This window comes from Aethalodelphis obliquidens, unplaced genomic scaffold, assembly GCF_003676395.1.
Source record: "Aethalodelphis obliquidens isolate GAN/ISIS:26980383/991018 unplaced genomic scaffold, ASM367639v1 scaffold31, whole genome shotgun sequence".
Taxonomy (NCBI): Eukaryota; Metazoa; Chordata; class Mammalia; order Artiodactyla; family Delphinidae; genus Aethalodelphis; species Aethalodelphis obliquidens.
The window spans coordinates 5,537,871-5,609,639 of record NW_020837975.1 but is presented as its reverse complement, the minus strand read 5'-3'; the positions used below and the strand labels follow the sequence as shown (position 1 = coordinate 5,609,639).

The 71,769-nt window shown below is 43.3% G+C and overlaps 2 protein-coding genes across 3 annotated transcripts; both read right to left on the bottom strand.

Annotated features, from left to right (window-relative positions):
- Positions 1–4,902: 4,902 nt before the first annotated feature.
- Positions 4,903–11,344, bottom strand: LOC113630960 (HLA class II histocompatibility antigen, DRB1-14 beta chain-like). Its single transcript, XM_027126904.1, has 2 exons — positions 11,010–11,344; positions 4,903–5,326 (listed from the first exon to the last, which is right to left on the bottom strand). The coding sequence occupies exons 1-2, from the start codon at positions 11,100–11,102 to the stop codon at positions 5,075–5,077; spliced, it is 345 nt and encodes a 114-aa protein (XP_026982705.1). The 5' UTR covers positions 11,103–11,344; the 3' UTR covers positions 4,903–5,074.
- An 11,810-nt stretch (positions 11,345–23,154) lies between these two features.
- GCLC (glutamate-cysteine ligase catalytic subunit) lies at positions 23,155–62,130 on the bottom strand. 2 transcript variants are annotated; one of them, XM_027126901.1, is made up of 16 exons: positions 61,533–62,130; positions 43,827–43,939; positions 42,812–42,994; positions 40,485–40,598; positions 38,849–38,907; positions 38,592–38,725; positions 33,902–33,976; positions 33,313–33,429; positions 32,080–32,218; positions 31,546–31,658; positions 30,974–31,066; positions 30,572–30,676; positions 26,195–26,276; positions 26,015–26,118; positions 25,804–25,924; positions 23,155–24,762 (listed from the first exon to the last, which is right to left on the bottom strand). In XM_027126901.1, exons 1-16 carry the CDS (start codon positions 61,680–61,682, stop codon positions 24,551–24,553), a joined length of 1,914 nt encoding a protein of 637 aa, XP_026982702.1. In that variant the 5' UTR covers positions 61,683–62,130; the 3' UTR covers positions 23,155–24,550. The 2 variants fall into 2 exon arrangements, with proteins under 2 accessions (XP_026982702.1, XP_026982703.1); XM_027126902.1 differs by lacking the exon at positions 33,313–33,429.
- Between the last annotated feature and the right edge of the window lie 9,639 nt (positions 62,131–71,769).

The following is a 71,769-nucleotide window of genomic DNA, read 5'->3' as shown; positions in this document are numbered from 1 at the left end:
TATTTATTTATTTATTTTTAGCTGAAGTATAGTTGATTTACAATGCTGTGTTCATTTCTGCTGTATAGCAAAGTGATTCAGTTATACACACACACACACACACACACACACACACACACACACACACATTTTCTTTTCCCTTATGGTTTATCCCAAGATACTGAATATAGTTCCCTGTGCTATACAGTAGGACCTTGCTGTTTATCCATCCTATATGTAATAGTTTGCATCTGCTAACCCCAAACTCCCAATCCATCCCTCCCCCACCCCCTCCCCCTTTGCAAACACAAGTCTGTTCTCTTACTAGCTGGTGCAAAGCTTTATTGCAAACCACCTAATCAGAATTCAAAGTCTTTCTCATTTTGTCTGTCTCCTGTCTTGTCATCTCCACCACCATTTCTAGGAGACCAAATCCATCTCTAAAAGAGGCTGAAGGGGCATTACCTGTTGGCTGAAGTCCAGAGTATCCTAGGAAAGGGAAGGGAGGATGTATACTTAAAAGATACGGAGGCAAGTCTGTTCCCGGATACAATGTCCCCAGCCCCTGACTCCCCCCTCTCACCTGAGATTTCTCTACATCACCATCCATATCACCTGATGCCAGGGTGGAGAGGAGAGCAGACCCTGAGAGCATGTGACCTAGGAAGCTTCCGTCACGCAAATCCAGCATCATTTCATCAGGCTTAGCGTCTCTTCCTGCATTTGCCCCAGCATCTCCATCTGAGATCTCCATGCATGATAACGCTTCTCTTATCTGTACAGGCCACCACCTCTTATATTTCACTCATAAATAACCGCGGACTGTTGATTTCTGGATTTCCAGGAAATTTGAGATTGACTAGGTAAATGTTGCTCGATGTGTTCTCTGAATATCGATGACCCTGTATGACGACCCTGTAGGATAGGGTCATTGATATTCGGAGAACTCACTGAGCAAAGCCATATTTCTTCCTCCAAGAAACCTGCGGGGCATCTCAGCTGCTAACAGCTTCCTTACCATTTTAATTCCTGATTAAGAGCAGCCCCACCCCAAGGAAGAGCAGACCCATAACACAGGCCCGGATTCTACTCAGCATCTTGCCTCATGAAGGTTCATACCGTGTCCCTGAGAAAAGAAGCTAGTTTGGGTGATTTTTACCCTGAATCCAACTTCTATGAGACTCTGAGAGCTTTGACTGGGGGGAGAAGCCTGATATGAAAGAACTAGAATAATTGGCCATTCCTAGAAAAGGAATGGCTACAAGGTTCAGGCAGTGAATCGCTTAAATATCACAGCCCTGGCATAAGGCCACACGTCTTCAACATCTGATGGACGAGGAGCCTGGGACTGGTTGAGATTGAACTCCCCTCAGGACAGGAACATCCCTGTAGAGGATGTGCCCCTCCTCAGGTCACAATAACAACTCAGAGCAGGAGTGTCAGAAGCACAAGCCCAGCCCGACGCAGGGCACTGGTGCCCAGGGCCAAGGGGTGACCACGACCTGTGATGTCATGGGAGGCTCAAAACAGGGACATCCTCTATTCTGCTTGTCAGGCAGAACTGCCTCCCCAGGGAGTATAGGTATTTGTAGAAACCATCACGGGATGTCTGTAAACAATCAGGGGATTTCTATCACAGGATATCACAGGGCAGCCCCAATAACCTAAGCTGAAGGAGAGAAGAACATGGAGAAAATGCACATATGCTGTGGGGAGAGGAGAAACCTGACACTCGGGGGTAAGCAAGTCTCCTCCCTGATGGGTAAGGAATTTTCGAGGTCAGAAAGCTTCTCACTCCATTCCACTGTGACAGGGCTCGTCCAGCTGGGGTGCTCCACGTGGCAGGTGTAGACCTCTCCACTCTGAGGAACTATTTCAAGCATCACCATGGTCTGGAAGGTCCAGTCTCCATTAGGGATCAGGCCTGTGGAGACCACCCCCGCCTCCTCTTCCTGGCCATTCTGGAAGCACCTGACTTCAGTGTGGCCTGGATAGAAACCATTCACAGAGCAGACCAGGAGGCTGTGGTGCCACAGGGGCTGGGTCTTTGCAGGATACACAGTCACTGTAGGCTCCAGTAGGAGAGAAAATGTAGAGGGAATAGTGAGGGAGACAGAAAGCCTCCTGACCAGATGTAGCCTTGGGCAGACCAGACTGCCATGTGGCTTAGGAGAAGTCAGTGTCATGGGTCTTGAATTTAACCCCTATAACAGGGCCTATTAGAGTTGAGAGATGTTGAGCAAAATTGTGGGGTTTCTTTTCATAATTTGAAAGAGTTACCTATTGTTGAAGTGTTTACAAATTTTGCAAGACACAGGGTGCATTCAATAAAAGGGTGATTTCTGTAACTAGGCTGCCTGTGTTCAAATCCAGGCTTTACTTCTAACTGGTTAATCCTGCGAGAGTTTTTAAATCCCTCTGTGCCTCAGTTTCTCTCCTATAAAGGAGGATAATGATATGAATTTACCTCTTCAAGTTAAATGAGTCATATATACAATGGAATACTACTCAGCCATAAAAAAGAACAAAATAATGCCATTTGCAGCAACATGGATGGACCTAGAGATGATCATACTAAGTGAAGTAAGTCGGAAAGAGAAAGACAAATACCGTATGATATCACTTATATGTGAAATCTAAAATATGACACAAATGAACTTATCTACGAAAGAGAAACAGACTCACGAACATAGAGAACAGACTTGTGGTTGCCAAGGAGGGTGGGGCTGGGGGAGGGATGGAGTGGGAGGCTGGGGTTAGCAGATGTAAGCTATTATACTGTATATGGAATGGATAAACAACAAGGTCCTACTGTATAGCCCAGAGAACTATATTCAATATCCTATGATAAACCATAATGGAAAAGAATATTTTAAAAAGGATGTATATATGTATAATTGAATCACTTTGCTGTACAGCAGAGATTAACACAACATTGTAAATCAACTATACTTCAATACAAAATATTGATCATCATATTAAAAAAAAAAGAGTTAATGGACTTAAACTACGTAAGGAAATGGTTGGGGGAATTCCCTGGCGGTCCAGTGGTTAGGACTCTGCGCTCTCACTGCTGAAGGCCCAGGTTCAGTCCCTGGTCAGGGAAGTAAAGTCCCACAAGCCGCACAGGGAGGGCCAAAAAAGAAAAAAAAGAAATGACCAGAACTTAGCCTTCAGTATACGTCAGTTACTTATTGAATGTTTTTACTGTGAAAGAAAGTGTGATTCACAGCTTAAGGGTAAATTAGGGAACAGTAGTGGGGTAGATAGAGGTGTAGAGTGTGAAATCCTGGTTACACTGCCTCAATGGACTCACATCTTAGAACAGCACAGAAATGGTTCTTCCCCTGAGAAGCAGAAATAGACAGAGGTCATTCTCTAACTCTATGAGTTGTGTCTCAAGGAAAGCATGAGTCCTGCAGAGGAAAAGGAACAAGGAAAGTTAATCATTTAAAAAGTTTTTATTGTTTTATACTCAGCTGATGGATCTCTCTCTCTCTCTTGCTCTTTTTTTTTTTTCCCCCAAAAAAGCCACATCTAGTTTTTCAATTGTTATCATTTTAGAATTCTCTCTCCTTCTAAACTGACATTTGAGATCAGGGCAGGGTCTGGGACTCTTCACGTCTGAGACAGCCTCTAGCACTCTCAGGCCCTCAATAGATACAATTATTTTAAAAGAAAGGAGAGGGACTTCCTTGGAGGTCCAGTGGTTAAGACTCCGCCCTCCCAATGCTCAGGGCCTCGGTTTGATCCCTGGTTGGGGAACTAAGATCCCACATACTGCAACTAAGCCTGCGTGCCACAACTAGAGAAGCCGTCGTGTGGCAACTAGACCCAGCACAGTCAAAATAAAATAAATAAATAAATAAATAAATAAATTTAAAAAAAAAAGAAAGGAGAAATGGGGGACACATTTGTACAGTACCACAAAATAGCAGATTTAAGATCGATGGTAAATCATTAGTCACAATTTTTCAGTTTCTATTTCAGTAAGTAAAAAACGTTAAATTCTCAACATGGAAAATATTGAACAGAATCTAATAGAAACCACAAACTGGAGAAAATGTTGAATCAAGTATCAGCAAAGTGTTAATAATCTTACTGCATAGACAACCCATAAAATTACTGAGAAAAACACTAGGACCCTAGTGGCAACAGATTAATAGATAATGCTTTGGGCAGTCATTAAAATTGGGGGGGAAAAAAAGAGAGAAGAATTTTAGAAATAAAAGAAATGTAAGTTAAAAATAATAAGATATAAATTTCTAACTAAGTGGCAATATGGAAAATAAAATCTAACAATGGGGAATGTGAGGTAAATTGCTTACAGCCATACAAAGGGAAAACACAACTACCTAAGTACTATTAGCATTATAAAAATAGTAACATCAGTATGGTATTATTAAGTAACAAAATTATATCTGAAAAGCTAGCTTCACAATAATTTCAAATATGTAAAAATATACACAGTAAGAAAACAAAAGAGTAGTTGGAAATTTAGACCTAAAAGTAGCCTCAGAAAGGTCGGAGGCGAGTGGAAGTTTCTTCTCCGTTGCACCCCTAGAGATTAGTCTCCCTCACAAATTTCATTCTCAAAGAAACGCGCCTGCACACAGACGCCACGCCGGCACATTTATTTCAGGGGTTTCAGGAGTAAGAGGGTGTGTGACCAGAGCAGACTGGGGCTCCTCTCACGTTCTCCTAAACCTCTTACATTCCTCACCTCTCCTCCCCTACCCTCCCCCAAGCAGAGACACCTGGAGGTTCCTTCCCGCATCTCTGACCACCCACCCCAGTCAGCCTTTTCCTTCGTCTCCCCTCCCCCAGACTCTCCCAGGGCGGCAGCGGAGGCTGCCTGGAGCCCTCGCTCCTGCATCCCTCTCCCCATACCCCCCTCCCTCCCGGTCCTCTCAGACCCCAGGCCCACTCCCCCCACCATACATACACTCTCTCCCCTCTCACCAGCACACGTCGACAAAATCTCACTTTAGTTTTCCCACAGAAGGCTCTCACGTGTACCCTCGTAACTTGCACTTGTCCACAATCCTACACACTCACCCTGGACTCAGTCCCTCTCTGTGTCTCTCTGTCTCTGTCATCGCCCCCCCGCCCCCCCACGACCTCGCCGCCGCACGCTGCTTCTCTCCAAGAACTTGTAGTTGATCCTGCAGAAGGTGTGCACGGCGGCCCGCGCCCGCTGCAGGGCATCCTTCTGGCGGTTCCAGAGCTCCGCGGCCGGCCGCCCCAGCTCGCTCACCGCCGGGTCCTCCCCCACGTGGCTGTCGAAGCGCATCAGCTCCTCCCGGTTATAGAGGTACCTGTCCAGGAAGTGCACCTGCCGCGCGTGCTGTTGGAGAAATGACACTCGGACTTTACCTGCACCATGAAAAGTGCTGTGGGGACAGAAATGATGTTGTCACCCGCGCGCATGGGAAGAGACTGGCGGTGACGCCCACCGATGACAGGCGCCCGAGCGCAGGCGGGGGGCGCTAGGACTCCCTCGGAGGCTCTACCGGCACCCCACGGGTTCATCTTCCACCTGCCAGCGGTGGAGGAAGGACGTGCTGGGCGGAAGAGACCCCTCTGCTCCTGAGCCATTCGGGCTCCACTTGGCTTCCATGCTCGCCTGGACATCTCCAAGTGTGAACTGGACTGGGATTTGCCCCATCACCATCTCCTCTTAGGAGCCTCCTTCATTCTGTAAGTACTTGGTTAGGGCTGTGCTTGTGTCCAAATTTCGCTGTCCCTTGGGACTCCAAGGAAGGGAACACAGCCGTCTCCCCTCTACTTGTGGAGCTTAAAATTTAGTGAAAGTGATGGACAAAAGCCAAACACGAAAGAATTTATACAGAAGTGAGAAAAGTCAGGATAAAAGTGTGGCGTTCTATAGCAGAGAATGATAGGATGACCTAAATTAGGTTAGGGTGCCAGAGACGTGGTCTCTGAAGACCACTTTAAGTGGTAACATAAAAGGTTACGTGGATGTGAGCTAGAGGAAGTGTGTGTGTGTGTGTGTGTGTGTGTGTGTGTGTGTTTAGGGGAAAAAGAGACACATTTTAGGTAATGGTAATACTGTGTGGAAAAGCTGAAAGAACTGATGAACTTCCTCTAGAAAGTTCACTGAAGCACAGAGAGTGAGAGGAAGGAGGGGAAAAGATTAGACTGGAAAAATCACATGGAACCAGGCACTTAAATTCCTTGTAGGTGACATTAGGATTTTGACTTTATGCTAAACGTAATGAGAACTATTGAAGAGTTTTAGGAGATTAAAACCATAACCCCAATACAGGTCCACAATTCCTTTTCTGCATTTCCAAATCTGGATAGCTCAGAAAATCAGATTTTCTAAAAATTTGCTGCTAAAATTCATTTGGCAAATCTGACCTGCTGAGGGAAGGGGTCAAATGTGTCTCAGAGCTCGTATTGGTTACATATGGTTCTGTAGCTTCACTGTGTGTAAAGATACACATAGACATAAATATACACATATATATCATATGAATGCACATATTTTTGATATTTTGGTATTAAATTACAGTATCATTAACATTATGTTAGTTCCAAGTGTACAACATAATGATTCAATATTGTTAAAAGTTATACTCCGTTTAAAGTTATTACAAAATAATGGTTATATTTCCCTGTGTTGTACAGTATATCTTGTTGCTTATTTATTTTATTCACAGTAGTTTGTATCTCTTAATCCCATACCTTTATCTTGCCCTTCTCCCCTTCCATTTCCACACTTGTAGCCACTAGTTCACTCTTTGTGAGTCTGTTTCTGTTTTGTCATATACATTTGTTTTATTTTTTAGATTCCACTTATAAGTGATAACACAGAGTATTTGACTTTCTCTGTCTGACTTATTCCACTAACCATAATACTCTGTAGGTCCATCCACATTGTTGCAAATGGCAGAATTTCATTCTTTTTTATGGCTGAGTAATAGTCCACTGTGTGTGTGTGTATGTGTGTGTGTGTGTATATATATATATATATATATATATATATATATACACAAACCACATCTTTACCCATTCATTTGTTGATGGACACTTAGGTTGCTTCTGCATCTTGGATATTTGTAAATAATGCTGCAGTGAACATTGGGTTGCATGTATGTTTTCAAATGAATGTTTTTGTTTCTTTCAAAAATGAAAATATTTTTGTCTTTAGATTTAGTTGAATTGTGAAAATGTCAAAAAGAGTTAAAGAATAACCCTGTGGTTAAAGGTAAGAAGAATAAATGGAAGTTTCTGATATCATCAATAGTGTGGAAAGTAGCATTGCTGCAGAAATTTGAGGCATTTTACTGAAAAATATTGTAACAGCCACCACTATTTATGACTTAAAAAGACAAGTTGTTGAAATCAAATAGAGATGTGATGACCAAGAACTCGTGACATTTTGAAAAACATGGCGTAAGGCAAAAAATAAAAATGAAGATCTTGAACTTGCTTTGATTGAATGGATTCAACAAGAAAGTAATGAATTTGTTCAACTGTCTAGTTTTGGGGGTAATGAAACAAGCTAAATAAAACCATGAAGAGTTGAACTGGAAGGTGAATGTGTGTAGAAAGTGTAAGTCTAGAATTTCTAGAAGCAGCATAGTGTATATAAAGCGGTGTTTTCAACCTCAGCACTATAGACATTTTGGACCAGGTGGTTCTTTGTGGCTGGGGAGAGGGAGCTGTTCTGTGCATAGTAGCCTGTCTATCAGCTTTCCTGGCCTCTACCCACTAGTTGTCAAAAGAAACCCCCTGTGTGACAACTAAAAATGGCGCTATCTGGAGCCAGTGTTCTGCGGCGGGTGAAGGAACGGGGAGAAAGAGTGCTGAGCTGTCATTGGGTGAGAACCATGGGTGTAAATCATATGAAAAAACTGTCCTGGAGAAACCACTCTCAAGTATGGAGCAGCTGAGAGTGACATAGAAAAATTTGCCAATATTATTTCTGTTGAAAATCTTGGTCCTACATGAAATATGTTTTTTGGGAAGCCGGTCCCAGTGAAGAGCTGTTTTTTCCAATAAAATAAATTTGTTCAGTCCAACCAAAGTTGACTGATTTCTTTGCCTTGGCAATTAGTCACTGTGATATTGTGATTTATGATAAGAAACATGTATTTGTTCTTCATCCCCGTTTCTGCCACAGGTCTCCTAAAACCCTGGAAATTTCCTAAGGGGTAAAATCAATAAATGAGTCTTTTATATTAATTAGGTGACTTTTGGATCCAGTCTAAGGAGATGTACTGGTCCATAGTCCTCCCTATCTCAATAAACAGCGCCACCATCCACGTAGTTATCATGCAAGACAAAATCCTGAGGGATAAGCTTTTGATTTTCTATCTTCCAACTCTCACCATTTAATTCATTAACAAGTCACTCAACAATCTATCCCAAATCTGTTCACTTCATCGCTACTACACTAAATGAAGTCACAGGCACATCTTCCCTGGAGAACCCTTCTACTCTCCCCTAACTGGTCTCTGTAACTTCACTTGGAACCCCTGCAATCCAATCTCCATGTGGTAGCTAGAATTAGTTTTTAAAATAAATATAAATGGACTCTCCTTGTAACCCCTTAGTAGCTTCACATAGCTCTGTAAATAAAAGTCAAATTTCTCACTATGGCCATCAGGGCCTAACATGATTTGACTCCTGACTTTCTCTCTAACCTCATCTTATTCCACTCCCCAACTTGCTTTCTCTGCTTCAGCTCCTCTAACCTTCTTTCCATCCCTTAAACACAGCAAACATCTTCCCACACTTTGACCTTTCCCCTGGTTCCTCTCCCTGGAGCATTTGTCCCTTAGATCCTTCCCATGTCTGGCTTATTCTCATCATTTATGTCTCAATTGAATGTCACAGGAAGAGCCCTGTAGACACTTGCACTGAAGTCAGGTGAATACAATTTTCTCAGTCCCTTAACCCTTACATTTTTTTTCAGAGCATTTATTGCTGTTTGAAATGTTCTTCTTGGTTCAATGTTTATTGGGTTGTTGTCTTTCTCTCTTGTCATTAGGTAACTTCCATGATCATAAGGGACTTTTTTTTCTGTTATTCAAATAGAATCCCCTGTGCCTAGGACAGAGCCCAGTATATAATAGTTGCTCAAAGAAGTATTTGTCATCTAAATGAATAAAGCCATAGTTTTGGGAATGGATCTTTGTGGGACTCCTGGTAAAGCAAGAAGGGGCTCCAGTTCCAACACACTTTTGTAATCATGACACCTATGTCTCTTCTACTTTCCTGTGAGAAATTCAGACTAACTTCCTCTTTCTCCTCTTACTACTTGGAAGAAACATTCACAGGTAAGGAAAAGGTGATTTTTAAGAGATAGGGAACATTTCATGAAGTTTCATTTCATCCAATGCGTCTGTTATAGTGCTGAGGGTTTGTGCAAACCGGGGATTTTTAGTAACGGTGATGACATAGTAGGGGAAAGAATAGGGAAAAACTGGAAGGAGAGGTAACCAAAGACAGCTAATTATGGAAAATAGATGGCATGATGAATGAACCTATGAAATTTGGGCCCAAGACTCCAAGAGGTCAATGAGTTCCCTTGATTTCCTTAGTGGCTTTCAGCCCTATGGGATGGAAACAGCCTTCACATGCTCTGTATCCTGCTCAGGGTGTATGGTTTGAACCATATGAAATTGCTGATATTTGACTATTTGGAGTTTATAAAAATATAATTTCATAATTTATTCTATACTAGTTGAATCTCTTCTTGCGGGTTCAGGCCACAGAAAGAGGAGATATAGGAGAAACTGATAGGATAGAAAGGTTCAAAATAGAATAAGCACTAATAAGAACTAACCTGTGTCAGGTTTTCAGTTCTTATGAGTTCTTTAAGGCATCACAGAATGCCCCTTAGATGCTCCTTAACTACAGGGTCATTCTTAGTACTAAGGATCCCTGCTTCAGGTCCAGAGTGCTTTACGCAGGAGAAATAGGGAGAAAACTAACCCCAGCTTTTGTCAGAGTACCTCCAGTACAGGCATACAGGCCTTATGAACAGTGGGGTTTAGGGAGAAAGAAAAGGAGACAATAGATAACCAACAAGGACTTACTGTACAGCACAGGGAACTCTACTCAATATTTTGTAATAACCTATAAGGGAAAAAAATCTGTAAAAGAATATATATATGTATAATATATAATATATATATATAACTGAAGTGCTGTGCTGTATACCTGAAACTAACTTGATATTGTAAATCAACTATACTTCAACTTAAAAAAAAGAAAAGAAAAGGAGACAATGGTGAGGTCTCTTGATACATCCTCACGTATTAGTGAGAGGTAGCCGCATCACAGATCCCATGGACATACCACAGGATCTTCTAGGAGAGATCTTTCTAATTCCTTTTGAGTCCCCATAAAATTTTCAGAGGATTATTCCCATTTTCTGGCATAACTCAACAGAATAAAGGGAACCACGGATGGGAATTGTTTTGAAATCATTAATAATCATTTTAGATTATTTTTGAAAGCATTTCTAAATCCTCTCAAAACCCCGAGGGAATGGGATATAAGGCTGGAGAGGTTTTATTAGAAGAGAGTTGACAAGAAATAGCCTATATGTATATATACGAAGGCACCTTATGCTGGTCTTATAAAGAGGGCAAGTATCCAGGCTCCTTTTGTTTGTGGAAGGAATTGAGGATCCATGTGATAAAGGTAAGTAGTCACTGAAGAAGATGTCGGTGGTTTTTTTTTTTTCTTTTTTTTTTGGCGGTACGCGGGCCTCTCACCGCTATGGCCTCTCCCGTTGCGGAGCACAGGCTCCGGACGCGCAGGCCCAGCGGCCATGGCTCACGGGCCCAGCCGCTCCGCGGCATGTGGGATCCTCCCGGACCGGGGCACGAACCCGTGTCCCCTGCATCGGCAGGCGCACTCCCAACCACCGCGCCACCAGGGAAGCCCAGATGTCGGTGTTTTAAGTGACATGCCTGGACCCAGACAAAGCTAACTCCCTCCCTTCCCCCACACCCCAAAATAGCTCACCATCAAAGGTGTGCGCTTACCTCTCCAGCCCAAGCCAGGAGCGGGCTCAGCACCATCAGCATCACTGTCAGTATTACTGTCCAGGAGCCTGCGGGGAACCAAAGGCACACCATGCAGAAGAAGAGAAGAAGACAGGGTGTAGGGGAGCAGACAAATCTCAGTGAGGACTAGGACCCTCCTCCAACCCACATCTCAAACATTACCAACCAAGGAACTCATTTCTTTGTTCCTGGATTGGGTCGTCTCAGTTTTGGAGAACCAATCAGATTCATCTGTGAATATCATCATCAGTTGCTGGTTAGATACTCAATATGAAGTTCCTCTTTTGAAACTCAGATTTCCTTCCTTAGGAGGATTGTTTTAATTTCGTGCTTTAAAGGTTTGATCCAGTTGTATTTGTAACATTTTAACTGGGGCCCTATTGTGAGCCAGCTCTGTGCTGGTCAGCGATGGTCACCCAAGTTTTTCAGGATTGTCTCCAGATACTGTCACTGAGTTTAGTGGGACCTCCAGGATACACATAGAGAAAGCGGCTTATCGGGGGCAATCCTTGTGGAATGGGGGGTCTTGAAGGTACCTTTGTAGAGCATGTAAATAACAATGTAATAGGGTCAATGTCCAAATCACATTCTACAAGACCCTCCATGTGGAATGGAGGTTCTTGAAGGTACCTTTGTAGGGCATGTAACTAACAATGTAATAGGGTCAATGTCTAAATCACATTCTACAGGGGGCTGAGAGATTGATAAAGGACTCAAATCAGCCTTTGGCACAGCAATTCTGCTTTAGAATAATTAATATTTTATGTGATCAATATTTATGTGATCAAAGTGATCAATCCATTCCTCCTAGTTCCCTTTTTGACTTCCTCATTTAATTGGGGATATTTCCCTTTCTTTCTCTTTTAAAAAAATTTTAATTTTATTTCATTTATTTTTTATACAGCAGGTTCTTACTAGTTATCTATTTTATACATATTAGTGTATATATGTCAACCCCAATCTCCCAATTCATCCCACCATCACCATCCCCCACCATCAGTTTCCCCCCTTGGTGTTCATATGTTTGTTCTCTACATCTGTGACTCTATTTTAGCCCTGCAAACCTGCTCATCTGTACCATTTTTCTAGGTTCCACATGTATGCGTTAATATACGATATTTGTTTTTCTCTTTCTGACTTACTTCACTCTGTGTGACAGTCTCTAGATCCATCCACGTCTCTACAAATGACCCAATTTCGTTCCTTTTTATGGCTGAGTAATATTCTATTGTATATATGTACCACATCTTCTTTATCCATTTGTCTGTCGATGGGCATTTAGGTTGCTTCCATGACCTAGCTCTTGTAAACAGTGCTGCAACGAATATTGGGGTGCATGTTTCTTTTTGAATTATGGTTTTCTCTGGGTATACACCCAGTAATGGAATTGCTGGGTCATATGGTAATTCTATTTTTAGTTTTTTAAGGAATCTCCATACTGTTCTCCATAGTGGCTGTATCAATTTACATTCCCACCAACAGTGCAAGAGGGATCCCTTTTCTCCACACCCTCTCCAGCGTTTGTTGTTTGTAGATTTTCTGATGATGCCCATTCTAACTGGTGTGAGGTGATACCTCATTGTAGTTTTGATTTGCATTTCTCTAATAACTAGTGATGTTGAGCAGCTTTTCATGTGCTTCTTGGCCATCTGTATGTCTTTGGAGAAATGTCTATTTATGTGTTCTGTCCATTTTTTGATTGGGTTGTTTGTTTTCTTAATATTGAGCTGCATGAGCTGTTTATATATTTTGGAGATTAATCCTTTGTCCGTTAATTCATTTGCAAATATTTTCTCCCATTTTAAGGGTTGTCTTTTCGTCTTGACTGTAGTTTCCTTTGCTTTGCAAAAGTTTCATTAGGTTTCACTTGTTTATTTTGTTTTTATTTCCATTACTCTAGGAAGTGGATCAAAAAATATCTTGCTGTGATTTATGTCAAAGAGTGTTCTTCCTATGTTTTCCTCTAAGAGTTTTATAGTGCCCGGTCTTACATTTAGGTCTCTAATCCAGTTTGAGCTTATTTTTGTGTATGGTGTTAGGGAGTGTTCTGATTTCATTCTTTTACATGTAACTGTCCAGTTTTCCCAACACCACTTATTGAAGAGATTGTCTTTTCTGCATTGTATATCCTTGCCTCCTTTGTCATAGCTTAGTTGACCATAGGTGCATGGGTTTATCTCTGGGCTTTCTATCCTGTATCAGTGATCTATATTTCTGGTTTTGTGCCAGTACCATATTGTCTTGATTACTGTAGCTTTGTAGTATAGTCTGAAGTCAGGGAGTCTGATTCCTCCAGCTCTGTTTTTTTCCCCTCAATATTGCTTTGGCTATTCGGGGTCTTTTGTGTCTTCATACAAATTTTAAGATTTTTTGTTCTAGTTCTGTAAAAAATGCCATTGGTAATTTGATAGGGATTGCATTGAATCTGTAGATTGCTTTGGGTAGTATAGTCATTTTCACAATATTGATTCTTCCAGTCCAAGAACATGATATATCTCTCTCCATCTGTTTGTGTCATGTTTGATTTCTTTCATCAGTGTCTTATTGTTTTCTGAGTACAGGTCTTTTACCTCTTTAGGTAGGTTTATTCCTAGGTATTTGATTCTTTTTGTTGCAGTGGTGAATGGGATTGTTTCCTTAATTTCTCTTTCTGATCTTTCGTTGTTAGTGTATAGGAATGCAAGAGATCTCTGTGCATTAATTTTGTATCCTGCAACTTTACCAAATTCATTGATTAGCTCTAGTAGTTTTCTGGTGGCATTTTTAGGATTCCCTATGTATAGTATCATGTCATCTGCAAACAGTGACAGTTTCACTTCTTCTTTTCCAATTTGTATTCCTTTTATTTCTTTCTCTTCTCTGATTGACGTGGCTAGGACTTCCAAAATTATGTTGAATAATAGTGGTGAGAGTGGACATCCTTGTCTTGTTCTTAATCTTAGAGGAAATGCATTCAGTTTCTCACCATTGAGAATGATGTTGGCTGTGGGTTTGTCATATATGGCCTTTATTATGTTGAGGTAAGTTCCCTCTATGCCCACTTTCTGGAGGGTTTTTATCATAAATGGATGTTGAATTTTGTCAAAATCTTTTTCTGCATCTATTGAGATGATCATGTGGTTTTTATTCTTCAATTTGTTAATATGGTGTATCACATTGATTGATTTGCATATACTGAAGAATCCTTGCATCCCTTGGATAAACCCCACTTGATCATGGTGTATGATCCCTTTAATGTGTTGTTGGATTCTGTTTGCTAGTATTTTCTTGAGGATTTTTGCATGTATATTCATGAGTGATATTGGTCTGTAATTTTCTTTTTTTGTAGTATCTTTGTCTGGTTTAGGTATCAGGGTGATGGTGGCCTTATAGAATGAGTTTGGGAGTGTTTCTTCCTCTGCAATTTTTTGGAAGAGTTTGAGAAGGATGGGTGTTAGCTCTTCTCTAAATGTCTGATAGAATTCACCTGTGCAGCCATCTGGTCCTGGACTTTTGTTTGTTGGAAGATTTTTAATCACAGTTTCAATTTCATTACTTGTGATTGGTCTGTTCATATTTTCTTTCTTTTTTTTTTTTAAACATCTTTATTGGGGTATAATTGCTTTACAATGGTGTGTTAATTTCTGCTTTATAACAAAGTGAATCAGTTATACATATACATATGTTCCCGTATCTCTTCCCTCTTGTGTCTCCCTCCCTCCCACCCTCCCTATTGTTCATATTTTCTATTTCTTCCTGGTTCAGTCTTGGAAGGTTATACCTTTTTAAGAATTTGTCCATTTCTTCCAGGTTGTCCATTTTACTGGCATAGAGTTGCTTGTAGTAGTCTCTTAGAATGCTTTGTATTTCTGCAGTGTCTGTTGTAACTTCTCCTTTTTCATTTCTAATTTTATTGATTTGAGTCCTCTCCCTCTGTTTTTTCATGAGTCTGGCTAATGGTTTATCAATTTTATCTTCTCAAACAATCAGCTTTTAGTTTTATTGAGATTGCTATTGTTTTCTTTGTTTCTATTTCATTTATTTCTGCTCTGATCTTTTTGATTTCTTTCCTTCTGCCAACTTTGGGTTTTGTTTGTTCTTCTTTGTCTAGTTCCTTTAGGTGTAAGATTACATTGTTTATTTGAGATTTTTCTTGTTTCTTGAGGTAGGCTTGTATAGCTATAAACTTCCCTCTTAGAACTGATTTAGCTGCATCCCATAGGTTTTGGATCGTCGTGTTTTCATTGTCATTTGTCTCTAGGCATTTTTTGATTTCCTTTTTGATTTCTTCAGTGATCTCTTGGTTATTTAGTAACGTATTGTTTAGCCTCCATGTGTTTGTGTTTTTTACTTTTTTTTCCCTGTGATTCATTTCTAATCTCATAGCATTGTGGTCGGAGAAGATGCTTGATATGATTTCAATTTTCTTAAATTAATTGAGGCTTGATTTGTGACCCAAGATGTGATCTATCCTGGAGAATGTTCCGTGAGCACTTGAGAAGAAAGTGTAATCTGCTGTTTTTGGATGGAATGTCCTATAAATATCAATTAAATCTATCTGGTCTATTGTGTCATTTAAAGCTTGTGTTTCCTTATTAACTTTCTGTCTGGATGATCTGTCCATTGATGTAAGTGAGGTGTAAGTCCCCCAGTATTATTGTGTTACTGTCGTTTTCCTCTTTTATAGCTGTTAGCCATTGCCTTATGTATTGAGGTGCTTCCATGTTGGGTGCATATATATTTGTAATTGTTATATCTTCTTGGATTGATCCCTTGATCATTATGTAGTGTCCTTCCTTGTCTCTTGTAACATTCTTTATTTTAAAGTCTGTTTTATCTGATATGAGTATTGCTACTCCAGCTTTCTTTTGATTTCCATTTGCATGGAATATCTTTTTCCATTCCTTCACTTTCAGTCTGTATGTGTCCCTAGGTCTGAAGTGGGTCTCTTGTAGACAGCATATATATGGGGCTTGGTTTTGTATCCATTCAGCCAGCCTGTGTCTTTTGGTTGGAGCATTTAATCCATTCACATTTAAGGTAATTATCGATATGTATGTTCCTATGACCATTTTGTTAATTGTTTTGGGTTTGTTTTCGTTGGTCCTTTTCTCCTCTTGTGTTTCCCACTTAGAGAAGCTCCTTTAGCATTTGTTATAGAGCTGGTTTGGTGGTGCTGAGTTCTCTTAGCTTTCGTTTGTCTGTATAGCTTTTGATTTCTCCATCGAATCTGAATAAGATCCTTGCCAGGTAGAGTAATCTTGATTGTAGGTTCTTCCCTTTCATCACTTTAAGTATATCATGCCACTCCCTTCTGGCTTGTAGAGTTTCTGTTGAGAAATCAGCTGTTAACATTATGGGAGGTCCCTTGTATATTATTTGTTGTTTTTCCCTTGATGTTTTCAATAATTTTTCTTTGTCTTTAACTTTTGCCAATTTGATTACTATGTGTCTCGGCGTCTTTCTCCTTGGGTTTATCCTGTATGGGACTCTCTGTGCTTCCTGGACTTGGGTGGCTATTTCCTTTCCCATGTTAGGGAAGTTTTCAACTATAATCTCTTCAACTATTTTCTCAGGTCCTTTCTGTCTCTCTTCTCCTTCTGGGACCCCTATAATGCAAATGTTGTTGCCTTTAATGTTGTCCCAGAGGTCTCTTAGGCTGTCTTCATTTCTTTTCATTCTTTTTTCTTTATTCTGTTACACAGCAGTGAATTCCACCATTCTGCCTTCCAGGTCACTTATCCGTTCTTCTGCTTCAGTTATTCTGCTATTGATTCCTTCTAGTGTAGTTTTCATTTCAGTTATTGTATTGTTCATCTCTGTTTGTTTGTTCTTTAATTCTTCTAGGGGTTTATCCTTTAATTCTTCTATGTCTTTGTTAAACATTTCTTGTATCTTCTCGATCTTTGCCTCCATTCTTTTTCTGAGGTTCTGGATCATCTTCACTATCATTTTTCTGAATTCTTTTTCTGGAAGGTTGCCTACCTCCACTTCATGTAGTTGTTTTTCTGGGTTTTTTAATCTTGTTCCTTCATCGGGTACAAAGTCCTCTGCATTTTCATTTTGTCTATATTTCTGTGAATGTGGTTTTCCTTTCACAGGCTGCAGAATTGTAGTTCTTGCTTCTGCTGTCTGCCCTCTGGTGGATGAGGCTATCTAAGAGTCTTGTGCAAGCTTCCTGATGAGAGGGACTTGTGGTGGGTAGAGCTGGGTGTTGCTCTGGTGGGCAGAGCTCAGTAAAACTTTAATCTGCTTGTCTGATGATGGGTGGGGCTGGGTTCCCTCCCCGTTGGTTGTTTGGCCTGAGGCAACCCAGCACTGGAGCCCACCTGGGCTCTTTTTTGGGGCTAATGACAGATTCTGAGAGGGCTCATGTCAAGGAGTACTTCCTAGAACTTCTGCTGCCAGTGTCCTTGTCTCCACGGTGATTCACAGCCACCCCTGGCCTCTGCAGGAGACCCTCCAACACTAGCAGGTAGGTCTGGTTCAGTCTCTCCTGGGGTCACTGCTCCTTCCCATGGGTCCCAATGTGCACACTACTTTGTGTGTACCCTCCAAGAGTGGAGTCTCTGTTTCCCCCAGTCCTGTCAAAGTCCTGCAATCAAATCCCACTAGGTTTCAAAATCTGATTCTCTAGGAATTCTTCTTCCCATTGCCAGACCCCCAGGTTGGGAAGCCTGATGTGGGGCTCAGAAGCTTCACTCCAGTGGGTGGACTTCTTTGGTATAAGTGTTCTCCAGTCTGTGAGTCACCCACCCACCGTTATGGGATATGATTTTACTGTGATTGTGGCCCTCCTACCATCTCACTGTGGCTTCTCCTTTGTCTTTGGATGTGGGGTATATTTTTTGGTGAGTTCCAGTGTCTTCCTGTTGATGATTGTCCAGCAGCTAGTTGTGATTCTGGTGCTCTCACAAGAGGGAGTAAGAGCACATCCTTCTACTCCGCCATCTTGGTTCCTACCAAGAGAGCTGTTGGAAGATATTTAATCACAGTTTCAATTTCATTACTTGTGATTGGTCTGTTCATATTTTCTATTTCTTCCTGGTTCAGCCTTAGAAAATTGTACCTTTCTAAGAATTTGTCCATTTCTTCCAGGTTGTCCATTTTATTGGCATACAGTTGCTTGTAGTAGTGTCTTATGATGCTTTGTATTTCTGCAGTGTCCGTTGTGACTTCTCCTTTTTCATTTTAATTTTACTGATTTGAGTCCTCTCCTTTTTCTTAATGAGTCTGGCTAAAGGTTTATCAATTTTGTTTATCTTTTCAAACAATCAGCTTTAGTTTTATTGACATTTCTATTGTTTTCTTTGTTTCTATTTCATTTATTTCTGCTCCAATCTTTTTGATTTCTTTCCTTCTACTAACTTTGGGTTTTTTTTGTTCTTCTTTTTCTAGTTCCTTCAGGTGTAAGGTTAAATTGTTTATTTGAGATTTTTCTTGTTTCTTGAGGTAGGCTTGTATTGCTATAAACTTCCCTTTTAGAACTGCTTTTGCTGCATCCCATAGGTTTGGATCATCATATTTTCGTTGTAATTTGTCTCTAGGTATTTTTTGATTTCCTCTTTGATTTCTTCAGTGATCTCTTGGTTATTTAGTAACGTATTGCTTAGTCTCCATGTGTTTGTGTTTTTTAACTTTTTTTTCCCTGTAATTTATTTCTAATCTCATAGCATTGTGGTCGGAAAAGATGCTTGATATGATTTCAATGTTCTTAAATTTACCGAGGCTTGATTTGTGACCCAAGATGTGATCTATCCTGGAGAATGTTCCATGTGCACTTGAGAAGAAAGTATAATCTGCTGTTTTTGGATGGAATGCCCTATAAATATCAATTAAATCAATTTGGTCTATTGTGTCATTTAAAGCTTGTGTTTCCTTATTAACTTTCTGTCTGGATGATCTGTCCATTGATGTAAGTGAGGTGTAAGTCCCCCAGTATTATTGTGTTACTGTCCATTTCCTCTTTTATAGCTGTTAGCCGTTGCCTTATGTATTGAGGTGCTCCTATGTTGTGTGCATATATATTTATAATTGTTATATCTTCTCGGATTGATCCCTTGATCATTATATAGTGTCCTTCCTTGTCTCTTGTAACATTCTTTATTTTAAAGTCTATTTTATCCGATATGAGTACTGCTACTCCAGCTTTCTTTTGATTTCCATTTGTATGGAATATCTTTTTCCATTCCCTCACTTTCAGTCTGTATGTGTCCCTAGGTCTGAAGTGGGTCTCTTGTAGACAGCATATATATGGGGCTTGTTTTTGTATCCATTCAGCCAGCCTGTGTCTTTTGGTTGGAGCACTTAACCCATTCACGTTTAAGGTAATTATCGATATGTATGTTCCTATGACCATTTTGTTAATTGTTTTGGGTTTGTTTTCGTAGGTCCTTTTCTCCTCTTGTGTTTCCCACTTAGAGAAGTGATTTTAGCAGTTTTTGTAGAGGTGGTTTGGTGGTGCTGAATTCTCTTAGCTTTTGCTTGTCTGTAAAGCTTTTGATTTCCCCATCAAATCTGAATGAGATCCTTGCCAGGTAGAGTAATCTTGGTTGTAGGTTCTTCCCTTTCATCACTTAAATATATTGTGCCACTCCGTTCTGGCTTGTAGAGTTTCTGCTGGGAAATCAGCTGTTAACTTTATGGGAGTTCCCTTGTATGTTGTTTTTCCCTTGATGCTTTCAATAATTTTTCTTTGTCTTTAATTTTTGCCAATCTGATTACTATGTGTCTTGGCATGCTTCTCCTTGGGTTTATCCTGCCTGGGACTCTCTGTGCTTCCTGGACTTGGGTGGCTATTTCCTTTCCCATGTTAGGGAAGTTTTCAACTATAATCTCTTCAAATATTTTCTCAGGTCCTTTCTGTCTCTCTTCTCCTTCTGGGACCCCTATAATGCAAATGTTGTTGTGTTTAATATTGTCCCCGAGGTCTCTTAGGCTGTCTTCATTTCTTTTCATTCTTTTTTCTTTATTCTGTTACACAGCAGTGAATTCCACCATTCTGCCTTCCAGGTCACTTATCCGTTCTTCTGCTTCAGTTATTCTGCTATTGAATCCTTCTAGTGTAGTTTTCATTTCAGTTATTGTATTGTTTATCTCTGTTTGTTTGTTCTTTAATTCTTCTAGGGGTTTATTCTTTAATTCTTCTAGGTCTTTGTTAAACATTTCTTGCATCTTCTCGATCTTTGCCTCCATTCTTTTTCTGAGGTTCTGGATCATCTTCACTATCATTATTCTGAATTCTTTTTCTGGAAGGTTGCCTATCTCCACTTCATTTAGTTGTTTTTCTGGTTTTTTTTATCTTGTTCCTTTATCAGGTACAAAGTCCTCTGCATTTTCATTTTGTCTATATTTCTGTGAATGTGGTTTTCCTTTCATAGGCTGCAGAATTGTAGTTCTTCTTGCTTCTGCTGTCTGCCCTCTGGTGGATGAGGCTATCTAAGAGTCTTGTGCAAGCTTCCTGATGGGAGGGACTGGTGGTGGGTAGAGCTGCATGTTGCTTTGGTGGGCACAGCCCAGTAAAACTTTAATCTGCTTGTCTGATGATGGGTGGGGCTGCGTTTCCTCCCTGTTGGTTGTTTGGCCTGATTTGACCCAGCACTGGAGCCTACCCGGATCTTTGTTGGGGCCAATGGTGGATGCAGCCTGCCCACCAGTCACTCCGTGACCCCGGCTTCCTGTTCCTCTGGACCCCGGGAGCAAGGGGGCAGCTGGTGGGGGTGGGGTGGGAGGATGACATCACGGGACTGTTTTTTAAAGAATGAGGCTGCCGATGATCAGGCCGAATGCCTTGGGTTCTAGGAGGAAGGTACTGATGAGGATGGGGTACCCAGGGCATCTTTCAGGGTAGCATTGGAGTAAATAAAATGGGAAGCTCATGGAAAATGTCCTGTGCCCATAAGGGGATTTTTTTTTTACTATTGAGTTGTATGAATTTTTGTATATATTTTGGATATTAACCCCTTTATCAGATACATGATTTGCAAATATTTCCTCCCATTCAGTAGGTTGCTTTTTCATTTTCTGAAGGCTGCAAAGGAATTTTTGTAGTTTGATGTAGTCCTACTAGTTTATTTTTACTTTTGTTGCTTTTGGTGTCAGATTCAAAAAATCATCAAGACCTATGTCAAGAAGCTTAACACCCTATGTTGTCTTCTAGGAGGCTATGGTTTCAGGTCTTACATTCAAGTCTTTAACCCATTTTAATTTTTGTGTACAATGTGAATATTGATAGTAGTCTAATTTCATTCTTTTGCATGTGGTTGTCCAGTTTTCCCAACACCATATATTGAAGAGACTGTCCTTTCCCCACTGTATATTGGCTCTTTTGTTGTAAATTAATTGACCAAGTATATGTGAGTTTATTTCTGGGCTCTCTATTCTGTTCCATTGATCTGTTCTTCCAAATTCCGTATGGATTTGACTACCACAGCTTTTTAATATGGTTTGAAATCAAAGCTGGAGGCACCATTACTCTTAATGCATTTTCCATAATTAACTTTATAATGTTTCATTTCATAAAATGTTAAGCATGAAAGGGGCTTTAGGGACTTCCCAGCCAATTTCAGCCACCACTTACCAAGAAAATGCAAATAGTCGGAGGAGTGTATCTTTCCCAGCCAAGGTCACCCACCAAGGCCTCCTCACGTCCAGTCCAGACGTCATGAGTTTCCTTCCAATTTACACTTTCCTAAATATCACTTGGCATGTATGTTCCGAAGTTTTTACAGGGAATGTTAAATATTTACACAAAAGCATAATGGAGAGGAGAGAGCAGCTGGTAGATCTCAGTGGCTTATCTTCAGGGAAAGCCAGGGGGAGCCTTAACCTAAATGGAAAATTCATTAGCAGCAGCCCCAAGAACCTTGCAGTGACGCAGCCTATGTACAGTTCTGAAAGGGGCCCCTTCCTAGCCGAAAGCCTTGATGCCCAGGCATCCCAGGCACACATCGCACGTCCCTTCCCCCACATCAGACACCACCAGCTGCTTGAAGGATACTGTCACATTTTGTTCTGCAAGATCCCCAAGAAACCTCCTGAGACATGGCCTCTCACCACATCCTGGGTTTCCACACTTTCCACTCTTAGTTAACTTTCATGTAGGTGGTTTAGAAGGCGGTGGCTAAGGCCAGCTCCCTCCACTGAGGGACAGAAGGCTCACAAACAGCCTCAGGGAGGAGCCGGTGGCAGGGGCAGAGGCAGCCTGGGACCAGGAGGAAACCGCTTGTTAATCCAGGAGACTGGATGGGTTAAGTTAGGGCCAGTTGTGTTCTAAGTGAGGGTCTGGGCTCAGCCGCAGCTATTTCCACCAAGGAAAAGGCCCTCTTTGCTTATCTCAGTGTTCATCGTTCTGTTCCCAAAGCCCTGAACCCTCAGCTGAGTTCAGCAGGAAAGCTTATGAAAGGTGGTACTTTCTGTCTTGGATATAGATAGGGTGCCGTTATTTGGTTTTCAGATAAACACACATTCGAATTGAAGACCAGTGTCATTTGAGACTTAGAATTGATTTGTGTCTGAGGTACAGAAATGATCTAAGTCCTTGTTACTTGACGTGGCCCACACACCAGCAGCGTCAGCATTACCTGGGGGCCTCTTAGAAATGCAGGAACGTGGGCCCCCATGTCAGGCCCACAGAGCCAGAGGTGCACTTCAGTAAGAGACATGTATGCAGATTAGTTTGACAATGACCCCGCCCTAGGATCGTTCAGTTAAAAGTAGACAAGCAGATGAAGCTGAGAAAAGTGGGTGGACAAGATGAACTAGGGGTTGGGGGTAGTAGAGGGATGTGAGTCCAAAGACATGGGTTGGAAACAGTTCTCTGCAGGGCCTGCTGAGCCAGTCTGAGCAGGACAGCACCCCAGTGCGCACACAGCCCGATTTACCTGTAACTCACCATGTGACCACTGACTTGGCACAGCGACAGTTTGGAGTAGAAGAAAAATTCACTTCCAGTGGTCATTTCTCCTCTCCCCACAGGGGTTGACAGCTACTAGGGAGGTGAGGCATCTGTTTTCATCACTATGAGTCTTTCTAGAAGGAGCTGAGGATCATGATGAAGAAATTATTTCCTGGCATATCTGGGCTAATTAAAAAAAAACCACCCTCACCACCATCCGTTTAGTTGTAGAACTCACACATTCAAGAGTTTTCACAATGCCAATTCCATTCTTTTATTTCCTCATACCACAAACACTTTACTGCCTTTTTACAAACTGAATTTACACAAGCAAATTGCAAAGGAAAACCAGGTGTTCTTTAATCCTCCAAAATGCATGTATGAAATATAGCACAAACCCTAGTATCTATACACAAACAGGTTTAGCTCAAGCTTATGGCCATTTCTTAAAATTAGCATGACAGTTCAGATATTTATGCCTGTAAAGTTTGCATAATCTACTATACATAGTTTTTTCAGAAGCAGTTTTAAGACTTTTAACTAATTGGGGAAAAAAAACTTCAACAAAAAGCTCTAACAATTCTGTGAAACTTAAATTATTTACAATTAAACATTTAGGGTCCTGATTCACAAAACTTAGTGCATATCATGATTAATTTATGAGTTTCACAGAGAAGGTAAGTAGTATGTAGAATAATCCCCAGGTAAAATCTAGAATGAATGGCTTTTAGAAGAATGTCTGTAATATGCTTACTGGAAACTAGAGAAAAAGTAGCAAAACAGAAACTTCAGCAGCTGCGTTTGATTTGAAAATTTAAGTAGATAGCCGCAATCAGAATAAACAGGTGACCACAACAGAAGAGCTGGTGGCATTTTTGACGTTACTCTTGGTATGTACAAGAAGAAAAACAATTCTCCCCTTTTTCCATAAAAAAATTACCCCCAATAATCACTACACGTGAACTCAGAGTCTTTCTCCAGAGTTGTCTTCAAACTTGATGCCAAAATTAGCAAACGTAGACAGAAAGTACTGTCAGTTCAGTGGGTTCTGTTTAGTGGGAAAAGCTTGGGACAGGGTTACCGAGGGGTTAGCTATTCCAATTACAAAAGAATCGTCATAGATAAGGTGCCGGAAATCTAAGCTTCCCCTTAAAGCACTTTGGTGGATTCAATAGTGATTTCATGTATATGCCAAAGGAGAGGACTCAAAGAAAATTAGCAGGACAAACTGTTTTCAAGGTGAAGTGATAGATTTCAGTGAATCAGGTCCAGGTAAAGTCTTTTAAAAAAACCCCAAAATTTACAGTAAACATTTTAAACTCTGGAATGCAGATATAGTTATCAGTAAGTTACATTTACAAAACCGTTTCCACAGTAGTTGCTCCAGAGTCAGAACTGAAAAATGTACAAGCCAGCTCACAAATGACTTTAGATACAGTGTTATTAAAATACATTGTTAATCATAAAAATACTTTACTATGTACATGTACACTGTATAAACTCTAGATTTGCCTAAACCCACTTCTGCCGAGCAGCGCAAGAAACAGTGCAGTGCTATTATCTGGTCCTCACACCATGCACACGGGCTGATCCTGTGGTCAGTCCTTCACTAACACGGTGAAGCATTTCTCCTTCTGCAGGACGTCTAGTTGGAAGAGTCAGTTTTACTTCCACTGTACTTTACTTTCCTAAATGCTGGTCCAAGTAACTCTGGGCACTCACATAATTCATTTGCGATCTGGTTACACTTTAAAAGAAGGCTGTAGTTCATCTCGTCAGTTATTACACTGTCTTGCTTGTAGTCTGGATGGTTTGCGATGAACTCCCTCATCCATCTGGCAACTGTCATTAATTCTCCTGAAAAAAAATTTTTTTTTTTTAACAACTTAATGGTAGTGTTTTTTTTTTTTGTTTGGTCTTTTTCTTTCGTAAGTTGACATTTATTGGCCTACATAATACAATCCTGAAGAAGAATCAGTGTGGCCTTCTGGTGTAGCCACATGGCAGGGGCCAGGAACGAGCTGTATTATGTGGCTTCCTCCTGGGGAAGGGTTTCATGTTGTAGGCAGGCAGTGAGAACACACACGTCTCACTGCTATGGGACCTGTTAGATGCCACCCACATGGTGATGCTGTCGGCTCTAAGACACGGGAGCCAATGTGTGTGGACTAGAGCCCGAGTTCTCCCGTCTGGCCAAGTCCTGCCCATGCCCATGTCACGAGACTGCCCCGGGACAGGAGGGCCCCCGAGTTCCCCAGAGCCATCTGATCAAAGAGGCGGAGAGAATAATGAGAAGTAGATGCATGAAGACAGAAACTGGCAGATACAGCATTTGGGGGGTGGGGTATATCCTTTGTGGATCTGGAAATTTTACAGAAGCCTCGAGCAAAATACAGATGCCACTGCTACTGTCCTCTTAGTCACGACTGACAGCTCCCCAGCCACCATGATCTCAAAGCTGAGAAAGTGGGGTTCCAGGGCACTCCTGTAGGGAGGCAGGCTGGAGGGCCACCGTCTTAGCTGTGCTATTAGTTAACCTGAGGACTGGCTTAGACTCACTGTGCAAAGAGCCCAGGGTGCCTCACGACACACACAGTCGGGCATAAATGTCGAACAGGCAATCCAGATACTGTATTTCGTTGCCTAAGAGGCCATCGGCTTAAAGATGCAGCGTTATTGTACGAACCAGTAAGAACAAAAGCACTGCTAATCAAACCGTGACTGTCAAAGATTACAAGGTGCATCCAACCGCCGAGACGGTACAATGTGGGAAAGTTCATTGATTTAGGATACCATATACTTTAATAAAAGACTGCTTTAAAAACTGAATATTGTAAGATTGTGAGGTTCTGCCTACGTTAAGAGATTTTTAAAAAAGCAAAGTGCAGAATGCCATACCGGATGCTCTCTTCTTAATCAGCTTCAGGTAGTTCAGAATACTGCATCTGGTGTCCACGTCCACCTCCATGTTTTCCAAGTAAGAGTTCAGGATGGGGATCAGCCCGGGGAACATGCCTTCCTGCAAGAAGCGGGGTGCGCTGTCATCCGACTCCCCGGGGGCGGGGGGTGGGGTGGGGGAGGGGCGGGGTAGCTGGGGCGCGGGCCCTACTTTGCCGTTGATGATGGTGTCGATGGTCATGAGTGCGTACTCCTCGGCTGCTGGCTCGGTGCTGCCCGTGGTCTTGCTGCGGCCGTCCACCATGGCGTTGCCACCTGCCAGAGGGGCGCAGAGGGTGTTAGCGGCCCGTGTGGCCTACAGGGACCCCAAAAATGCAAGAGAAGGCAGTACCTTTGCAAATATCTTTTCTGAAATAAAACAATCCCTGCAGGACGGCATCTCGCTTCTGTGCTACTTTCATGTTCTCATCAACCTGAGGGAGGAAAACCATCGCAGCCAAGTGAGAACATTGCCAAAGTCAGGGCACTCCCGCTCCGGCGCATTTGGGGGCTGTGGTGCCTCGCTCACCTCGCGGTCTGGACCCATCTGGGAAGAAGCCTCCCACAGCCAGCACTTGCTGGCGGCAAGATAAAACTTTGCACTGTCATGTGGGGCTGTGTCCCTCAACCCCAGACTGCTGGGATGTGCTTTTTAATAACAATGGGGCAATTCTAAGAGAAGCTTACCTTAAAAATCAATGCGAAACTTACACTCATGTAGGCCGCCCACATCTCGAGGTCCCTTGAGACACCCTGGGATGAATCTATGGCATTGGGAGGTCAGGGGGCTGGTCCCTCCTCACAGCCCAGACTCACGCTCCTGCCTCTCCTGCCACCTGGAGTTGAGGGCTGTGCCCTCCCTGCCTCTGGGGCTTTGCTGCCTCATAGGCGGGCTGTGGGATCTGGAATAAGGTGACCCCTCCCAGGGCAGGTCACCGATGCTACCTGCCCACCTGCGGCTCTGCCGTGCCCACTCCCTCAGGAGACCCCAAGCCCTATTTGTGAATTCTCCATTTCTCCAATGACTTTTTAAGACCCTCAAAGTAGAGCTTTTAAAACTTTTTAGTAGTAGTCCCTTATTTCTATAATGAAATCTTAGGGGACTCTCCATATTCAAAACAGACACAAGTCAGAGGTCATGTTGAAGAGGGATGGTCAGTGCAGAGTCTTTGGTTACTTAGCTTTGCCCCCTCACACTGATCAATTCCTATCATTATTTTGTTTGTTTTAAGGCACATATGACCTTCGGATTAATCTAGATGCAGGAACATATTCAAGCAATCTCAAATTCTATCCTGGCTAGGAACATCTGGCTTCATTTCTAATAACGTTTGTATTTTTCTTAGTCTTGACAAAAACTCACAAAGATCACCAGTTTTAATTTCTGCCTTTATGAATTCCTTTAAAAAAGCTGTAATTTTACTACAGCTCTTTAGATTCTTATTTAGTTACTTAGGTTTATTTTTAATATTTCTGTTTATAGTACTTAAAGCTGTGATTTTCCCTTAGAAATTATCTTTGCTGGCATCATTTTCCTAAACAATCTATAATTCTAGTTTTTTAAAAAAAATGTTATTGAAGTATAGTTGATTTACAATATTGTGTTAATTTGTGCTGTACAGCAGTGACTTACTTATACACATATGTATTCTTTTCCATATGGTTTATCACAGGATACTGAATATAGTTCCCTGTGCTATACAGTAGGACCTTGTTGTTTACCCATTCTATATATACTAGTTTGCATCTATAATTCTAGTTTTGACTTAATCTAGAACCTACTAGGAAAACGATTTAAAATTTCCAATAGTTAAATGTTTCCTGAACATTTTCTTGTTCAACTTTGGTGGGAATGTATCCTATACAGTGTCTACTTCTGAGAAGTGAAAATTTTCCTTAATTAATTTTTGTTATTCTTCCTCAGGGCATTTAAAAAAGGTGTGCCATGGTATAAGATTTGTGATCAGGCGACACAACCAAGCTTATTAACTGTGTCATTTAATTCTCCTGTGGCCTTTCTCATCCTTTGATTATATGGCCTGTCAGTTACTGAGTAACACGCCAGAAACTCTGCTAAGTGACTTACTCCACGAACCCCACATGGCCTTACGACAGCCCATGTGTCTCTGTTCTACACCTGCGGACTGGGGCACTGAGAGGACAACTAACTTGTCCAGGTGAAAAAGCTAGTAAGTAGTGCAAGTGATTTATGAATTGAGTGCTCACCCGGAAGCCACATCTTACCCACCGTACTACAGTGCCTTTAAATTCTTCTTATGCTGCTGAGAAATGTTTGCTACACTTTATGTTAAAAAAAAGAAAATGTCTCTAATGTTATCTTGAAAAGAGTATATAAAATTGTTTCCTGTATCTTATTTAAGACCTACTCACATTTTGTCTGTTAAGACTTTGCCCTTCCTGAATTGTTAAGAGGTCATATGGAGCTCTTTACTGTCAACATCTGTCCTTGTTTTAAGTATATCTTATGCAAACAACATGTACCATTACATTGCTATTTTATATCACCCATTTTAGCTTTTGAATAGGAGAATTTAGTCTATTCAAATTTGTTTTCATCTTATTTTACCACTGTATGTTCTCTGGACCATAATGTCTTATCACGCCCATGGCCCCAGACCCACTTTTGTGGCACCAGGAAGCTTTGTTTTTTTTCCCACCTCTTTAGCTAGGAGATTAGAGGCGACAAATCCTATTTCTACACTATTAGTGGTCTTTCTTACTTTTAGACAAGTAGTTTTGAAATTCTCTCTCCAAATGTCAAGCATTAAGAAGTATCTACCATTCCCCTCCTTCCACTATCCCCTTGCTAGATAAGATTTCGGGCTTAATTTAGCCCTAATTTGATCTTTTTTGTTAGAATCACTTGCAATTTAAAGACCAGTTTGACTGGCATGGTTCTAATTCTTTACCCTTCGGATTCTGTAGACCTCTCGCCATCTCTTCTAGCGTTTAATGTTGTAGATGAGAAATGATATCAATTGATTTTCTTCTCCCTCTTGGCAGGAAGTTCAGGTATCCTAATTTCCTCTCCTGTCTGGACAACTGATCTTCTCTTTGAGATTCAGAAATTCCTAGACTTGGGCTCTTCTTTGAATAATTCTGTCTCATCCTCAGTGGACTCTCACTCAGGGGAAATTCTATTTCTTTCTTTTCTTTCTTGTATCTCACATCTCTTTTGTATAGACTGTTCTCTTCTTCTAAATTTTGATACAAACCCTGAACTTTCCAGAGAAATCCTCTCATCCTTTTCCCCATAATCTCTGTTTCTTTGCCAACCTGCTGGGATGAATCTCAGTTTGGTTCCCCTGAATCACAGACTTTGGTCTTCAACCACACCTGCTTACTGGTGAGCATACTGAGTGTGGCTACCACGTCCCTTGTTTCTGAGAACTCTTACTTTCCAAATGTTCTTTGGTCCACAGGGCTTGTTTATTTAAGATGTGACCTTTCTCTAGAATTTCTTCGAGGGCACTAATGAGAATTTATTTTAAAATCCTTTCCAGTTTCTACATTAACTGTGTTTTGGGACTTCCCTGGCGGTCCAGGGGTTAAGACTCTGGACTTCCACTGCAGGGGGTGCAGGTTTGATCCCTGGTCAGGCAAGTAAGATTCCACATGCTACACGGCCAAAAAAAAAAAAAAAAAATTAACTGTATTTCACTGAGGATAATATACTCTGCAGGCCCATGGGCTCTTCTCTTTAAAAGTTTTCAATTTTATACTGACTTTCAGACATCTATATCTGACCCCAGAACAATGTGGGTCCACCTATATGAGGATTTTTCCAGCAGTAAATACTACAGTATTCCATGATCTGCTGCTGGTTGAATTCTCAGATACGGAGGAACTGACTATAAGTTACACGCATGTCAAGTGTATTTCATAAACTGGCAGCTCACGTGAACCCTCCTTATGTGCGTTCATCTCTCAAGTGGCTGTACCACATTCAGGGTGTGTGTGTGTGTTGGGACAGGGCAGCTCTGCTTCTCTTCCCTCCAGCCCTGAGCCCCGGCAGACCCTCACTCCGCCCGGCAGCCTTTCCCAGCCACTCTCTGTGCCAAGAGACCCACCGGCCAGGAAGCAAAGGTCTCTATACTCACTTGGCTACTGCCCCGCGGCCCCCAGCCTTGCTGCCTCACAGCCTGGAACTGTTCCAAGGCTCTGCCGGGAAACTGCTTCCAGAAAGCTCCTTCTTGGTTTTTGTTGGGCTGAGGCTGATTCAGATTTGTTTTTCCAGTAGTGCAGCGCCAACTATGTTCTTCAGAAACCTCTCCAGTTTGGTTCCATTCCCTGCACTACCAAAGTTACGCGTCCCTCCGTCCTGAGTCTAATATCGTGATCGGCCTGGGACTGGACAGGACAAAACCCATTTGTGGGAATCCCTCCCGCCATCATCTTGAGTCAAAAGCCTCTAGAAACTAGAGATTGTTCAAATGCAACCCTAAATGTCTTCCAAATGGGCTGAGTAAGGAGCTACTATTAACATTTTTTTCCAGGAGTCTCCACCAAAACGGTACCAAAATCTATAGCATAAACTTAGGTTTAAAAAGAAAAAAAGAAAAAAAAAAAAAAAGGGTGGAAGGAGAGCATTTTATTCTAAGGGAGGAACAATCCTAAGTGAGGTCAGAGTTGAAACAATTATTATACATAAATGAGCAATGGATGATAACCTACAGACACCCAGCCCTACACTGAAACTCATCCTTACCTTTGACAGCGGGATGAGAAAGTCCAGTTTGTAGGAAAGGATCACCCTGGTGAGCAGCACCACGAACACCACGTACGCGGAGTTCTCGAAGTCTGTCAACTGAACCTGGACACGGGGCCCGAGACATTAGGGGCCCACCATGCAAACAGCTCCTCCCTGCGAGGCCCCTGAGGGTCATGTCTTTCCCAAGCATCTCCTAACCTCCCACCTGGGTCTGGAAGCCTCTGCCCACAATCTATTCTCAGAAGCAGTCCTCCCGAGCTGCTGCACTTGCGTGTAACACACACACACGTGATCTGTGCTGCCTTCCAAGTAACCCGAGCTTCTGACAAGGGTGCGGGTGGGTGGCAGGTGTCTGGGAACGGGTGCGTCCAAGTCGGTTCCTGCCGACGGGCTGCGTACCTCCATGGGCCGGAATTCCACTCTCCATCCAATGTCGGAGTTTGGAGGAGGAGGTTTAAATCGCATTGTCTGCCAATTTGTGGACTGAATATTCTGTATTCAAAAAGCAGAGAATAAAACCCATTTTCCAGTAAGGTATTAAGATGATTTGATATTTAATACGTGAAGCAGACTGTTTACTGTCCATACCAAATACTCTTCAATTTACAAATACAAAAAGGTACAATTTAAGATTTTCGTGGAGCATGACCTGCTAGGGAGACAAAACAGCAAGTGCTTAACGGAAGTCAGGCGACACGACAGCAGTCCTGAAAGAAGCGGTCGTGTTATTTTCCTGTGCCGCATATTTGCATTTTTCATCGCTATGAAAATAAGAGAAAATACTGAATGAAAAATGCAGAACCGGAGAGTAAGAATCATAAAATAAGGGTACTTGAACCAATTTAAAATCTTTGCTGCACGGGGTCATGGAGGTCATAGAAGGCTTCTACTGTCATCAACTCCTTGCCCCTCCAGACAACGGCCTCCACCCTGGATAGTGAAGTGCAACACCTTCAAAGAGGAGCAGATACCTCGAAATGGTCGGACTCGTTGGCATCGTCCAGGTGGATTTTCTCTTCAAACAGAGTCAGCGGGTCTCTAATGAAGAGATGAGCCACGTGCTGGGCCAGGAGATGATCGATGCCTGCAGAGAGAGGTCACACCACTCACATCAGAGCTGTTCTCCATGCCCAGAAAGATGGCAGGACAGCTCGGGAAGTCTGAAGAAAGGGCATCTAGAAGCTTAAGAAATGGCTGGGCTGTGCAGGATTCTCGTGTCTCCCAGGATTTTATCCTATGGAGTGTGTTCGCTCCTTACCCAACGCCCGTGGGGGCAGAGCTGTGGACCAAGGGACAGACCTCCAAAGTCAGCTCCTTTTGCTAAAAGTCAAGATCTCACAAGTATCTGGAACTTGAAACTTTAAGAACAAGCAGCCTCATGAGAAAAGTTAAGAGACTTCACACTAAAAATAGAAGCCAGGCCAGGAGTCAGCAAAGGAATATAAAAGGGCTTTGAAGAACTAAAGGCTTACAATCAAATCTAGACAAAAGGAACAGAGGCTCACCTTCCTGCAACAGCTGTTCATAGATTTCTTTGTGTTTCGTCAGGTCGATGTCATTATATTTCTCACCGCACTCAGATAAGTAACTGTCTATTGAATCATATCGGGACTTACTGATCCTATAGTGGTTGTTCTTCAGCGGCTAAAATTGAAAAAAATACAAATGAATGCCATATAAAATGATGTGGAAACAAACTAACGCCCCAAATAATTATATTAAAAGCCTATATACTATATATGTAATTACATAAAACTGTCCAACCTGAACATGAGATCCCGAAAAAAAGCTAGTTAATCCTGAAAAGTATTAGAAAAATTATATTAAAAAAAAATCTGGAGACAATTTAAGTAGTCTGTTTTCTGACATGACTTAAATATATCTATATTTCTTTTTCTTTTTTTGAAAGTGGATCACCTTCATTCTCATTAAGATAGGAAAATAAAATGTTGAAAGCAAAACTATAAAACTATAATGTAAAACAAAGCTATTAAAATGATTTCTGCTTTAAAGTTTATTTCTACTTAGAAGGCATGTTCAACAATTTATGAACAATTACACAAAGAGCAGAGCATCAATAGGGCAGCCCAGTCGAGAACATCAGAATCACCTGTGAGGGCTCCTTTAGTAACATGTATGTCTAGGTCCCAGTTCTGGACATACTTACTCACTGGGCTAGGGTGGGCCTGGGTACTTATTTTTAAAGATCTCTATAGGTGGTTCTGACGCACAGTCTCGGTTGGAGAGATGCAGTTCAACATGCAAACAAGAGGCGCAAACCTACCTCATTAGGCAAACCTAACCCTCTGTAACAGGCCAAAGAACCTGACAACAGATGACACTTTCCACAACAGAGAGCACCACAGACAAAGCACTCACGTAGCACCGAAAAGCTTTCTGGTAAAAACAGCCATCAGCACTGACTCCCAAAATATAGAAAACTTGTACTACTAATTTTAGAAGGTAAAAACAAGTACTGGTTCCAACAAATGATGAAAATTAACTTGAACGCCGCCCCCCCCCCCCACCCCGCCGCCAACCAAATCACATTTCCTACATTCTCACCCCAAACACACATTGTGGAGCCAAAGACAGGTTGATAACCTGTCAGCTTCTTCCCATGTGTGACTAACCCACTCAGGATAAAAATTTAAGGGCGACTTCAAAACTGTAAGCAGTGACAATATCCCCATTTTACCTGCTGGACTTAAAAGACTATTAAGGAAAATCACTCCCACCTCCAGTCCTCTCTCCTCCCGAGTTCTATCATCTACAGATGCAGAAATCACGCCCCAGCGACAATCAATGTCTGACACATAGCCTCGGTAAAAAGGAGACGCAGCGCTCAAAGCCATCTAAAAACAAACAGAAGTCAGCACCTGCAAGTTCAAAGTGTCATTTACATGCTGAAAAAAGCTTCATGCAGTTACCTCTGGTCTGGAAGAATCAGTTTATGCAACCCCTACAGATTTCTACTACATCTACTGCACCTGCCTTCTCATGGTGAAATACACCAGAAGTGACTCCAATCCTTGCCTCTGATTCTTTTAAATCATCTTCTCTATACCGTGAGGACAGGCGGGATGGGAGGGGGAAAACGGCTACGCTCAAGCTCGACACTTCAACACAAAAATGCCTTACTGGCAACGGTAAACTCTACAGCTTAGACTCTTATCCATTAGCTCTAAGTCTGCATATTATTCATGTTAGTTCAGTTCTAAATGAAGTCTTAACGGGACTTAAATAGTACATGGTCAGCAAATTTTGCACGTGCAGTCTTTATTTTATACAAAGAAGTAGTTAAAATTAGGTGTGATTTCTACTTACGACAATTGGGCAGATAGTGGCCAACTGATCATAAAGGTATCTGGCCTCAGATATGCTGCAGGCTTGGAACGTTACCTGTTTAAGAATCCCAAGTTATTAAACAACAACACAAAATCAGTACCATCCTCCACAAGGAGCCAAGTCTGAGAAGGAAGGTGGTTGGTCATGGCATGTGATGGTCATTCCGTTGATGACAACATTGAACACAGGAGTTTTAAGAGCTGTCTCGGATGAATTTTGCTAGAAAATGGCTTTAATCATGTTCACATCTACTATAAATAAGAACTAGATTAACAATGAAGTTCAGCCAGGCGTTTCCTCTTCCACTGACTTATTTCCTTCTACAGCTGCCCATCCACATCTGTGGGCTTGTATACATTTTGGTACAAAAGGGGGATCCGGAGATGCGAAGGACGGGTTTCAGAGTTCACTGGTGGCACAGTGGGGGATAGCTCGGAAGGGGGCAGGACTGGAGGAAGGAAGAGAGGGCAGTTAAAACACTGCAACTGTCCAGGAAAAAACTGAGGAAGTCTGGTGGGAAGAGGCACAGCAGGGCCAAAGCAGGCCTGGTGACCAGTGGGCACAGCGGAGTGAGGAGTGACCTGGGTTTTGGCCTTGGTGCTCCTCGGACAGATGGGAAGCAGCGGCGCCAAGACACAATGGGCTTATGAGGCCAAGGAAGAGCGGAACAGCCCTGTAAGCGGCTTGGTCTCCAGGGCTGGGGCCAGGAAGAAAAATCTGAGCTGGAGAAGTATTTGGGGAGGAGGCCCAGATGATGTACTAAGAAGGGCAGATTGCCCAGGAAGCCCGCACAAGACGGGTAAGTAGGACTTAAGAGTTAGGCAGAGAAGGAGATCACGTAATTGATTAGTGCAAATCCTCTTAAAGCAATTACCCAAAGAAACCAAAAAAAAAAAAAAGTGCTGCCCTCTGCAGGGCTGGGGCAGCGGAAGGGGCAGGGAACGCAATTGTGGTTGTGTTGGCACATTTGTAATAACTGCAAACTGGGAACAGTTCTCATGTTCTGTTGTTATTTAATAATGACAGTTTGGATTTTGTGTTGGTGCAGTAAATAATTTAAGTGCTTAATAGTTGAACTAGAAGCTGAGTGAATGTTTACTATTCTAATCGCAACCTGTTAGTTCCAGTAGTTTTAGCCAGGTCTCAACTTTGCTTTTTTTTGTTTTGTTTTGGCTTTTGTTTAAATGGCAGAGGACTTCTGTTGGAGACTCAAGGGTCTAACCGCTGAATTCATGGCATTTCACGTCAGTGTGGTGACTGACTACTACAGAAAACGATGATTCAGACCATTTACGGTGTCCTGACTTTCCTACCATTTCTATGTGAATTATTAAGTCAGCGCTATATTTTAATTAAAACATAATGATAGGTACCCAGCCATTACAAATTAATTCAACACACGGAGAAGAGCTGTGTCACAGGTGTAAAGGAGCAAGAATGTCAAAGGTGAAAACAGAAATTGAGAAGAACTGACAGGTCACTAATAACCCAAACCAGGGCAGTTTCTGCCAAGAGGTGGGAATGCAGAAATCAGCTTGTCTGTGGGTAAGAGTTAAATGAGAAGTGGGGGAGATGGCGAGCAGAGTATTCACAGGCTTATCTGCTGTGACCCCACCCCTAAAGTGTAAGCCCTAGGAGGGCAGGGGTCTGCCTTGCGGTTCTCTATCCCCAGTGTGTAGGACAGGGTCTGACACCCACTTAGTCCTTAATATTTATTAAGTGAGTAGAGTATCTTGAAGGAAAGAGGGTGCTAAAAAGGAGAACACAGGAGCAAAGATAAGTTTTATTTTTATAAAATGGTGGGATACTTGAAAAGCTGACCCTATAGCCCAAACTTATATGGATTGAGATCAGGAATACCTAAATGTTCCCCCAAGTGTTTTGACTGCTGAATGCTTTTTTTTTTTTTTTTGCGGTACGCGGGCCTCTCACTGCTGTGGCCTCTCCCGTTGCGGAGCACAGGCTCTGGACACGCAGGCTCAGCGGCCATGGCTCACGGGCCCAGCCGCTCCGCGGCATGTGGGATCCTCCCGGACCGGGGCACGAACCCGCGTCCCCTGCACTGGCAGGCGGACTCTCAACCACTGCGCCACCAGGGAAGCCCTGCTGAATGCTTTTGTACATACATCTCTTAGTTTATTTAGGTCCTTTTTTGAGTTACTCTTAGCTATTTTAGAGTCTGTTATTTTTGTTTTTAAGAAGATCCTATGATAAGCATTTTTCCTTTTCAGGTTTTTGATTGGCTTCTCTTAGATGGCCTAGTATATACTAGACAATTCACAGGCAAATTCTGAAAAAGTCAACCCTAGAAAAATATGCTTAAGAAAACTGGCAATTGGAATTCAATAGCCGAGTTAGAACAGAGATACGACTTAGTTATTCTAAGTATATTTAGTAACTAGCTTCTTTACCCCAGGGCTGATTGAGCCATTGAGACATCACTGTGGTAAAGGCTTTAATGGGGGAAGGAAAAAAAGAGTTCTTAACACCTTAAAAAGATATGAATATATGAACGGTTTTGGATTCTGGTATCCTTTGAAAGTATCATATAAAGAAAAGAAGCAATGTCACTAGGAAACTGATGAGGGGAAAAAAAAGAGAAAGTATGAAAAATTGATGTTAGAAAGCTAAATATCTAAAATTTGTCCAGAACCCAGTGTCGAAGCCATAGGATTTTCTTGGGGGGCGGGGGGAAGCCTATCACAATATGCATGAACTTATTAAATGATTCCTGCAAAGTCCCCCACCGAGAGTCAAGAATTTGAATATAGTTGAAGTACTTTTTGTTCTGTACAGTAAGATGCTCACTAACCTTAAAAAACAAACAAACAAAAACTTTGAAACCATTTTTTTTTTTGCCTTATTGTAATAAGTAGTTTCTAGTGTTCCACTTAAGAGATAAAGCAGAGATTTCTGTGGTGATTGATGGAATTTGTCTCATTTACCATATACTTACATTATCTGTGCTAAAGACTTTTAAGTGGAGTATTGAAAGTGGGGTGGCTGGACACACCACTGAGAAAAAGAAAACAACCTTAAACCCATGACAAAGCTTAAATTGGATGGAAAACTGTATCTACAAGCAATAAAAATGTAAACTAACTACCATTAGGACATATTTATTTGTGTAAACACAGTGTTTCAAGGGAAAGACTATCCCTTTGGAATGGGGCAACTGTGCTGTCCATGGCAAAACACCCTGGTTTAATATTAAACCAAGAAAAAGAGGCAATCGGTCCTCCAAGAGCACTGATAGATTTTAAAGCTGTGCACTCTAAGTTCTAGAGCTTAATGGTTCTCTTTAGAAATATTTGGAATTAAGATAGGGAAGCAGATAAGGCAGTTAAAAGTCAACAGGTCTCTTTTTTATGAAGTGTGTCCATCTGGAAGGAAACTCATAGCCTAGGTTTGTTTGGAAGACACGCTTTATGCCACCTATATAAGTCAGGGAAAGCAGGGGAAATGGTATCCTTGGCCATGGTTATTTGAACACACTTAGCATGTAAAAATCTGACTCTGGCATTCAATTTTGATTATACATAGTTGTAAAATAAACACATCCAAGATACATGTGCAAGAAGGTGTGTGTCTGTGTGCAGCTGCCTGAAATGATGGGATGCTGGGTCCCCAGCCGTGTGGAGGGCAGGCAGACTGAGGGCTGGGGGTGGGCTGGGGGGTGCTCATGTGGGGTCAGGCTTCACACTGCTCCAATCAGCAAATAATCAGAACTGGATAAAATCTCCTTGGATAATAACAAGAGGCCCTCTTTTTTTCTTTTGAAATTTTCAGTTTGAAACTTCTAATTTTGTGCCACTTTTACTTCTGTTCTAACATGATTTTAAACAAATTAAAGGTTAAAACCAATACTGTTGTTAATAAAAACAATTAAAGAATATTAGCTCAGAGACAGACCTAGAAGCAGCCTTAATATAAACCCTTCTTTCAGCTGTTGAGAAAACCGAGACCAGAAGAAGGAGAGTTACCCAAATACCTGAGAAATCACAGCTAAAGCCCAGACACAGGCTTGTGGGCAGCCCGATGGGTTCCTGCTCCCCGCTCCAGGTCCCCTGTGTGGTGGGACACCATCCCTGCCACAGGTGCCAGTAATCTGATTAGATCCAGGGGAAGTTTTAACCAAGTCATTGAGAGAAAGGCTATTCTACAATACCTCCTGTGAAACTTAGCCAGGGGCAAGGCAAACATGGGCTGCTAAATATTTATTCTTTTTATAACACTAGATGGCCTTGCAGGAAAATAAAAATTTAAAGTCCAAATAATCCTTCCCTTGGATCACAAGCTCACTGGAGTGCATCCAGAATTCAGTTTCAGAAATGATAAGATTTGAGCAATGTTTACAATCTCAAAGCTAGTCACTAGATGGCAGCAAAAATTAGGCACAGAGAGAACAGAGACAGTGACTGCGGAATATTTCACCTTTTAAGTTCATTAACAACTATGTCTTCGTAGTGAACTGTAGATTCCGTCCAGAGACAACTTCCAGTGAATTTACTAAGATAACTTCATTGGTTTTCAGAAAGAAGTACTAGCTACTATTTCAACCTGATTAAAATGTGATTTTTAAAAAGGAAACATGCACATATAAAGAAAAGAAGTTAATAAATAGAAACGGATGAGGACAGCTTGCCTCTCTGGATATTTGAAATGATACCTGCAGACAGCAATTGCCCATCCCAAAGCCCATAGCATCCATGTAAATGTGGTCGGGCTTAGAAGCCTTTGCTGCCTCATCATCCTCAGGAAATGTTTCTATAAATGGAGATGGTGTATTCTTGTCCTTAAATACTGCAGTATTAATTGAAAAAAGAAAAAAAAAAGAAAGAAAGAAAAGAGCAGGAAATGGGTGAGAGTCAAGGATTAACAACAATGGGGGGGTCCCCCTCCCACCCGCCACCTCTGTAGACTCACTTGGGACGTTGATGACAACCTTTTCTCCTCTTCTGTGCCGGATGTTCCTGGTGAGGGTACTAAAAAACAGACAACAAATGTCCTAAGTCGGTCACCTAAGAACCATCATGCAAAAGAAGAATTTGACAATTCGCAAGTACATGGAATGAAATCCTCCCTCAAACTAATCCTCTAAGACATCCCTACCGAAAATTCATGTGGACCGAGAGACTGAGGGGATTTCCTGAAAGAAGGCTTTGCATTAATACCACGTCCTCTGGTTCTTGTTTGAGAATGTCATTCTCTCTCCTGCCCAAGCCCTGATCCCCGGCTCCGTGTGACTCACCAAACCAAGCTCAAGTGTCCAAGGTCTGCCGTGGTCTAGCCTCACCGTATGTTTCTAACATTTTCCATGCTAAGTCCAAAGACTTGAGCCAAACTGTGGTACTCATGTTCCCCGGGCATCTCTGGACCCCAGAACCTCATCACTCCCTCCACCCATCCTGCAGCATTAATACTATCCTCCAGCCTGCGATGTCTGATCCAGAAGCCCCTAGGCAAGCTGTGGCTGTGAGCACTGGACGCGCGGCCAGTCCTAATTAAAATGTGCTCTGAGGGTGAACACACAGCACATTTTGAAGACTTGGTACAGAAATAAAGTAAAACTTATTAATAATTAAAAAATACTGGTCACAAGTTGGATATATAGAGTTAAATAAAATACACTATAAGTCCACCTTTTTCACTTTTTTAAGGTGGCTACAAAATTACTACTGAAATTACACGTGTGGCTGGCACTATGGTGTTACTGGGCAGTGCTGCTGTCGACGGTGTAAATGCCACCTCTCTCAGGAGGCCTGCTTTTGACCCCCTCAGTCAGAAGCACCTTCCTCTCTCTGGTGTTATCATCTTTGGACACCTGTCATAATCTACCTGTTCTTGCAGCTGAATATCTCCACCTTCCCCTTGGCACACTATAAACACTTGATGTCAGAAACTATGTTTATATGTCTTTATCTTCCCCACGGACTCTGCACGTCGCAGGTGTGCAGACCTGTTACAGGAATGAACACTGAGAAGTCACAGGTCCCTAACTCTAGGTCAGCAGCCCAGGTTCAGGACAGACAGGTGAGACTCAAAGGTCCAAAGCTGAGATCAGACTGGTGTGGGCCCTGAAGCAACTTGAAACCCTAGAATTAAAACTACAGACCAACAGACTTAGGAGTTAGTGGAACAGAAGGTAGAGCGTGCCTACTATATACACAGGTATTGTACACATTTTACCTTATTGTCAAGGTATATGGAGTGGGATGAGAAGACCACAGATACTGGCAGTAATTTTCAGAGGAGGAAAAGGTAAAAATGATGACAAGAAAGCTTCTCCAAACAGGTGTTAACAGAACTAGGATTGAAATGCATCTGTGGCTCAGTGAACAACGTTAGGATCACTTGGAAAACAGGCAGATCCAGCCTGGAAACAAGCAGCACCAACCGAGCAGCCTTGGGGGACCGAGAACAGGCGTAGCTGTGGGTCTGTGGGCTCCTCTGGTTAATTACCACAGGAGCTGGAGTTCAGGAACCGCTCAGTAATGACTCCGGGAGGGACACTGCACCCCCAGGGCAGGGATCCAGGGATCTGAGTCATCCACACACTTACCTGAAGCGCGGGTGCTTGTTTATCGCTTCATCAGGAAAGAAGAGGGACTTGGAAGCTCCTCCTTCCACTGGGTTGGGCTTGAACTCGGGCAGTGTGAACCCAGGGCAGCCTAATCTACAAGAAATTGAAGAACTAAAGAGATAGAATCTGTCTTCAGGGATTAAAAACATGCATGTGTAACGTTGCCTTTTTCAGGGGTCCGGCACACAGGTGTTCTGCAAACACTGTGCCCCTTGCAGCCACGCCTTTGCAGTCTGTCTTGCTCACCAAGCTCTTCTCTTGTGACTGCAGCCCTTTTGCCGATTTTATCAGAAGCCTCCGTCCACTCAGGGTCTGCAGAGCGCTTACTTACGTCCTGGCTGCCTTGGCTGTTTCCCCCACGTGGTTTCTGAGGCGTCTTCCTTTACCAGCTCTGACCCCTGCACACCACCACCTCCCCATCAGCTTGGTTCGACTTGGGACAGGCCTCCTGCTTCTTGCCTCTGCCAGGCACCTCATGATTCCGTCCAGATCAGGCAGGTTCTCTGCCGGTGCCCCTGTCCACCCCCAGGATCTCCCTCTGGAGGCTGAAACCCAACCCTATTATCTCACTTGACCTGAGGAAGAGCTTTAATTCCAACAGAGAAACAAAGCAGGGTGTAGATCGGCAGTGGGAAACTTCTGGCTTGGGAGCCAAGACTAGCCGGTGCCTTATTTTCAACCTCACCTTTTATAAAACTGGACGCCCATGTTCGCCTTGTGAACAACAACTGAACTTGCCGATCTTATCTGGAAAACAGCCCCAGCTATGATGCGGCTCCTCAGAGTTCCTGCAGCTCCGTACATTATTCACTGACAGCCTGCAGCCTTAGAAAAAGCCCTTGCAGAGAGTGACAAACTGAGATCTGGGGGTCTCTCTCCTGACCGGAATCAGGCTGGAGAAGCACGTGTGTACTTGGCAGGAAGCGGGCAGCCAGGACTCAGACCCGCACCCCCAGCCCCACTTTTCCTCCAGGCCAGCACCGTCCCACGGAACCTCTGCAGGGATGGAAATGCTCACGACCTGCACTGCCCAGGTGGGTACTGAGCAGGTGGAAGGAGGCGAATGAGACTGAGGAACTGAACTTCTCATTGTATACAAGTCGGATTGATTTAAATGTAAACAGTCACACGACCACTGTTTGGGTTGCTAGGCCACACTACAGTTGCACCTGTTTACGGAAAGAGAATCACCCTGTTTACACTGAAGAAACTGAGTCTTGCTCTCTCTCTTGATCCCGAAATAAAACTTCCCTTATCATTTAACTGTGGATGTAAGGTGAGGCTTCTACAAACAAATAATTATTATCTTTGTTTTGTTTACAAATCCAAAAATACCCTCTCATCATAAAAGATATGGTTAGGCTTTTTAAAAAAAATTAGATTTTTAGAATAAAACTTATTCCTAGCTCAACTCTCCTCCCTTCATAATAACTTAAGAGAAGGAAAAAGATACTTCTCTAAATGTCTGATGAGTTGCTTAAATAAGGTTTCAACTATTTATATGTGACCATGGAGATTTTAAAAAACAAAATTCCCTTTAAGTGTCCTAAGACCAGTGGTGTGACTGTGAATGCCTATGTTCATCGTGGACATTTACCAGGAAAGAAAAAGAAAGCATAAAAATAGTTCAGAGTGTTCCAGGCCACGGATACCAATCCCCAAAGTGCTTTTGAACTTTGGGGAGGTAAGCATACTTTGCCACAGTCTGACAGATATCTAGCAGAGATAACCAGATTTACGATTTGGTAGAACTGCATTCTTGCATACAGGTCCTATGTATAACTGTGTGATATTTACGTACCTCATACTAAGCTAAGGACAGAATTTCACTGTTCATATTTACCTTATATTTACTCTTATGAAACTTCAGCCATAACCAGATTTGATGACAAATCCTAAATCTTTTCAGCACAATCCAAACATGACCCAGTGACTCCCTTGTTCTTTGTTAATATGTATCAACAGACCCTGGGAGCGCTGATGCCATCCCCCCGTCGGGGGGCCCCCTGATCTGATCTGGGGGCAACGCACATCCTTCCTTGTGCACTGCTCCTTCCCCTCGGCCTGCGGAGTCTGTGGCCCTCGGGTCCTTCCACAGTCCCCCCGGCCACCACCACCACTGGCAGAGGCTGGCATATGACTCTGCCTGCAGCTCTAATGTTACAGATTCTACCAGACACAGTGTGATGAGAATGAACTGTCTGCAAAGCATGAGAGCTGTGGGGTCAAGTGCTGGGTTGTGATCTGCTCTCTTGATACCTGGATTTTCTGAAATGCCAGCCATGCACGTTGACACAGGGACTAACCTGGGAAACGAAGTGATTGTGCAGAGGGCCTGGTTTTCCCCCAGCAGAGATGTCGCTTCCTTGCGGCGCTTCCTCATGTTGTCCTCGACGGTGTTGAACTCAGACATGGTCCCTCCGTACGGCTGGCCAGGTGTCCCCTCGATCATGTAGCTCCCATACTCTGGTCTCCAAAGGGTAGGGTGGCTACAGAGGAGAAAAGGTTTCAGTCCATCTTATTCTTCTGCTGCAGTCTGCTCCATTTTTAGTTTTGAAAAAGTTGCTTCCAAAAATTTAGAAACGACTGGGTATACAAGAAGCCAAGAACTCTTTACAATTCCCAGTGGCTGTTAATCTTCCACAGCTTTTCAACTACATAAGGGTTACAAGTGCTGGGTCTAAAATATTTATAAGTAACTGAGACACACACAGGGCATGCGCTGTCCAAGGCAAGCAAGCCTGTCCACTCTGCGGGGAAGGACGTGGGGATTTAAGGCCTCCTTCGGTTTAAGACTGGGTTCCAAATGCAAACCCAGCCTCCCAAAATGCAGTGGGTAGAAAAATGAACTGGAGGTACATGCCCCCTTCACCTCTGTCTACTGAAATAAAGAAATATTTAAAAAATATCCTGCCAGCCAAGCAAAACCTATCTGCAAGTTTTCTCTGACACCATGGTCTGTGATCTTGGTAACTGCCAATTTTTTAAAAAAATATTTAAATAGTAAACAAACTTTATATTGAGTTTACTCTTCTAAGTGCTTACTAACGTATTTAGAATGTCTACACCCTAAGAGGTAGGTATTATTATCCCTGATTTACAGCTGAGGAAACTGAGGCACAGAGAAGTTAAGTACCCCACCTAAGGGTACCCAGCTATTAAGCAGAGGAAGCAGGATTTGAACCCAGGCAACTGGGAACCAGAGCCAGAGCCCTAAACTGCTGTGCTCTCCTGTCTCCTGTATGTGGGAGGAGAGATGATATTCCAGTGGTTCTAACAGTTTCAGAAACTCTCAAAGAAGCCTTCAGTACATCAGCTTACTTTGGGTTTGTCCTTTCCCCCTTTTCTTGCAGAGTTTCAAGAAGTTCCTCTCCAGACAGTACCAGTTGGGCTTTTCTATTTTCATGATCAAAAGATACCAACATGTATTCCACCTATTGAAAATAAAGGAGAGAAAGATGAACATTCCTCCAGACTCGTGCTTGATGCGACCTTTAGGAAAAGTAGGGAAACGTGAAGGTTGGAAAGGATGACAGTGTCCTGAGGAGTCACATCTGCTTACACAACGGTGCTTACTGAGTGAGGTTTGCATAATGCAAAAACCTGGAGAGAATGGCCAACAGTGGCCTTGTGGGAGGACAAGGGCTCTTACGTGATTCCGTCTTCCCTCGTTCTACTTAACACCTTATAGAAAGGTCAGGATGCTCATTCTGACAAATTGTCCTTCGAGAAAGAAGTATTTCAAAGCCAGGATTCTGTAAATCGCAGCTGCACGTAGTAGTCGCATTTTACAACGTATTTCCTCGGTGGGCTTACTGTAAGTTTATGAAAGGGGTTACCTGAGCATTCTAATCAAGGTAGATTATCCTTCCTCACTGGTAGGTTATTTAATCATCCCACTATGAGCCTCACTAATGGACAGTTAAATCAAAATCAAATACACCAATGCAGAGGTATTAGTTTAGGAGTTTCGGCAATTTTGTTTTGGTTTTTCAGGAATAATTTAAGACCACTTCCCCACTCTGAACTCATACACAATTTACAATGCAAGGTGCACTAGTGCATTCATAACAATACCTGGTGGAATTCTGATAAAAAATCAAGAGTGAAATACCAAAGTAAGACTTTTCTGGGCAGAGTACAAACAGAACCTGCATTTGTTTTCCCTGAAATCACACGCTGTTAAGTCATGATAGTTGCTGTTAATAATGAAGATTGTGACTCACTATTCACGGTTAATATAGACACACATCATCCACAGGTAGGTGCAAAGACTGGAGCTGGATCAGTCAGGCAAACCCTTGAGAGCACCCTTCGCACAAGACCCCAAGACACGGATGGCAAACTTGTGGCACGTGGCAGACCAATCCCCAGAAAGTACGTTGTTTGGCTTATTATAAAAAAGAAAGGCAACAATACATCCACTATCTACCTTATCTACCTGACATTTCACATGTAAATCCAGATCCCAGCCTTAAAAACAAACCAAAGCGCAGGAGCCCAACAGGAGGCCTGGGTCCAGAGGGGCTGGGGCTGGGCAGCCCCCCTTTGAGGGGGGCTCTGGTCTGCAGACCCACCGTCCCAGGTGGAAGGCATCTGAGTCAGTTCTCCCTATCACAGAAATAGTACCATTCAAGAGACTGGTTTGCCCTTCAGCTAAGAAATATAAAAGGGGGAAAAAATGTTAGTAACCATAGGGAAATAGCCTGGCAGGTTTAGATGACAACAAAAATAAACTTTTGATGAATTTTTATTAGTTGTTGTTATGGACTGAATGTTAGTGCCCCCCACACCATTCTTATGTTGAAGCCCTTAACCCCCAATTTGATGGTATTTAGAAGTGAGGCCTTGGGGGGGCAGGTAATTAGATCAGGAGAGTGGGGCCCTTGTGACGCGATTTGCGCCCTTATAAGAAGAGACCAGAAAGATGATTTCTCTCCACTGTGTGAGAACACAGCGAGAAGGCAGCCCTTTGTAAGCCAGGAAGAGGGACCTCACTTGGAAACCAAATCTACCAGCACCTCTGACCATGCACTTTCCAACCTCCAGAACTGTGAGAAGTAAATGTTTGTTGTTTAAGCCACCCAGTCTGTGGTATTTGTTACAGCAGCCTGAACAGACGAGAGAGTTGTCTTACTGATGAGTTCAAGTCATCAGCGCTGAGGTGAAAACAGCACTTAATTTGGTAACAATCTAGTTCCATAAGACTCAGAAGCAGCTACAAGCAGTTCCCTATTTAGGGAGATTGTACTCTGAGAAAGCTCCTCTGTCAATTTCTGTGTACATTAGAAAAAAGAAATTTTCAAATTCCTTTGAAACAATGTTATACAAAGGTCTCTGGGCCACTTCTCTGAAGTATTTAACCTATCATGCGTCTGACCTCTGGAGACAGGGAAGCCATCACTGCGTCCCTGTGGGACAGTGAGGTCCTACATTGGTTCCCAGGCACTGGGATGAAGACTCTGGCCTCCTTACACCCTGGAGAAGGGGTTGCAACCAGGTGGTCAGGCCGAGGAGGGGGAAGGTGCGGGGCAACTCAGCCCAGGAGGACTGGGCTGCAGGGCGGGGTCTGCAGCCACCCTAAAGGAATTCACAATTCAGGATTCAGGGCCAGCTCCTCCATTCCACCGGCCCAAGCAGTAAGCAGTCTTGACTTCGGCGGGAACCACCCATTGCATCTAAGAGACCTGGTTTTCTCCTTACACCGACTCCTGAACAAGCCTGCAGCCATCTTGTGATAAGGCTCTAACTAGCTGATGACCCATCAGTGCTGAAACACAGCATCCTGCTGCCTCCACACCCTCTGTCCTTTCACCCAAAGTCCTGTGGTCGGCAGGTGCTGGGAGCACTGCACAGAGCCAGGTGGATGTGGCTCCTGCTGTCAAGCTCACAGGTGGCTGAAATGACAGCCAGTAACTCAAGGGAGCTAAATGGTCTGGGGCACGTGTAACAGGAGGGTCTGGTCCCGCCTGGGGTATCAGAAGGTTTCCCGGGAGGAGGGGGGTGGCCAGGCAAAGGAGAGGGTCGTCATAAATACAGCCCCCACTCCTGACCCCTGTGCTTCCCCTGACCACCACCCTGACTGCAGCATAATCACCTGGTTGGCTGCCCAGAGATGCAGATAAACTGGGCCCACCCCTGGAGACCATGTCACAGTAGTCCCGCCTCTAGACTGTAAACTGTTTTAAAGCTAGTGACTGTGCCTTCTGCCCAGAAGATGGTTTCCTCACACAGCCAAATACTAATGACCAGGATTTTTGAGCACTTTCAACCATCCAGTTGGATGGCCCCCATTTCCGTATCTAGCAAGACACTCAAGCCTGGAGCACCCAAAGGGGTCCTAGAACCAACGGTGATGCTACTTGGTTTCAAAATCACTTGTAGTGATTTAGGGAAGACCTGCGTGGCAAGACCAGAAGAGCAGCTGTGCCTGAAACAGTGGGTGAACTTGAGGTGGCCACCACAGGTCCAGGAACCCTTTTTTATATGGTGACATTTTAGACTATAACTGTTGAAATGTTATTTTAAACTGCTCTTTTTTCCCCAAAAGGAAACGTTTTCGTAGTTTACTCTAAAGTTACATCAGGGAACGATACTCAATATTTTGTGATAACCCATAAGGGAAAAGAATCTGAAAAAGAATATATATATGTGTATACATATATATGTATGTGTATATATATGTATGTATAACTGAATCACTTTGTTGTACACCTGAAACACAACATTGTAAATCAACTATACTTCAAAAAAAAAAAAAAAAAGAAACACACAGGCCAAAAATAAAGTTACATCAAATTCTTATAATATCTGCTATATTCTGACTTTTCCCCCACTATGAAATGCCATTTCACACCACAGAATAACACAGGGTGCACGCCAGGGAAGTTTACACAAAATAAACGTGGCCTTGCCCTGGCCTGGTCTTCCTCCAGTGTCCTAGACCAGGACTTCAGCTAACAGAGCAGGAGGTTTTTATGCATAATACACCAATCTCAATTTTAACACTGCGTAAAATGATGAATTTCCTATACGATTACGTAAAGTAACTTCCTTGAATCATTACCAAAACAAATTCTTCACATGCCAAGATTAGTAATATGAAGCCTCAGTGAAAAATTTTAAGATTCAGGAGACAGCAGGGAAAATTGTGATGAATCTCATAAAGGAGACAATGACACCTTTCAATAAAGGAAAGGAAAAAAACCACCCTCTCCTTTATGGTAGACACTAGGCACGTGTGACCTTTTTAGATTTAAAATTAAAGTAGGGTTTCCCTGGTGTTGCAGTGGTTAAGAATCTGCCTGCCAATGCAGGGGACACGGGTTGGAGCCCTGGTCCAAGAAGTTGCCATGGAGCAACTAATAAGCCCGTGTGCCACAACTACTGAGCTTGCACTCTAGAGCCCGTGAGCCACAATTACTGAGCCCATGTGCCACATCTACTGAACCCGTGCACCTAGAGCCCGTACTCCGCAACAAGAGAAGCCACCCAATGAGAAGCCTGTGCACCGCCATGAAGAGTAGCTCCCGGCCCGCTGCAACTAGAGAAAACAGCAACGAAGACCCAATGCAGCCAAAAATAAAATAAATAAATTTATAAAAAATAAAATAAAAGTAAAGTAAAATAAAAATTTCAGTTCCCAAGTCCCTAACGATACCGCAAACAATTCAATTACTGCAGGAAGTTGTACTGGACAGCACTGGACTTAAACCTGAGAGAAATCACCTCTTGGAATTATATCTGGACACACTTACTGATGCATTACTGCTGGTGCAAAGGAAAGCCCCGCATGCCAATCTGCTCTTTCAAGTCCTACAAATGGTGTGAGACATTTACTTTCTGGGCCTCTGAATTGACACTGGCTGATTTTTTTTAACCATGCCACTATACTTCAGGCGTGTGTCAGTTTTCATTTTCTGATGGTTACAAAGACCAGGCTAAGTCACTCCTACCTTATTTCTGAACCAAAGTAGAACCCAACCAGTCTGCTCCCACAAATTAACCTCACAAAAGAGAGCACATCACGTGAAGTTACCAAAGGAGATGTTTGCTGTGGCCACCAACACGGGCACTCTGCAACTTAGAAACCTAAGCCAGAAGACACGTCCTCCTAAAGAAATAATACTGTAAATATAAATAGTTCTTATTTACCTCAAAACACCTGCAGGTTAGTACTATAGCTTCTGGGTTCTGAGGACAAGTGAATTCTTTGCTTCTTTCCTGAGAACAGGGTCCTGGTCACCGCGCGGCTGACAAGAGAGGGTGTCTTGGACCAACTGCTCTGCAGCGCTTAGGTGGGGAGGGGGCGGTGAGGGAGTGAGAGGTCAGGGCCCCTGAAGGACTCCCACGAGGTAAAGGAGAACTCAGGGCTTCAGCAGGGCTGGCTCAGGGCCCCAGGCACTCCTGGAGCAGGTGACTGACAAAGCAAGCTAGGTCCCTGTAAGTGTGTTTAGAGATGAAGTTGGTCCAAATTCAGGGACCACCATCGAGAGATAAGAAATTCAGGGCTTTAGTTCTTAGGAACTGGTGATACATTAACCCACCCAACAAAGGGAGGGTGATGCTTTCTAAAGAGACCTAGATCCAGTGCCGAAACAGGACGTGCAACTCCTAAGTCACTGCTGTGCTCAGAGGGGCCCTTGGGCCCCCAGGGGCAGGTGACAGCGATTCCAGACCTCCAAGTCCAATGCCATTCCACCACAGTGAGGGTCTCCTTCATAACCGCATCTGAGGGTGCCTGGATGCTGAGGCAGGTCCCACCAAGAGAGCAATTCTGACCTGCTGAAGACAGGGTCTGCAGGATGCAAGACGTGCTAAGACAAACCCCTTCCTGCCATACCTGGAATTCACGGGAAAGGATTACAATTCATGGGAAAGGATTACAATCTCTGTCTGAGATAAACCAGAGCTCCTGACTTGGGGCTCTGATGCTGGCCCACTACCTGCGGCCCGGGACAAGGTCCGCCTGGCAGCATAGCTATCAAGTGAGGTCAGCCTCATCCCCACAGAGGCTCATCCTTGTCTGCCCTTTCACAGGGCTAGGCTGCCAGCAGAAGATTAGCTGGAAAGGCCGCAGCCACATTGCTAAACCTGTTAGCATTTGCCCTGCGGACCGAGAAACTGACCACACATCCTCGACTTTTCAGATCTGAAAGTGTAGCTGGCATTTCACTAGGAGGGAACCGCTGATCATCTGGTAACCAAAAACACCGAAGCTTGCACTTGTTGCTCGAGACCTTTATCAAAGCAGCCCACCTGCCTTGTTACCCCACCCCACACTCTACGCCTTTCCCTTCCACCTCCAGCCTCGCCTCGGGTTGGAGCCTAGTTTGAATCTTAGTAACATCTGTGTTTTTTTCTTTTATAAAATGAGGATAACGCCTACCTCAAGGGGCCACTGGGGAGGAGCACACAAAGTAATGTGTCAAGTGCCTAAAGTGGTAGTTGAGTACACATATCCTCACGTGTTAGTGATGATTTTCTAGCTCTCGGGCAGGGACACACGTATTGAGGCAGAACAGTGTCTTTTAAGTGTTCTTATGGGTCCATGGTGGCCTGTAATCAACATTACCAAAAGACGTTGAAATGAGTAGAATAAATACCAGAATATGTCATTCATGGAAAAGAAGTACTATTTCACCCAAATACTGTTTCGCGCTGTGTTTGTTTCAGGCACTCGTGGTCTCAGTAAAAGGAAAGACTTCATGCAGAACACCGCCAGCTCTGCGACAGTGGGCACAGGTCAAGTCACCCCCCTCCCGGACACTTTCAAATGGCTCAAACTCAGCACATCTTAGCACCCTCACCACGTGTGCCGCCCCTCCACTCCAGCCCCGCCCCCCAGGCTGCACCCATACAGGCCTTCCTTCTGCTTCTCCGCCAGTCAACCACTCCAGGGCCTGGACAGCACCGCTGTTCTCTGCTTGGAAAGCTATGACCGCAGCCCCTCAAGTAGCTGGCTCCTGATGGGCTCTAGTCACGTGCTACCTCTTCAGAGCAACCTTGGCTAACCCCCAACACTAGGACCTCTCTTGTCCCATGCCCAGGAGTGCCACCCACACTAGTGCCTTGTGGAGTTGTGGAAGTGGTTACCCAGGCCAGAGCAGTCTTAATTTCCCCTCTCTCCTCACAAATATTACAATTATGGACATTTGGAACATGTCCTAATCTAACAAAGTGTCCCTTCCAACTCTAAACTACTATGTCTGTCATTAAACTCTTCCAGAAGTTCTTGTGGTATAAAACCATCCATTTTTCTTTCCCTCTCAAAGATAAGACAGTACACACACTGCATTGCCAGGAAGGGAAGTTTTTTCAAATGCATCGTCTTGCTACCTAAAGCTCACCCCTTCTAAGCACATGATCTCTTAAATTGTATGCATACATCAGTGGAAATCTTTCTAAAATTGATTACATCCTCTTCTGCTACAATAGGAAGATACTAAACATACTTCCACTTTTTTATTAAGGCTTCAGACTCAGGGCAATTTCATTTCTTTAACAGAGCAAGGCCCTGGGAGGCACCGGCTGCCGTGTCGAGATCTGCTTTTCCAAGCTGCTCTCCGACTTGGTCTCTGATTGCTGCCTCGACTGATTTTTTGTAGTTCATCCTGAACCGTGGAAGGAAATGACCAGCTTGCAGGAATTGTGGACAAAGTGAGCAATCTCCGGGTGAGGGCTTGAGACAGGCTTCCAGGAGTAAAGTGCATGCACTCTGTACCGAGAGGGCTTTTGCCTGCTTCCTAGTTCTCGCTGTCTGTGTTTTGGGGCCGGCAGCTCCTGAGCCCTGGACACCACTCACACAGCCATGGAGGGAGGACCACAGGCAGGGCTGCTGCCGCATGGTGTGTTGGACGATATGCCTTCCAAGTGCCCGACTTGCGTAAATACGTGAACGCTTTAGCGGGAAATGAGGGAAGCACTCCCAAATAACCTCTTTAACGTTCCTCTGAGGCTTACAGTGCTCAGTGTATCCTTTCAAGCGAAAAAACTTTTTAAATTAAAAAATGTAAACTTTCATGGAGGCTCTTGCCTTCAGGGTTTGTTTTAACTCTGCTAAATCATCATCCAGTACAAAAAAAGGGAGGCGTTAACTAAATCCAAAGGACTGAAAACAGGGCCTGGGGGATGGGAGACAAGACAGTGGGTTTGTGTGAACATTTATGTAATCAGGAACATCTGGTTTGGGGGTTCTTTTGTAATCTTGTTGTGGAAATAAGTTTAATTACTAAATCCTGACCATAACAGACACAAACATCTAAGAACACAGCAAGCTCTCCAAACAGTGTCCAACAGAGTAGAGCCGTGGCCATATGAATGCTGCAAAAATATACCAACCTAGATAACCAAGTTTTCTGGACACCTATAAAAGATGTGCTCTTTTGGCTAGAAGTCTGACGCTTATTTATGTTTCCTTAACTTCTGAAACATCTGAAACAATGTCTGAGAAACCCAGCCCTTAAGTGGAGGAGATGCAGGGTCATCATTCTAAATTACTCAGTCCTTTATGATCAGTTTCAATATACAATCCCCGCGGCTACTAAGTAACCAAAATGCATATGCTTTCCCAATTCAATTCTGTTTCTTTCTGAAAATCGTACCAAGATTTCAAGGACCCTACAAGCTGTGAAAACATGCATGGGCTTTGAGCCATTTATTTTGGCTGGAAACCAATTTTTGCTCTTTTCCCAAGTTCTAGTATGTTCAAGATAGGTTGCTGCCAAAGCCTCCAGTCCCCTAACTGGCCAACTCCGGCTTCACTTCCGTTCCCATCCTTGCACTCCGCTCGAAAGCCTGACATCCTTCCTGCCCCCAGGGCAGTCCTACTGCCCCCATTGGTCCTTCTCCAGATCCCACACACGTCCAGGTCCTTCTGTGTGTATCACCAGGGTTCGGAGGGGATGGCCATGCTTCCTCTCTGGGTTAGTCATCTCGCTCTCCTCCTTGGTTTTAACCCCATCTTCAGGCCCGTGGCTGCCCTGCCACACACACAGCCAGCTCAGATGTTGCTCCAGCTCCCTCTGCACTGTCTACCCCGCATCTCCACTGTATGAGCACTGGGCTCCTTCACCTAGGAGGTCCCAAACCAGAAGATCCAAGCAGTTCCCCAGGAACTATCCCCACAGGCTACACTCTCTCCCCTCCCTCAGTATCGAGGTAACCTCTGCAGTGGGAGCTGCCAGCCTCTAGTTACCCTCCCAGCCCGTTTTCCCCACCACCGCCGAAGACACCCAGGATTAGTCTCCCGGTACGATTCCTGGACTGACAATACCACGTCTCCTGGCATGGTCCATTACAAAGGACCTTGACATATATACACTAATATGTATAAAATGGATAACTAATAAGAACCTGCTGTATAAAAAAATAAAATTCAAAAATTCTAAAAAAAGATATATGTATAACTGAATCAATTTGTCGTACCTCTAAAACTAACAATATTGTAAATCAACTATAGTCCAACATAAAAAAATTAATTACAAAAACAAAAAAACCCCCAAAAACAAAGGACTTTCGACAGCCTCAGCCTCTAGCCACTCCCCTTGCCCTGCTCTGGTCCCACACCACGGCAGTAATCCTCAACTTCAGGCACTTCACAGTCGCACGTCTGCACACACCCTTCCCTTGCGCTGTCTCCCTTTGAGATCCTCCCAGAAGGTCCCCCACTCCGCCCCCCATCTCTAAGACTCCCAGGATCTCCAGGCAGAGAGTAAACTCCTCCCCTCCTCTCTCCAGCCTGTCCCCTGACCCTGCCATGCCACTGGAGTTCTTCAAGGGCAGGGAGCTTCTCCCTTTTCTTGGTTTCTCTCTTCAACCCCATGACCTACCACAGGAAGTCCTTGATAAACAGGAGTCACTCAATAAATACTTAAAAGTCATCCATCATGGAAATAAAGCCTTTAGTGTTTGCCACACGTAAGTGAAGCTTAAGTCTCAGTTTTTCTGAAGGAAACAGTCTGCGATAATATCTTGTTTTTATTTTTTTTTAATAGAAACATTATGGGGTTCAAACAGGTTTACTTAGGAAGTTAAGGAAAAGGTTTTAGAAACCTAATATCTATGGGTTTGTAATTAGATTACTTTTTCAGTAGCCAGTAAAGTACGTTCTCTTTGAAAAATCCTAAAACCCAAAAGGTGACGGGATAAGGAAACGGATTCTACTGTCTCTTGTACACATTTCCTGATTTTTGTAAGTTGTGTGGCATTTAAAGCATTCTGAAACAGTCAAATTGTTAAAAGATACAATTAGAAATTATATATACATATAAAAGCATGCAATTCAAAACCAAATGATAGAATTTTTTGATTATTCTTGCAGATGAGGAAATTGTGGTCCAAAGAATTTAAGTTCTGTATCTAAGATCACACGACTGTTTGGAGGAAGACGTGCGGCTGCACTCCCATCTTCAAGTTAGTCCATTCTTAAACATGTATGCAAACTTCAAAGTAATTGTGTTTTCACCAAATACCCAGTCATAGGATGATAACAGTGGTACTAAGCGATGAACATTACAGCATAAAGGCAAAGAAAATCCTAACTTAAAAAACTTGGCTATATCTAGGTTGCTGGAGATATAACCATGAGGGTAGCTAGCCTTTGGACAAAGTTTACAGACAAAGGAGAGCAGAGCTCAGAGAAAAGGTAGAAAGACTTCCACTTCTGTTCAAGATGGAGTAATAGCGATCAATTTCACACCCCCCACCCTGAAAAAAAAGAGAAAGAGAGAAAATATATAAAACAATTTTCAAGACACTGGACATCAGATAACAAAGGGCAGAGATCCCCGTGACAGGAGGGACAATTTTAAAGTGAGTGAGCCCTGCAAATGCCCCAGCTTCCTGCCTGGCGAGAGGCACTAGGTCATGGGCAGGGAGGTGAAGCAGAGCCCACGGTGGGAGTGGGGGTTTGATGGGGGGAAGGACTCCCTGAATTGAAGAGATAGAGCTGTGTATCTGAGGAAACCAAGTAATTTAGAGGTCACAGGACCAAGTACCAAAGAGAAGAGAGCGGCACAGACAATTCCGGAGATCTGCAGAGGGTCCCCCCGTTAAGGACTTGGTAGTAAATCGACCCACACGTGAGAGATGAGGACCCAAAGCTGGGACAGGGTGCCTTCCCCCCGCCAGAATGGAATAACTCCTAGTTCAGGGCATTGAGGAAGGTACCCCTGAAGGCCTTGCCTTGGCAGAAGAGAATAATTAGCCCTAAAGTGACACTCTTCCGGACCTGCTGAATAAATTGTAAAAGCAAGACCTGAAAGGATCAAACCATCTCCAAATAACTATATTCCAGAACAAAGCTTAAGAATACGTTTAGGAAAACGCAAATATCAAGCACCCAACGAGGTAAAATTCACAATGTCTGGCATCCAATCAAAGACTACCAGGCATGCAAAGAAGCAGAGAAACCTACTCAAAATGTAGAGAAAAAGTCAAGTGAACCTGACTTTAAATGACAGAGATGATAGAATTAGCAAAGACATTAAAACAGTTACCAGAACTGTATTCCCTATGTTCAAAAGCAGTATAGTAAGGTTGCAGGATACAAGATAAATACACAAAATCAATTTTATTTTAATATATTAGCAACAATCAGAAATTATAACTTAAAGAGTAATATCATTTACAAAAAAAAAATATGAAACACTCAGTGATACATCTGACAAAAGACATGAAAGACTTGTCCACTGAAAACTACAAAACACTGATGAGAGAAATTAAACAAGTGGAGAGATATACTTGTTCATGGGCTGGAAGCATCGTTAAGAAGTCAATTCTCCCCAAACAATCTACAGATTCAATGCAACCACGGTCAACATCCCGCTAGGGTTTGTTTTGGGTAGAAACTGCCAAGATGTTCTAAAATTCATGTGTAAATTCAAAGGACCTAAAAGAGTCAAAATGAGTTGAAGAAGAGCAAAGTTGGAGAGGTAAGACTACCTGATCTCACAGTTTATTATAAATTATAGCAATAAAAAGTGTGGTATTGGCATAAGGACAAATAGAGCAATGGAACAGTACAAAGAGTCCAGAAATGAAACCACACATAGACAACTGATATTAGACAAATGTGCACGGGCCTTCGGCGGTGGAGAAAGGATGGTCTTTTCAACAAGTGGTGCTGGGGCACTGTGCAAAAGCAACCAAACCCCCAAATCCATACCCTGCATCATATACAAAAGTTAACTCCAAAAGGATCACAGACCTAAATGTAAACCTAAGACCATAAAACTTCTAGAGGAAAATACAGGAGAAAACCTTAGATAATGAAAGATTTCCTAGACAGAAACACAAATTCTATGTTAGAGGCTCAGATAATATTCTGACATCTTTTCTCAAGATATGGGGCCTTACACTGAACATTACCTAGGTTTCTCCTTCAGAATGAAGCTACAGAGTTCTAGTTAGTACATCTGCTAACACCACTGCTAGACATTCCTAGAAGTGGTACCTTTAGAAGTGATATCCTGGACATTCCTCTTCACAAAGAAGAATTCAACAGTGATGTGGTGGGGTCACAGTAACTTGTTCAGGAGTCCAGAAACACGTTCTAGGGGAGCCACGTGTGCAGAAGGAATAAACATTTTCCTCCCATTGTGTTTTCGCCATATTTAAAGTACATCAAAACCTCTACGTATCCAAAGACCTCTACAGACTAATCCTACCTGTTCACCGCACTGACACCACCACCAGACACAGAATGCTCACACACCAATGCTATTTCTCACCCTTCTGCCTTTATTACACTGTTCACTTGCCTGGAATCCTTCCCTTCTCTTCCCTTCTCTTCATATAAATAACGACCCTAATTCTCTAGGGCAGCTTCCCAAAGATGGTGCCTGAAGCATCACAATCACCCGGGGTGCTGTGTGTCTCACACGTCTGCAAAGGGTACAAGGGAACATCTGGAGGTGATGGAAGTGTTATATGTACACAAATGTTTCCTATTTCTTTGTTTTGACTGTGGTTGCAGATATCTGGTTGTATACACTTGTTAGGAGTCATTGAGCTCTATGTTTAAAATGGGTGCATATTATTGTATGTAAATTATAATTCAATGAAATTGGTTTAAAAAGAAAGCCCACATAAAACTATATAACACGAAATGAACAGGGGGAAAAAATCCCAAACTGAGATGGACACCAGAAGTGATAGTCAAGCTCACATTTAAGCCAAGCTTAAATTCTTAGCCTCAATTCCTAATACACAGTTGACCCTTGAACAATGAGAGGGTTAGGGATGCTGACTCTCCCCACAGCCAAATATCTGCATATAAATTTTATGGTCTGGATCATGTGGTATTCTAGTACGTTATTTATTGAAAAAAATCCATGTATAAGCGGACAAGTGCAGCTCGAATCCTTGTTATTTAAAGCTCAACTGTACACACAGTCAGTTTTCTGGTTCCCTAACCTTCAAAAATGAACCTCTTGGTTATAAAAGGTAATTTTGAAAAAAAAAGAAAATCACCAGAAAGCTCTAACCATATTTCACTCTTTTTCCTCAATTTCACCACCGTGCTTTAGACACATCAGTAAATGTGGATAAACTGATGCCCACAGTGACAGCAAGAGACAGAAAGATGCAGCAACTGTGCTTCGTGTGCAGAGAGCACACAATGACCTACGGAATCTTCATGAATTCTTAGAGTAATTTTTGCTCAGTACCTTATTCTAAGAAGTCATTGTCAAATAATGCATTTTAAAAACACAATTTAGATTCTGAAATGCAGTTTAGAAATACCATAAACAATTACTAAGCTAATGGAATACAATTATATCTGAACGGGCAAATTTCAGTTAAAAACCGGCAAACATGGAATGCCTCATTCCCCAATAACCATGGCTATTTAAATGATATATTTTAAATGAGATATCCTGGGTATTTAAACATTCCCAAGTGAACATTTATGAGTCTTACTTAAAAGACTAGGCACTTACTTGTAAACCATTCCAACAACATTATCTCATTTAATCTTACTAACTCTATAAGGAAGGTATTACTCTCCCCATTTTACAGATGACAAAACTGAGATAAGCACTTCGTCCAAAGCTACACAGAACCTTCAATTAGACTCAAATGACTATGCTTTTGTCCATTCTAGATTTATAGCTCAGGATGTTATTTTTGCTACAGGATCATAAGCTTACTGATTAACAAGCTATGCATTTTCTAATTAGTCATGTAAGCATTCTTAACCTACATAGGTAATTTGAAGTTCAAACTATGAATGATATGCCAGCCCTTTATAAATCCCATCTCAGTTCTTATTGGTTTTACACATGATAATAACACACTTATAAATATTAAAGATGTATATTTCTCTCAAAGTTCTCATAGATTTATCTGCTCATTAGAGTACAATTGACCTTGCCTTTGAAAGGCAAAAAGGAAAAATCAGAAAAAATGTTTCCTTTAAAATGTTTTTCTGACACCTCTGTAACCTGGAGAATTTGAACTCTGTAAAAAGAGATTTGATGAAATCTCATACATTGTAAATATTCCAAAATCTGGTGTAATGTATTTAAGAAGTGGACCGTGGAGTCAGACAGATTTCAATTCTGATAATGCCTCTGCCACTAAGTAGCTGAAGAGCCTGGCAGATAGCTGACACTAGAGGGATATTAGGAAGCATTCAAGAGTCGAATTTACTGCCACATTTGCAGTGTTTATAAACTTCCTAGGTTTGTCTTTTAATGTGCATACTCCAACTTACAAAATCTGTACCTAAAAAGTTGTGTGTGGGCTGTGAAGAGAGAAGTGCTTACTTTTTTGCATAAAAGAATGCTTAGCAGGCATCAGGGCCCCCAGGAACACCCAACTCACCTCCCCCTCCCCCCCATCTGGGGCAGCATGAAATATCTTCCCAGTACCTGGGAGTTAGAACTTCGACTACCCACAGTAACAGCATGATCAATGGGTTGGGACCAGCCACACTAAAGGCGAAACTCGCATTTGTAAGCTGACCTGGGAATCTGCCTGTTTCTAAGGTTCTCACAGGAAAATACTTCTGAATTCCAAAAAGCCAGCAGACACACACTTGTACAATACAACCATTTTTACCACAGTGACTGGTGGCAGCCTTCTCTTCACTCAGCAGTCTAAAGATGATCCCAGGCGAGTTTCAAAGAGGAACAACCCTCTCATTTTCCAAAGGAGGAAACTGAGGTTCACAACCACCAAGGTGGTTGGCAAGCCTTGGAATACAATACAAGTGCAACTCCAAATCCAAGTTCTTCCTGATAAATACCACCAGAGACAAATACTGTCCCAGCGCCAAGCATTTCCAAAGTGGCAGGCTCTCCTTCCAACCAGATCTACAATGATAGGTTTAGGCTGCTTTTTTTCCTTTTTTAATCTGAGTCCATGGTCCTGTAAGCGCAACATCAAAACTTCCACAAAGAGCAGTATTTTGGTATCACGCTGACCCAGCCCAACATATCACGTCCCAAACACCCCTTTCTGTCTGGTGGGGCATCCTTCATCTCCAGGGCCACGGCACCCACCACACCCTTCTCCACTTTTATCGGCCTAGCCTGATTCTTGGTTGTTTCCTAGGCTTCTGCGTCCAAACAAGCTCACTTGCAGGCTGATTCTGCCTGCAGACTTTTACTCAGTAGACGTGACAGGGAGTTCCCACTACGCGCAAGGATCAATGCTAAGAGTGTTAACGGCCTGCTCTTTCTCAGAGGCTCACCTCGTCAGGGAGGCCTGCCATGATAAATGTGGGACTCTGACTTTCAAACCCCGTAACTGCAACCACAGTAAGAAATAATTTACATGCACCCAATATACCACCCCTACACACACTCTCAAATAACTCAAGTTTGACATAATATTCTCACTACGTGTGATAAACCAATACTCTTCATCCTACCCCATTTCCATTTTTAAAGTCTCGGAGAGAAAAAAATCTAGGGGGAGAGGAGAGATCATAAAATACACACAATGCACAAATAATACACAGTAGTCCCTCGGTATCCACAAGGGACTGGTGCCAGGACCCGCCAGAGACACCAAAATCCGCAGAGGCTCAAGTCCCATAGTTGGCCTTCCATTCAGCATCTGTGGATTCAGCCAACTGTGGATCAGGCTGTATTCACTATCCGACAAAAAAACCTCGTATAAGTAAACCTGAGCAGTTCAGACTCTAGTTTTTCAAGGGTCAAAATGTCAGATGCTGTAAAGAAACAACGAATTTCAGACTTCTAAAATCTTCTAAATTTATTTCTCAACCCACTAATGGATCATGATCTCCAGTTTGAAAAGTAATTTTCTGTAACATAAGAGTGATTACCTTTACATGATGCTGGAGGAACAGAAGCATCAGCAAATGCTTAGGTGTGAGACAACCCCCGTTCCCCCACCCAAGTCACATCGCTGTCCAGAGATGCAGAGGTACCACAACGGAGAGTTAGCCCCTGTTTGATTTACAGAATCAAACTGGGGGAGACCAAGCTTTCAATGAAGTCCTATTCCAGGAGTAGGAAGAGTGGGGCTTTTTCCTTAACCACCGGGGAAGTCTTCACAATCTCAATTCTTCCCCTTGGGTCATGCTGCTTATTTCCAAGAGGACTGTCAATACTGGCAGGCAGGAATTTTATTCTTTTTGAAAATCTTACACTCTACCCAGACATGACTGAAGCAGAATTTAAAGTAATAATAAATAATCAGTGGGTTATTTTTTAAATCTAAGATAACTTTTCTACTCCATGGTTTCTGTTAAACAGTAAACTCCCCATTCCAAAGGACACGGGTTTGTTAGCGGAAAAAAAGGAAAGGGAGGTGTGGGAGAGAAAAAAACATCTAGAGGGAACAGAGGATAGATCATAAAATAAACACAATACACGAATATATAAAATGTCGGATGCTGTAAAAAAAAAAAAAGTTTTAGTCTAAAACTGAAGAATCATCACCAAACATACTGTACCCCTCTTCTGTCCAATAAAGTATGGCAAACCACTTACGATAGAAATGTGAATTACTAGTCATGATACTTTTCTAGCTTACAAGAGCACAATTCCTTCAAATGACAGGCAGAATTATTTTCCAATCATAGAAAAACTAACTTTTTGCAAGGAGAGAGATTCGGCACTGGTGTAGCAGCACCTTGACACTTAGGTAAAGAGTGATAACACTGACAAGGAGATAAATTATTTACACCTGAGCAAGCCATGGAAGGCAAAAGGTAAAAACACGAAAAATATAAACGAACCTTTCCAGAAGTCATTTGATTATTTGAACTCTATATACACGTCTTTTTTAAAAAAACAGGAAGGAAAGGCATAAAACGCTTTGGCAGAAAAGACTTTAAAACTAACAGGAGGCAGTGCTTTCCAAATCATTCCAATAAACAATGGTTCAATATTGAGAATCTAGAGGCATTTCACCTCGAAGCAGCACACATGTGGAAGCACAGATTCGGAAAGTTTATATACTAGATCTGGGCCATGGAAAGACACTAACAAATCCTAATTTTGAAGCTCTCAGAGTTCCCAGTTAGAATTAAACCAAGCCATGATTTTTAAAATTTATATCTATAAAGTGGTGGTCGTGGGGTGGTTGATGAGGAGAAGCTGGAGGTTTAAAAGGTACCAGGATGAGGTGGGGCGGAAGCGAAATCCTGAAGACCTGATTCCTAACAGCAACCGGCCTTCTAGGACAACTTTAGTCCCTTTCACGTTAATGGCATTTTGAGACGGGACCGTGGGTCGATAGGCGGCGGGCAGACACCCCAGCCTGAAAACTCCTCCAGGCACCCAGTGTCACACTTTTGCACGCTCACGCCCTCCCAGCGCCTACTCCGCACTTGCTGAACGGAAACGAACCTCGAATGAATGAATGGGAGAGAGAAGTCCGGCCAAAGGCTCGGAGCACGGCCCTGGACAGCGCTGGACGCCCGCGGGCTCGGCGGGGACCCTCGGGGGCGCGGCGGGGACCCTCAGGGCAGCGCAGGGCGCGGACCGAGGGCGCAGGGGCCTCGCCGAACAAAGGGGCGCGGGGCGGCGGGGGCCGGGCGCTCACCTCGTCGCCCCACTTGAGCACGTCCTTGTGCCGGTCCTTGACGGAGTGGTAGATGTGCAGGAACTGGAGGATCCCGTGCAGCCGCACGTGGTCGGCGTGGCGCTGGGTCTCCTCCCAGCTCAGTGGCGAGCCCTGGGACAGTAGCCCCATGGCCGCCCCCTCTCCTCGCCCTCTGGGCCGGCGGCGGCCGCTCCGGGCTCCCGGCGCGGGCCGGACACTCAGCTCCCTGCGGAAGGCGGCGGCGGCTCAGCCCCGAGGGGGCGCCCTCGGGCCGCAGCCGGCGGAGGAAGGGTCCGGTCCGCTCCGGCTCCCCCGCGCGAGTTCCTCGCCGCCCGGGGGACCGACCCAGGGGCTGGGTGTACCGCGCGGACGGAGGCTGCGGACCGGGGGGGCGGGCTGGACGGCCCTCTGCCCGACGGCCTGGCCCCTCGCCCGCTCCGGCTCCCGCCCCGTTCCTGCTGCGAGGCGGCGGCGGCGGTCCCCACAGCCCCGGCGCAGCGGTGGCTCCCGCTTCTCTTTGCCGGTGTCCTGCACTACCTCCTTCCTACTTGTGACCAAAACCTGCGCCGCTGAGCATGCCCAGTGCTCCCAACCGCTCGCCGCTCCCCAAGTTGATCCGCAGCTCCGGATTTTATACACTGCGGGCTTGGGGCGGGGAAAGGAGGCGGTGCGGCCGAGAAGGCGTGGCCGAGCACCCGCAGAGACTCAGAGGCTGTGGGGTAGGCGTGCGCAGGCGTGGTTAGGGCGGAGTCCAAGGGGAGGGCCTCACCAGGCCGGGGTCGGCCTCGCTTTAAGCAAACGCGATGTGTAAAAATCCGTTTTCTCTAATCCAAAGAGAGAAACTCTGCGTTGGGGAAGAAGTTTGATTATTCGAATAAATGAAGAATCCACCATATTATTTTTTATGGAGAGAAGCGCCTCACACTTATAAAACCAGGGTGAGAGCAGCAGGGTGTGGCAAGAAAATTTGTCTACAGGTTTTTAGACGTGTACATATTATAAGTATTTGTGTAGTCTCTAACTATTTATTTGATGACATATGTTCTTTGGATGGCACAGACACCATTCACTGCAACCAAAGGAGCTTTGTCAACATTTCCATAAGGATCGTTAGAAGGAATCATCTCCAAAGTATATCCCCCATCCAAACCTAGGATTCAACCATCAAGTGATTAAAATGATGCTCATGTGAGCTTACCACGGGGTGGGTTTTAGAAACAGCTGGGGTTAGCCTTATCCTGGCAGGAAAGGGAAGGAACGAGGTACCTCACCCCCAAGTAGTTGTTCAAAAAATATGTCAAAAGAGCAATGAGATGACAGATCAGGGGAAAAGTGACAGCAACTAAATCATATGTATACTGAGACCAGAAAGTGTGTACTTACTGTGCCCTCTTCCCTCACACCACAAAGTTAACATTTAGTGACCACTTAATGACTGACAAATGGGTACATGATCGTAGAAGTCTCTTCTCCCACACCCTTCATGTTGGCTGTGCCCATCTCAGGGCTTGGGGACATGGATACCCAAGGTCTGGCTGTAATGTCCACAGGGGTGTATGTGTATGTGTCTGGAGTGTGGGTGGGGATGTGAGGGGGTTTGAAGCTCAGTAGATGGGGTTTCAATCATCTGTTTCAACAGCCAGGATAAAAAACAAGCCTCATTCTACTTTGTCCACAGCCCCCTCTTCCTTGTACCCTCCCCACCAACCTCACTAGACCTGTGCGGTCCTGGCTTTCTGCTGTTTTTTCTGCTTGGAATTCTTCACCTGACACAATCCTGTTCATTCTTTGAGTCCCAGTTACTCCTCTCTGTCTTTTGGTTGCACTTGTACATGTCACTATTTCTACGTTATGATAGAATCATTTAAAAAATATTTCCACACTAGGTAGTGACTTCCTCTGGGATAGAGATGATTCACGCCTTTTGTATCTTTAACTCTAGAAAAGTGCTTTGTATAAATGGAAAGAGGCAGTGTGGAGGTGGGGAGGGAGGGATAGTATTGGTCACTGTTTCACGAGGCATTCACGTCCAGGCGAGGCATCCAAAGGATCATTTTGTAATTCTCATAATCTCGTCTCACATCTGCATACCCTGGCATTGTTCAATACAATAGCCATCAGCCACATGTGGTTGACCATTTGAAATGTGGCTAATTTGAGAAAGTGGATTTTACTTTTGTTTTAATCCAGTAAAATAGGAATTGTAAAATTGATGTTCCATTTGGCTACTGGAAAGCTTCTAAGTAAATCTGGAACAGTTTGGGAATGTGGAATCCACTTTTTCATCTGTAAATTTTATGAACTCTAAATACGGATCAAGTATTTCCAAAGAAAATTTATTGGACTGGAAATGAGCTGAGTGTAATACACACACCAGATTCAAAGACTTAGTATACACACACAAAGAATGTAAATATCTCATTAGTAATTTTATATTGATTACATGTTTCTATACTAGTATTTTGGATATGTTATAGTATATTACTTAAATTAATTGACCTCCAGGGTGACTTGTAATTGCTGTTACAAGGGGAAAAAACAACTACAGATCAACAGACGTCATATTTAACAAGTCATTCCCCTCTATTTGACAGTGTTTTGCATTTTCTTTGGTTTACTTCTCGATTTCATTCTGTAGATTGCACCCAAGACTGGGTTTCGACTTGTGGGAGAGGGTTTTCTGCAGACAGCCCCGCAGAGAACGTTTAAGACCTTAATGATGGCTAAAGCGAAAAGAAGGCGCGCATATCGTGCAGAATCAGCGTTGACCAAAGGTGGATTCCCGGACAGTTCTTCTGCAGAAAACAGCAAGACCCTCTGGGCCGGAACCCAGCGACAGTACAAACACCGCATCCTGCGCTCGGGGTATCCAGGGAGGCCGAAAGCTCCGCCCCCAGGGCCGCCCGGAAAATCCGGGCGGTGGAGCCGAGGGGCGGGGAGCGGGCGCCGCTCTGAGCATGCTCGGAGAGCCGGCGGTTCGCGCGAGGAAGCGGTGCGGCCGCGGGTGCTGCACGCCGAGACGGTGTTGTGGTCCAGCCCCCGACACGTGACTGCGCGGGTCCGGCCCCCGCGCAGAGCGCCGCCTCGCCGTGACTCAGCACTCTGTGCCGGCTCAGAGGTAGAAATCAATCCCGGAGAGGCTGGCCAAGTTGGAAGTGTGGTCCTGCACTCCTGCCTCCGGGGCTGCTGCTGCTGCTGTTGCGGCAGCCATTTCAGTCTCGTCGGTTTTCGGGCCTTCGGTCAAAGAGGAAAAAAATATGTTTCCCTGTGGCCACGCCGCTCCCAGTTTCCCCTGAGTCAGCGGCTCCGCGGAGAACCCGGAGCTGGCCTTTCACAGGGCGAATGAGGACAGCAGAGGGGCTGTGCCTAGGGCTCTCTGAGGTTCAGGCTACTTGCGGTCACCCGCACCAGCCTTTACTGCTCCGTTTGGCCTGAGCATCCCCTAGATGGTCTCTTAGGTGGTGTCAGTACCTTACTCTTTATGGCGCACCTGCTTAATGCCACGCTCTTTGATTTGGAAATCTGTGAGGCAGTCCTGGTTGTTGTCTCGTTTTATGGACGAGGCAACTGAGATCCAGTAATAGCGACAGGTAGTTGCTACGCAGGGACTTGAACTCCAGTGTGATTTCAAAGCCTGCGCACTTTCTGCTGCACTTCACATCCTGCGTGAAGCTGATGGCCTCCTGCAGTGGGACTCTTGGTTCTTGATACTTCCTGCCCTACAGCCTTCCTCTTTTGACACACCCTTTCCCCAAAAGACCTCTGGTCTGCTAGTGAGGGGCTTAAGACTTTCTTTTTATTTTCATTAATTGGTAGAAAGACAGTTAACTTGAGTGTATGTAATACAAAATCCAAAAGCTGTGGAAAGGTGTTTCTCCCTACAATTTCACTGTACTTTGAATCTGAATTGATTATACTAAAGAAGGCCTCCAGGACCTTATGATAGAAGAGCAGTAGCCGAGAGATTGGGGTCTTCATGTTAGCTCAGAGGGTAAGCATCTGGGTGGAGCTAAGCAACGTTGTGTGTATCATAGGGGACCCCTACCTCTTCACCTGTTCCAATGAGAATCTGGAAGAAATGTGGTTTCCCTTCCAACCTAAACGTTCTCTGATGTTAATACTCCTAGATTAGTTAAAAAAGTGCAAACCTTTTTGTATTGTGTAGTATTTCTAACGCATGATGCTGAGATGCGCAATTGCTATTTTAAGTAAAAAGAAAACAAAACCTTTTTTTTTGGCCGCACTGTGCTGTATGCGGGGTCTTAGTTCCCTCACCAGGGATCCAGCCCACACCCGCTGCAGTGGAAGCGCAGAGTCCTAACCACCAGACTGCCATGGAAGTCCCAAGAAACACCTCTTTTAACTTAGTTTCTAAAAGCCAATTTTTAGTTTATATGGATTTAAAAAGTATAAACATGTTCATTTTCATGTAGAGTTACTAAAGATGTGCTTGTCAAGGGAAGCCCTTTATTAAGCTGGGGAAGCGAGAGTGTGTAAAGAAGACGGGTAGGAGTCAGCTGGGGATGAGGTTAAAGATGTGGGAGTGAGAAAGGATGCCTTAGAGGCAAGATCTCTCAGGAGACATGACTTGATGGGATCCAGAGCACACGTAAAGAGGTGAGCTTCTTTTCTTTTTTAAATAGTAATATCGTCTTCCTGTGAGATGCTAGGGAAGATGTATTGGGATGGGCAATGTGGTAGCTGAGTTCCATAGACTCACTCTTTTCACTGGAGTATAGTTAAAGAAACACAGCTTTTTTTTTTTTCTTTTTGACCTTTTTTTTTTTTTTTTTTGCGGTACGCGGGCCTCTCACTGTTGTGGTCTCTCCCGTTGCAGAGCACAGGCTCTGGACGCGCAGGCGCAGCGGCCATGGCTCACGGGCCCAGCTGCTCCGCGGTGTGTGGGATCCTCCCGGATTGGGGCACGAACCCGTGTCCCCTGCATCGGCAGGCAGACTCTCAACCACTGCACCACCAGGGAAGCCCAAAACACAGCTTTTTTTGATGGACATTTCCAAACAAGCACAGAAGTAGGGAGAACATAGTGTAACATACCTTTTACCCATGTTCAGTATCACTGCATGGCTAATCTTGTTTTGGGTATTCACCCCCCCTTATTAGTGTAGAGCAAATCTTACTGAGTATGATCTCAAGTGGTTAGCTCTAAATGAGTGCTAAAGAAAAAAAGAGGAACGTAGGGATGAGGGGCGATCCAGGAAGACAGGAAGGAATGAGCAGTAGGCTAATCCCTTACTGGAAATCAGTGTCCTTCATGCAGAAATTGGAGACGCTTGACGTTATCCAGTGGTTTTTATTCCAAATGTTCTAGCTATTGTTATAAATTATGGGACCTTGCATTTAAAAACAAAGCCAAAAACAAAACCAAAAACTGTGCTTGTCACATGTAGTATAAACTGTTTCACAATAGCTGGCATGGATAATTATTATGGTCAAAGTAGGCCCACTGTCAAAAGGAGAATAAGGATTTTCAAGCATATATTTACCCTTTTAAAGATCCCTAATGTTAGTCTACACCCCTTCCCTCCCATTTCGCTTACACTGGTTCACACAGACATATGTAAACTTCATTGTAGATTAGATAGCATCAAATAATTCACCTTTGGCACACAGCAGCCCATCATTTGTGGATGATGAGATGTGAAAAGGTGCTAACTGTAGTTACATATACTTGAAAAGGCAATTGTACTTAATATTGAGCAATTTTGCTTTGATAAGATCAGTTCCTAAAAGAAAAAAAAAAAAAAAGGAATAACGTAATTTTACTTCCTGAAGGTATTTTTCCACACACGATACCCCTGCCATTTATTTTAGTACTTAGGCTGAAATGTAATAGGTACCTTTGGGGGAAAAAAATCAACTCATCTAAAATGCAACTTATCCTACATGCAACTTATCCTACAATCCACATGAAGAATCATCCATCTCAGAATGTCAGCAGCGCCAAGGGTGAGAAATCTTGGTCTACATGGATCAGGATTAATTCTGAGTGTTACGTGGGTGCCTTTCCTTAAATCCTTGCAAGGGTTTCTAAGGTTATCAGAATGATTAGTTGAGAGGAACTGGATATATACAATGGTTAGTATCACTTTATTTGCAGTTACCATGAACACAGATATATACAGCTGTCTAGTACACTCAGTCTGTAGTAACCTTCTGGAGCTTATGATAGGAGGGTGAGGTTAGGGCCCCTACTTTGTCCTGTTTTTCTTTTCCTCGTGTTCTCTTAGTCATCCGATCCCAGTCTCCTCTCCATAGCATCTTATTTCCTGTCCATGTGAGGCTAGTTATATATCTGTACCAATATTAATATTAAACTGCAGAGTTCTTAGTCCCCTGTCTAGATTTCTTAAAAATTCAGTTTAAAGAATGAAAACTCATTAGCTTTCTTAAAAACTCTTTTCCTACTGGACAGGGAATATGTCATATGTATGATCAGGGCATCCAAGACGGCTATTCTCTTGTTGCCTGTACATCCCCTGCTCGACCAATACCTGCTTCACCTACACCTACTCCTATGACTGACCTTCCTATTGATACATACTTGGCCCTGCTCCAGCTAGTGATTGTTTTAACTTTAGATAAGAACATCTCTACCATGATACCTATCAAAGGGGTGGTGAGAGGTGCCCCTCTGCTAGTTTCCCTGGTAATCCATGGCCAAGCGGACTTCAGTTCCCCCTGTAACTGGTAACCTGCCCCCAGCACACACATCCCTCCTACCCCCCACCCCCCAACCCCAGCAAAGACTGCCACATAGTGGGGTGTCGCTCTAGGACCTTGCTTCTGGTGTGTAAGCTCCCCAATCCATTAAGCCATTGATGTCTCTGTTGCTGACTCCGGGCTCTTTCTTCGGTCTTGAAGCTGGGCAAACTGCGGGGTGCAGCCTGACAGCATACTGCAAGAAGGCTTGGGTGCTAATTTGCTGAGTAGTTGTAAAGATTGAAAATAACCTGCAGAGCATCTGACACATAGTGGGGCTCATGAAACGGTACTTCTTTTGCATCAGTCAAGGCAGGGTAGGAATTTCAGGAGTAACAAACAGTACTACACTCAAATAGCAGTGAGCTCGCGAAGCATCTTCCAGCCATGGCTGGAATGGTAAGAAGTTTTAGATTTTTCTGGAATGACAGTCCCTTGTTACTCAAAAGCTCAGTACCTGTAAAAGCTGGGGTTAAAACTCCCCCCTGGCCACTGAAAACTGCCTCTCTGGGACTTTCATTTTTAAGGTTTTGTGACTTCTGCCAGTGTCTTTTCTGGAAGTGTCATTCAGGCAAATCTCTATGGGTTTTCTACCTTATTTCTCCCCAAGAAGTAGCCTGGACAAAGTAGAGAACAGCTTGCTACACAGCAGCTGCCCCACGGCCTCAGGTAGGGGCGTTGTAGGGGCTTCAAGGAGGACAGGCCACAGCTCACATGGCACGTGAGCCAGTGAGTTCACAAAGAGAGTCGCCACAAAGCATCACTTTGGGATGGGTAGCCCTGCCCTGGTACAGCCCGCCGTTGCCCTTCCGAGGAGTGTTCAGCCAGGGAGATGCGCGTCAGCCAAGTAGGTTGCTCCATTTGTCCTTGATCTAGGGAAGGAAAGGGACCTAAGAAATCGTGCTACATCTGTTATGACCAGGAAGGCTCACATTTATTCCTCTCCACAAACCAAATAAAGCAGCACCTGATCTGGGTGATCACTGCCACCTGGTATGGTCACATCTCACTGTGGGCAGCAACATTCTTTGCAGTAAAAATATTCTCCTTTTCAAGGTGTGCAATATTATGGAAAAGTTTGGGAAAGACTTCTGTGAGGTATGAGCCCATTTTACAGAAGAGGAAGCTGAGGCTCACAGATTATTCCATCCTCAAAGGCCACACTTAGAAACAGCAAGTGAACAGCAAAACCAGGATTTGATACCAGACCTGTTTGCCTTCGAAGTCCAAGTTCATTCCACCTTCTTCACACTGCTAAAAACCAAACTAAACCATATAAACAGTAATACCTAAATTTTGATTAGGCTTTTATGGCCTACCAAGTGCTTTGACAGAAGAAAGGGAGAATTAAGAGGGGAGGGAATGAACATTTCTCATATACCTATACTGCATCTGGTGCTTTCCATCAACCATTTTATTTAATCTTCTTAACAGTGTGAATTTCTGATTCACAAAACTTATAGTAGATGGTCTTGGTTTATTTTACAAATTTAAGTTGCCCTTTCATTATTTTCTCTCTGTACCTCACGAGTTCTAAGAACAAGCACACTAATAACTCATATTTGTGTATGAGAGTGTAGCTTTCACATAGTTTATCTCATTTGATTCTTATAACACACGTGTGGAGTAGGGCAATTTTACAGGGAGGAAACTGAGGCTGAGAGGTTACCTACCTTGCCCCAAAGTGGCACCACTAGCATAAGGCCAGGCTGGGATTAGAACACACATTATTTCTCCAACCCTGCCAGCACCTGGCCATGGGCATTGATTCATGAGTATTTCATCACCAACCCAGTTCCTCAAGAGTTGAAGTTTAGCACATAGGTTTTCCTCCCCTCTTTTTCAAAATATTCCCGATCAACAGAAAAAAAAAAAAAAAAAAAAAAGAAAACAGAACAAAAAACACAAAAGCAAACCAAACAAACAAAATGTCCCCAATCAGTTGTCTTTTCAGAGCTAATACAAATAGAAGGCTGGCCCAGGAAATGGCTTTCTTCTCTGGGTAAAGGAGCCGCTGGCCTGGTAGTAAGGTCAGTGTCTCTCTTCATCCGGGTGATGGCTTGACACCCAGGTTCACCACATCTTTTCCCAAAGTCTTTCCTCCTAGTACCCTCACCTGACTCCTGCCTGCAGGCTGCCTTTACACATAGGCTGCCTTAATATAACATATAATACGCTGCCTTAATATATACGCCCCCCCCTTTCACAACTGGTTTATATAATCTTGTAGAGTTTTAATATGACTTCATTTTAGAGATGGGGAAACTGAGCTGGAGAAAAGTTGAATGATAGAACCTACACTTAAACCCGGGTCTTCTGACAGAAAAATCAGGACCCTCCTTGCCCTAATTACGATGGTGTCATTTCATTCGGTACAGACTTTCGGAATCAGACAATCATCCTTGCTGGCTCAAGACTGTACAAAAGAAATTCTTAAGCTTGATTTTTTTCTTTTTATAAATTTCTGTTTCTTTCTCTATGCCTTTTAATTTCTTTGTCCAGAACTTTGGGGCATTAGAATAATTACCTAAGTCATGTGCTGATGGAAGAAGATAGAAAGGCTGGATGACCTTGAGAAGACCCTCAAGAAATGATTTCTTTCTAAAGGAAAATCTTCAATAACTACACTCCTTAAAGTAAACCCACAGATGTAAAACAGGCCACTCCTTTTCAGTATCATTCACTAAAACTCATGGTATTGAAAATAAAATTCTCTGCCCAGAGATGTCTCTCAAGCACATAGCACAGCCCTTTTTCCTGCCCAGGAAAACCGTATGTAACTTTTGTGAGAGCTCACGAACCATTTTGGGGAAATTCAGTGGGTTTTCTGAGTCATAATTAAATTGCAAGGGTGATAGCTAAAACCTTGAATGTGAGAATTTGTCCTTGAAGTTAAGATTATTACTGAAGTAGATTTAGGCACTATCTTCTTGTTTACACTTTGCAAAACAAATAACTAAGAAATCTTTTACAGATGTCTTTTAATATTTAAGAACATGGATTAAATAAGCCCATAAACTAGCTATGAAATGAGTACCAATGTTGATCTGGGCTACAAAGAACTTTTGGAAATGTAGACAATACATAAAGCTCCATGATTATATAATGAAGGCAATTCTCTGCCAGTCGGATTAAATGTGTGCTTGTTTATGTAACAAATATTTGCTAGGTACCCGCTCTATGTGGGTCCTGTTCTTGGTACTGGGGACTTGGGGTGAATGGGAAGGACAACGTTTCTGTTCTCATGAGCTTTCCTTCTAGAGGGAGAAGGCAAAAAATAAACAAGTGCATAAGCACAGTGATTTTAGGTGCCATTTTGAAGAAAGTAATAGAGAGAAGTTATTACTATTTGATGATTTGCGTTATGTCAGACCTCCTTCTGGTTAGTTTTGCTAATGATTTAACTACTAGAGCTGTGATTTTGCAGCCCCCAAAAGCTACCAGCTCTAGAGTATTTTCCTTTGCTCCTGCTGGGGATAAAAATCTATTAGTTGAAGTAGAGATTTTTTTCCTTCTT

Coding starts and splice junctions, on each gene's coding strand:
- LOC113630960 (XM_027126904.1), bottom strand. CDS start 11,102: ATGGTGTGCCTTTGGTTCCCCGCAGGCTCCTGGACAGTAATACTGACA. Junction 5,327..11,009: donor TCCTGGCTTGGGCTGGAGAG/GTAAGCGCACAC, acceptor TTTCTCCAACAG/CACGCGCGGCAGGTGCACTT.
- GCLC (XM_027126901.1), bottom strand. CDS start 61,682: ATGGGGCTACTGTCCCAGGGCTCGCCACTGAGCTGGGAGGAGACCCAG. Junction 33,430..33,901: donor CCACTATCTGCCCAATTGTC/GTAAGTAGAAAT, acceptor GTTTGTTTTTAG/ATGGCTTTGAGCGCTGCGTC. Junction 31,659..32,079: donor TGAACAGCTGTTGCAGGAAG/GTGAGCCTCTGT, acceptor CTCTCTCTGCAG/GCATCGATCATCTCCTGGCC.